Source organism: Prunus avium, chromosome 7 (genome assembly GCF_965620075.1).
Source record: "Prunus avium chromosome 7, drPruAviu1.hap1.1, whole genome shotgun sequence".
Lineage (NCBI taxonomy): Eukaryota > Viridiplantae > Streptophyta > Magnoliopsida > Rosales > Rosaceae > Prunus > Prunus avium.
The window spans coordinates 7,258,862-7,326,152 of record NC_142290.1 but is presented as its reverse complement, the minus strand read 5'-3'; the positions used below and the strand labels follow the sequence as shown (position 1 = coordinate 7,326,152).

General features: G+C 39.7%; 3 protein-coding genes and 1 long non-coding RNA gene across 9 annotated transcripts; 3 read left to right on the top strand and 1 right to left on the bottom strand.

The window, feature by feature from the left end:
* Positions 1 to 23,685: 23,685 nt before the first annotated feature.
* Positions 23,686 to 24,378, top strand: LOC110757300 (uncharacterized). The gene has a single exon (XM_088244511.1). It carries the CDS (start codon positions 23,686 to 23,688, stop codon positions 24,376 to 24,378), a length of 693 nt encoding a protein of 230 aa, XP_088100637.1.
* A 9,430-nt stretch (positions 24,379 to 33,808) lies between these two features.
* Positions 33,809 to 35,668, top strand: LOC110757299 (protein FAR1-RELATED SEQUENCE 5-like). Its single transcript, XM_021958875.1, has 2 exons — positions 33,809 to 34,561; positions 34,658 to 35,668. The coding sequence occupies exons 1-2, from the start codon at positions 33,809 to 33,811 to the stop codon at positions 35,666 to 35,668; spliced, it is 1,764 nt and encodes a 587-aa protein (XP_021814567.1).
* Positions 35,669 to 42,240: 6,572 nt separating this feature from the next.
* LOC110757298 (uncharacterized) lies at positions 42,241 to 42,951 on the bottom strand. The gene has a single exon (XM_021958874.1). The coding sequence runs from the start codon at positions 42,949 to 42,951 to the stop codon at positions 42,241 to 42,243; it is 711 nt and encodes a 236-aa protein (XP_021814566.1).
* A 1,209-nt stretch (positions 42,952 to 44,160) lies between these two features.
* Positions 44,161 to 46,841, top strand: LOC110757295 (uncharacterized). Of its 6 annotated transcripts, none has more exons than XR_015837130.1 (5): positions 44,161 to 44,377; positions 44,512 to 44,697; positions 44,877 to 45,235; positions 45,580 to 46,311; positions 46,607 to 46,841. It is a non-coding gene; the product is annotated as an uncharacterized LOC110757295 (long non-coding RNA). The 6 variants fall into 6 exon arrangements; XR_015837129.1 differs by having other exon boundaries at positions 44,512 to 44,940; positions 45,056 to 45,235; XR_015837131.1 differs by having other exon boundaries at positions 44,512 to 45,235; positions 45,580 to 45,640; positions 45,916 to 46,311.
* Positions 46,842 to 67,291: the final 20,450 nt, after the last annotated feature.

Below are 67,291 nucleotides of genomic sequence, written 5' to 3'. Positions count from 1 at the left end.
ATTTTTAATTCCACCAAACAGAAAATTCAAAAAAAAAGAACACAAAGAATCCCCCTAACTCATAAAGCTCATTAGACTAGCCTCTCTGCACATGCTTCCGCGTGTGCGAGAGGCTTTTTTTTAATCACACGCGCTACGCGCGACTTACAAAGTTTCGTTTTAATTTTTTTGCAATTGTATTTTGCTAGATGCCTATATCAACAATTTTAATTTTTTATCGCCCTTATTTTTCTTGATGCCCGTCTCAATGTATTTTTTTTCTCTGTTTTATGGCCTGTGAATTGTTGAGAGGGGCATCTAGAAAAATACAGGCAATAAAAAATTAAAATTGTTGATATAGGCATCTAGCAAAATACAATTGCAAAAAAATTAAAACGAAACTTTGTAAGTTGCGCATAGCGCGCGTGATTAAAAAAAAGCCTCTCGCACACGCAGAAGCGTGTGCAGAGAGGCTAGTATATATAAAGCAAAAGGCAGAGAATGGTGAAACATTCAAAATACCAGAAAATGCCCTTGGTTAATGCAAACATTAGGAATTGAAATTATTAATTAAATGAGGATAATATGGTAAATTCACACTTTTTCATATTTAAAAAAATAAAAATTAAAAGAAAAATCAGATAATGGCCTATTTTTATGGAACACAACTACCCATTATCTTTTTAATTCTAAAATAAATTTTAATTTTTTAAAAAAAAGCCTCTCGCAGGCGCGGAAGCGCGTGCAGAGAGGCTAGTATTGATAATAAAAGGTATTTCATGAAAACTATTTTCCAACATTGGTAACGGAAATTTTTCATTCCTAATAAATAAATAAATAAAAGACACTGTAGATCATAAGGCTAGATTGTGAAGCATACCCAAAAAGAATGATAAAATGCTCTAAATTACGTACTGATTTGTGCTTGAACATTTCTGTCGATAATCTTACTCATATGATATTTATAGAAAAAACCCAAAGAAACATCTCATGATCTCTCTCTCTAGCTCAAGTAGTATCACGGTAGGGTGATGAAGTGGGTGAAAAAGAAGAAAGTTTTTTTAAATCATTTTTGTGTCTGTTAAAACTTAATTGAGTGCTATGTCCTGAAAAATTCACAATAGCAAATGCTCTATTTATGTTCTCTCCAGTTCTAGTTGACGGTAAATGAATTCTAGTACAATCCATAAGGCAAAAATATCCTCGGTGACAAATGATTGCTCATGATCAATACAGTTTTCATTTGGAAATTGAAGCTGCTCGTAACTTAGCTGTCTGGAAGCTTCATACAAAGCAATGCCAACACTTACAGAGAGATTCAGACATCTTACATAAGTTTCAACAATTGGAATCCTAATGGTCCCATGACCTTGTCTTTTAGATTTACGATACGAACTTCGCACGGTATTGTTTCAACTTCTTTTTAAAACACGATTATCTGTATATAGAGGGATGTGAGTAAGAAGTGAATAAACGAGAGGTGTTAGAGGCTTAAAGGTATCTTGTATTATAATGTTGCCATACAAGAGGTGACAAGTACCTTCCTGACTAATGTGTTGACCATATAAAGGTAATGTGAGTGGGTGGAACCATGACCTCATTTTGCGTTGTTTCAACTTCTTTTTAAAACATTGACGTCTGAATCCTTTAACATGGCATACCTTTATTGAAAACCGACGTAAAAATTCCTAACCACGACCCCTGTCGTTAATCACAGACATTAAAAATGATTTTGACGGCATAAGGAAAAGAAACGCTGTGGATTATAGCTTGAGCGGTGGTTAATGTAAAATGGCAGCCATGGTTAGGTCCTTTACTACGTCCCAAGCATCCAATTTGTCAACTTTCTTATCCACTTACCATGTCGGTTTTTGTATGGGCCTTGACGTGGTTGGCCTTTTAAAAGTCGCTTTTGTAAACCTGTTTGATGTGTGTATTCTTTGAGATGTCAACTGATTTAGCCTAATCGACGTGCAGAACTGCTGTCACGACAGTTAATGAAACTGAGTTGCCTTTATTTCTGACTTTAGACGACGGTAACTATTAATCGGTGGAAGTAGTGTTTTCCTAAAATTCGTTGGTTGGAGCACTGTTCCATCGTGTTATTTTTAAATCTACGGCATTGTTGGTAATATCTATTAGCCGCGTGTAATTTAATTTTAATTAACCGACGTGTTTTCTTTTTCAAATGGCAGTTTTTATTTCTTTACGGTCTTTTGTATTGTCATTCCACGTCGTTTGTAAAAATACGACGTTGGTTATGTTTTAGACGTCTGTTTTTTCAGTTTTTTTCAACTGAACCGTCGTATTTTACACCTTTAACCCAGTATTTTTATTTTTTGATTTGTCGTGCCCAAAGCCTGCATAATGAAAATGTGATCAGAATTAAAATGATATACAGAGCTATTAATTAATGTCATACAATTAACTACATAACTAATGTCATACGTTACAACAATCAATCAATCCATGTATCTTCACACCCATCTCTAATATTTTCCCTTCCAAACTCACCCACTAGGTCATCAAATGTGTCAACATTTGGTATCTCTCTAGGAAATGGCTCACACTCAATTCTAATATCACCTAGCACATCATCACCAATCATATCATTATATTCTCTATTAGGCATTGATAACACTATCGACCAACCACGATGCATTGGGCCGTCAACAAAAAATACTTGTTTGACTTGAGAAGCCATAACAAATTGGTCATTCCTGTGTCCAATTTTACTCAGATCTACAAGGGTAAATCCAAGTTCGTCGACTACAAGGCTCGAAGTGTTATCTATCCAATCACACCTCAAGACTGGGATTCTAAACTTTTGGTAGTCAAGGTCCCAAATTTCTTGAATGACACCATAAAAACCCATATTGGAGACAATAGGGCTTTTATCCTTGGCACTAGCAACTTGCATAGTATGTGCAAGTAAATAAACTCCACTATTTTGGACAGTTCGCACATTATCTTGTGCCTTGGTGTTAAATTTAACACCATTAATAAGATAGTTCCTATATGATGGCACTGTCATGCTTGGATCAGCCGCTAGCCACCTCAAATTTTCTGATACGCCATTATTCTCTTCCCCATTAAGTTCACTTTGAACCTGCAAATTAATCATATATCTTAATTCAATCTAACATAGAAAGAAGAAAATTAAAAATTCAATATGTTATTCAATAACATATACCTTAAAGTGTAGCCATTGAATCGAAAGTGCTATTGTGTTTATCTTGCAGCCACTTTTTTCTCTTTCTAAATTTTGGATAAGTGGTCTTGATGTGGATCATATGTTCCCTACATTGACACGAAAAAATCAAGCATTATGGTCCCTTGTATATAAGATAAACATAAGGAATAATAATATTTAAAATGGCTACTTAAAGAATAAAACTCATACTCGATATAAGGGACTTCTTCCGTATTCTCCAAGACATATAGATGTGCCTGGTTCAACAGGTCCCGATCAACTAAGCTCACTGTGCAAGTCTTGTCTCAAACCCCTAACATCTCTTGCCAACATTGGTGGATTCTGTTCTGCCTCTGCTCTCTAATTGCCCTCATCTTTGCCATCACCTTTCGAATTTTCGTCGGCAAATGGGAGCGGGTGCAGTACCATTACGACATTAACTTCGTGGAACGAGAACTGATTGACTATAAGATTCAGAAAACTATTCATGATCAGGAGTCAAAAGTGTGCGGCACAGAGCAATCCAATATGTATGATACGGAGCAACAGAAATTGCAGTGTGATATGGTGAAAGTGCATCAGAGACATGCCTTTATTTACTTGGTTTTCTTTGCCCTTCTTGCCTATACGATTCTAATCTTAATAGCGTGTCGATCCATCCTCTGTCATAGCAAGGAGAAATTTTTAAATGTTCCAGGTACACCACGTGTTTGGTGTACCATCCAATAAACATAGAACATGTGGAATTATTATCCAACTTACTGCATTTCTTCTTATGACATGTGGCGGATTGCATTGGACATATTCCATATGTCTTCCGTCTATTGGATGGTACACCAATCACGTGGTGTACCGGGAACACTCAAAAATTACTCCATAGCAAGTGATGCCACAAACTAAGGAGTCAGTCATAACTAGCCTCAAAGTAAGTTGTTGTGCAAATTAATCAATTCAATTTAATTTGAATTTTTTTTTCTGAACCAGATATATCGATCACCTTTTTAAGTACACTACTACATTTTACAGTTTGTGCGACAAAGAATAGTTCGTCGCGCAAAGCGCAACTAAGTCGCATAAATGTCAGCGCGACAGAAACTTTGTCGCGCAAAGATCGTGAAGAAAGACTCTGCGCGACCAATTTTTGTTCTCTAATCGTGCAAAGCCCTTCGTTGCACCACAAGTTCAAGGACGACATATTGTTCGTCGCTCAAATATTTGCGTGACGAAGTAACAGTTGTTGCAAGAACATAGAGCGACGATTGATCTTCGTCGCGCAAACATGTAGGGACGAGAGAAGGGTTCGTTGCGCAAACTGTGTTCGTCGCAATTCCTTTAGAGAGACGAAAACTTTCGTGCACAAACATAAAATATATTGTTTTAAAATTTAGTTTTACGGTTTTGTATTTTGTAGAATAGTGATTTTGCGCGACGAAAAACGTTTCGTCGCCCAAAATAAAATATATTTTAATTAAATAAAATCATTTTTTTGTCTTTTTGTTTAAAAAAAAAAAAAGATTTGGTTATTTTTTTGGTAATAAAATGATATTACAACAAAAAAATGTTATGAAGAGAATTTTTTTTTTATAACATAATATAAATGTATAGTACAATAGAAATGTTTAAAATGTAATTAAGGAAGTAAAAAACTAATCAAACAATGTTGCAAAATCTACTTGGTCGTCTGGCAAATGCGGCTCGGAGGTCTGGACATTGTCGACAAGGGCAGAGGTGTGGTGGCCATGCTCGGGTTGGATGGGCTCAAAGGTCGACGAGGGACAAAAAGGCGGTATAGGAACGCCGGACCAAGTGAGGGACTGTAGAAACTGTGACATCTGGGACACTTGGGTTTCAAGATGGGCCACCTTTGCTGTCAAAGCACTGTTTGACTGCCACGATGAACGGGGTCTAGGTTCTCGCCGCCGGGCATTCCCCATCCCTCGACAGTATGTCCCTGGCCGCCTTCCGAGAGTCTAATCCAAGGTTTCCGTCAAGATCTGAAACCCCGCATCCTGTGGAGGAGCCACGGACTCGAGCGGCGTATCGGGAGGAAGCTAGGAGGCAGACTCCTGAAGAACCAACTGGCTCTTCTCCATCATCGTCGTCTGTTTAACATAACATAAAATATTAATTAAAACATTCATATAATAACCATGAAACTTGAATGCGTAAGATAATAATTAAAATGAAAGACTACTTACATGAAGGGACTCGGTGAACTCATTCCCAGGTCGAACATAAACGTTGCCAAAGACGTCAATCTCAGGGAATTTGGACCCCCCCTGAACAAGAGAAGAAAAATGTTAGTACGAAAAAAACAAATTAGTATTAATGACTTATTAAAAATTAAATAAAAATGACTTTATTATTACCCGCTGCCGCGCCTCCATCCTATAGGAGAAGGCCCTGGCACCTGAATGGTGGAGAAGAGTCTTCTTCTCCCTCTTGCCCTTATTTGCTTTGGCCTTCTTCTGTTATACAAAAAATAAAACGTATTAGTTGAAATTCAAATGAAATAAAAAATTAAATAAACATCAGTAAGAAACGTGTAACAATTTTCAACTTAATATAAAAAAATACCACATAATCGGCCTCCTGAAAATGACCGCAGAGCCACTCCCAACTATCCTCCCGCCCCTCAAGCTCCTTCGGGCAACCCTCCTGAATAGCAACTTGTGGATCATCATATGGCTGAAAATGGTGGTGCAGGTCGCTCTTCCACTGCTTGTTCCTCTCAGCAAAGAGTCTGTTGATGTACGTCAACAACTCGTCGTCGAGGTTCTCTAAATTGTAGTTCGTCTGCAATAAATTCATTACATACATTAAGTATTAAAAATATATATAATTTGAAAGAAAAACAATTAAAAGGTAGGATACATACCGACAGCTGTCCGCGCAACTCCATCCACATCTCGTTAGGCATGACCTTCCAAGACTTCCATTTTCATCAGGCAATGGATCCGAACGACGTGACCAATGTCGTGGGCCAATGAGCTATGTTGGTCCGCCGTTGGTGCAGCCCGATGCCCTCTCGTCGTATTCGCTGTTGATACGACTATTGGTCACTCGGGTGACCTTCGCTGTCTTCAACTGGCCACAAGGTCCCCGAGTGTTCTTCTTGGCTGTAAAGAAATATAAAATTAATGTTAAATAACAAATCCTACTAAAATCTTGGTTCGAAACAGCTGGAGTTGAAGGAAATCTTTACCTGGTTGTGATTTCGATGCACCAGCAGCAGAGGTCGAAGTGGTGTAGTCGTGCTATCAGTCATGCCGGGGGGGCGGTGACGCCGTTTGGCGCTAACAGGTTGGGCCACAGATGACTCTGATGTCGCTGGCGCATGGGAGACCCCGTGACAAACCGACATGTCGTCCATATGTGCTGGAGTAGTGGCAGGTGATGCCGTAGCCTGAGGAGGCAAACTCTGTGCAGTCGTCACCGCCTTATGACTTCTAATAAGGTTTGACATCTGCATAATTGAACAAGTTTCCAAAGTTAAAAACATAGTTACTCTAATATGTGGTCTAAAACCATTTAAACATTTATTTAAATTTTTTTGAAATGGGGCCAACGTCTAATAAAATAAAAATAAAAAGCCCAACAACTAATAAAACAAAAATATATAAAAATCTTCATTAATTAACAAACATAAAAATTAATCCAATTTACCAACTAAGCATATACAATTCCATTAAGAATCTTAATTAATTAAGTAAATCACATCTTGTCCTAGGGTTCACGATTTCGGAGTATCCGGGACTCCGATCCACGATCCGTTGAGTCCTATACGATCCTACCAATACAAGGTACAACATACGTGAGTTTGGGTTCGATCCAACGGTCCGAACATATCAAACCCGGAAATCGCACAATAGGTGAAATCTGTTCGAGGCTTAAATGATATCCAAATTGGAAATCGAACATACCTACGCACTCATGACAACTAGGGGATCGCATCGGGATACAGTGTTGGTTTGCTACAGTACCCACGTGCCACCACACGCGCCGGCGTGTGGGTGTCTAAAGTGATAACCATCGCCAGAAAAATCTCAAAATCAAGGGCCAATCTTCCTACCCGAGGTTCAGGACATCGATTAGAGCCACTTTTGGTCTTGGACATAGGCCAAAAAAGGGCCGGAAGTGGCCGGAATTTCATCCTGAAATCCAGCCAAAATTTAGGTTTTTCAATTTAACAACCTACAATAGCAATTCATCAAATCCTAACCAACCATCAGCTAGAGCATGAAAAGAAGAGTGGAGGAAGCACGCGCCCGGAGAAACAGTGGCAAAATCGGTCAAAATCCGGTCGAAAACGGCGGGGAAGGGTTGGGGTTCGAAGGTGGTGGCGGCCTGGTGGAAATTTGGGGTCTGTTTCGTGGGTTGAGGTGGTTGAATGCTGCGGTTGTGGAGGGAGGGCCGGAGAGACACGAAGGTGAGAGCCGAACAAGACGACTCTGCAACTTTTACAAAAAATTTAGCGAACTTGCGCCACGAAGATTTAAGTTCGTCGCGCATATCAAAGTTGCGTCGTATTAAGAAATTTTTTTCGTGAACTTGGGCAATGACGAAATCCAACTAGTAGCGCAAGGAAAGCTTGCGCGACGTACCCACAGAACCGTTGTCGCGTAAAGTAATAAATCCGCCAAAATTTTCGCCACCACCCGCCAATATTTTCACCACCTTGAGCGACGTGAAAATCTGCTGGCGTCGCGCAAAACCCCCAACCATAAACCCTAACCCCTACACAGAACTGTCGTCGCGCAGAGTAATAAATCCGCCAAAATTTTGGCCACCACCCGCCAATATTTTCACCACCTTGCGCGACGTGAAAATGCGCTGGCATCACGCAAAACCCTAAACAATAATTTGTAAACCCTAAAAACTATAACATTGTGCGACGTAGGATGTCCTGGCGACACGCAAAGCTCCATTGTATGACGAATACAAACCTTGGCGTCGCGCCAAGGTGGTTCACGCGACGAATAGCTTCGTCTCGCAAGATAGGGTTTCATGGTTTTTTTTTGTTTTCACAAGAATGATTATAAAAATTACTGATGAATCATATTTAAAAATTTGCAAGTATTCTCAGATAATATAAATAATTGATGATGAAAAGGCAACAATTTAAAACATGCGCGAAGAGAAGTCATCGCTGAAGAGAAAGCATCATCCTGCGAAGAGAAGTCGTGGTTGAAGACTTGAAGTTCAAATGCTTTATTATGTATTTCAAACCTTTATCATGAGCTGAAGATGTTGGACTGTCATGAAAACACGCCATGGCTAAATTAACTTAAAAGCTTGATTGAGAGATAAGTTTCAAAAACTTAAATGAGTTTTATGGAAGCATGTTAGACAAAGTTGATAAAAGTTTATATGTGTAGCACTTTAATTATATAATAACGATATATGGATGTTAAATTTGAAGTTTAATGGACCTTTAGGACTTAAAGATTTTTGAAGAGAGTAATTAACTGCTAATTCACCCAATAGAAACAAAAGGCAGCCTTTTGCGCGACGAGAGAAACAGGCACGGACCTTAGTGTAGCTTCACCTGGGCTACAGCCCGGGGGGCTTTACTTTTTTTACAGTCCAAAGTAAATTTTAGCCCGCCTACTCTTTAAAAAAATACCCACATGTCCTGGGCTAGGGCATAAATAGATATGATATATAGGTTAAAGGAATAAAAAAATAACAAATGTTTGCCCTGGGCTTGGGTAGTATAAAAATAAACAAACTATATATAATTGTTTGTTGGTAAAGAATACTATATAATTTTATTATAAGAGAGAACTAATGTTTTCGGTCAAAGGGAGAAATAGAGCTGATGAGAGAAAGTGTGTTTTTAATACTTTTTTTTTTGTTTGTGTTGTATTTAGGCTTGTTTTTCTTCTTCATATCTTGAAAAAAAGACGTTGCCTCTTCACAACAAAAAATTTAGTATTTAACATTTAAATGTTGCTTAGTTTAACATAAAATAAAATTCACTTATACTATTGAGTTGAACATGAAATTTTTTCGTACCATTGTACCTTGAAGATTTAGCCCGCCCTAATTTGGAATCCTGGGTCCGTTCCTGGAGAGAAAGATAACGCGTGATCTTGCGCGACAAAACAGTTTACTTCGTTCCACAAGGTAAATGCGACAAAGTCTATTTCGTTGCGCAAAGTGCGTATAAGATTCTAAAACATAAATTTTTTATTAAATTTCATTTCGTAAGGACTTTATGCGACGAACACTTGCTCTTGTTCATCATGCAAAGTGTGTACAAAATAATGAAAACAACAACATATTTTTTAAAATCTTTGCCGCACTTTATGCGACGAACATTACCTCATGTTCGTCGCGCAAAGTGTTTACAAAATAATGAAAACAACAACTTATTTTTTAAAATCTTTCTGGCACTTTATGCGACGAACACTTGCTCTTGTTCGTCGCGCAAAGTGTTTACAAAATAATGAAAACAACAACATATTTTTTAAAATCTTTCCCGCACTTTATGCGACGAACGTTACCCCATGTTCGTCGCACAAAGTGTTTACAAAAATAATGAAAACAACAACTTATTTTTTAAAGAGTTTTATATACTTTTGTCATAAAGTTTTATAGACTTTTAAATACTTATTTTTATATTTATTTTATGAATAGAATTTGTCTTTTAATATGTTGAATTAACTAGTCGGCATACATGGAACAAAAAAGTAGAAAAAAAAAAAACAATTGGATACAATTACTGAAAAACAACGATTAGTTCTCCTTATCATTAGAAAATGAGACAAATGACAAAGTACAATTATAAAATGACAAAATGCATTAGAAAATGTACCGCAAGGAAATAATTGGCGTTCAGCTAGCCATGATTCAGTTTAAAAATAAAAAAAACATAATAAAATTATACAAATTTGTACACTAACATAATAAAATTATACAAAAAATTTCATTTGCTACGTTTTACATGACAAGTCGAAAATAAATTACATTATTCATCATCTGAACTATAATAACCTTCATTATCGTCGCTATCATCACTTTCGGTCTCCCAATCCTCCTCCTCTTCCTCCTCCTCTATAACTACATCATCGTCGTTGGTAGGGCCCACTGCAATATCGAACTGCGGAAGATCACCGAGTTCAATTGTAATTAACTGAATTGATATTTCGATTAAGGACACTTCTTGAAGCTGAAACGGTTCTTGTATAACATTTCTATCTCGAAGTGTATCTGTATCATTTTCCATGGAAGATTCTAAACGTTGGTCAATGACGTTGTCGACGTCATTGTCAGATGGGTCTAATTCTGGTATAGCATACACATTCCTTGTATCCATCTGCTGAACAACTTTCCAACCGCTTCCGGCTTTAGGGTCATCTAGATACACAATATGTTTTGCCATGTTTGCCAAAATGTAAAGGTCGTCATCATACCAAGTTCTGTTCATGTTCACAGATAGTAAGCCATGGTCAATTTTAACACTTCCCTGCATATTTGGGTTTGTATCAAACCACCGACACTTAAACATGATCACTTGGTATCGGTCTTTGTAAAGCAATTGCACGATAGTTGTGAGTTCGCCTCCACCTGGGACATGGACACCGCTGTTTTGCGTACACAACTTGTCATATCGTGCAGTCACCAAAAACTTGACGCCGTTAACATGGCAACCCGAGAACAATTCAGCGGAAGTGCCAAGTTATATAACTCTTCACTATAAATGGGGGAATTCGATGATTTCAACTTATTCACCTAATATGATAGAAAAAAAACATTCACATGTTAGTTTGAGAAAATTAAATACTACAATATATATGTCAAATACAAAACACTTATAACTTACATATTCAAAAAACCATCGTGGAAACAATTCACGGTGTTTCTTGTCATACAATTGTGATGGATGTTCTCGCTTCATCATCTCTTCAAGCTCATCTAAGTATGCCATTATCTCATCACAGTTGCTGAGTACGAACCAATGGGCTACCTCCATGTCATTTCTGTCAAATGACTCTCCTTGTACAGGATCTCCAAATGGTTGTGCATTTTAGGCAAAAACAGAAAGTTTCTCATTTCTCACACCTTCGTCATTATAGCGCTGAGGACGATTGAAATCCGTCTCCACATCTTTTAAATACATTCCGCAGAAAGTAAGCGCCTCATATTGAACCCAAGCCTCTATAATTGATCCTTCGGGCTTCACTCTGTTGCATACGGATTTTTTCAGCTCTCCGAGAAGCTTGTAAAAATAAAACGATACGATTCAAATTAGCAAGTACCAAGATTGGGATAATGATGCATACACAAACGATGAAGATTATATACCTTTCTATAGGATACATCCAGCGATAGTTGACTGGACCAGCAAGCAATGCCTCTTCTGGCAAGTGAACCATCACGTGGATGATACTTGTGAAGAAAGCTGGATGGAATATCATCTCAAACTTGCATAGGACTTGGACAATGTCATGGCGCAGTTGATTAATGTCTGTCTTTCGCAACATTTTTGCCGTCAGTTGGGAAAAAAATATGGACAACAACATGATTGGCTTCACTACATCTTCTGGTAATAGATGTTGAATACCCACAGGAAGTAGGCGTTGCATAAACACATGGCAGTCAAGGCTCTTTAGTCCAGTAAATTTACCCCCGTCAACATTCACGCAACACCCAATATTAGAAGCATACCCATTGGGAAACTTTACAGAAGATGCAAACTTTAGAAATTTTTTTCTGTCATTCGGTTTCATGGAAAAAAATGCAAGATCCCTTCTAGCTTGATCACTGTCCTTATTCATCCATAAACCCCTTCGTATGCCAATTCTTTCCAAATCAAGACGAGCTTTGATCGTGTCCTTTGTCTTGCCCTCAATATCTAGAATCATGCCAATCAATGTGTCAAAGACATTTTTCTCAGCATGCATAACGTCGAGATTGTTGTTAAGCTCATAATTTCATACATATACATGCCCAAATTTACTTACTTCTTTTGCTTAGTTTCCTAGATTTCTATGTTATTTGCCTCTCTTTGTGTGTTTTGTAGGCAAAAAGAGCAAGAGAGCATAATTCATGCAATTCAAGCATGTTAAGGCCTAATTTGGATGAATCGATGAAGAGCTTAAAGACAAACTCATTTTGGCTACAGCCCCCTGCCAGTCCAGTTTCGTAGGTCATATTGCAAGCTTTGTTTCAGCAACCTACATAGCTCGGATGAGGCAACATTCTTCATGAAAGTTGTTCCAATGGGTGTGTACTATACCATATCCAACATTCAGCCCCATTGGATAACTCTGGAGTCCGTTACCTAGCAAACACAGAACCATGCTCAGGATGGATCTTATCAGCGCGGAAAATGAGTTAGCAATTTGTTTCGGCCTTAACTTCTTCCTCCGACCTTGGATTGGCCCAAATAACATATGGCTGGAAAGAAGACATTCTGAACTTCAATTTCGAGTGCTTAAAGTCCTAATTTGATTAAGAGAAGCCCAAGTTGTAAGCCCTTGAAGTTGCTGGTCATGCTGACCTCAGCATGTGCTGGTTGGATGCTTGGTCATGGTGAGCTAGGTATGAGCTATCATTTCTAGTTGGAAGCTTGGTCATGGTGACATGAAGATGAGCTAGGGCTGCTGGTGGGATCTATTGGTGAAGTGCATCAACCAATTCAAGATTTTCTAATACAAGTGCATCACCCAATTTAGATTTTCTAATACAAGTGCATCAACCATTTCAGATTTTATAAAACAAGTGTTGTATGCATTAGCCATATTGAATTCAGATTTTCACTTCACCTAGGCCTATAAATAGGGAAGTTCTCTAAGCTTGTAAACACACCCCAAGGGGGGGAGCTCTCAAACACTTCTCTAGAGCTCCCTTCCCTTCTCTCCCTCAAATTCTCTTAGTTTCCTTTCAAGTTGTCAATTGTTGTAACAATAATGTTTTTACTAAATTTTCCTTCAAGTTTTCTTAGTTCCAATTTATTTTTCTTTGTAATGTAAATTCTTTCCTTAAGTTTTCAAGTTGAATTAGTTTCCAAGTTTCAATTATGGTTTTTGTTCTTATTCATTATGCTTATAAGTTAATATGCTAGTTTGAATGATTGATCACCATTTAGGCTTGCATGTTAGCTATCTTGGTTTGAATTAAGAGTAGACACCATGCTTTAATTCGAATTGAACTATGAATAGGAAGAGTATGTATGGACATTCGACAACAGGGATTAGATACATGCTTGGTTGTTTAAATTGTTCTTCTATGCTTAATGGGTTCCTAATGCTTAATTTTAGGTTAGACAACAAATGATCAAATTAGGGAATTAGGAACACAAGGTTATGACCACACACCATGGCTTAATCATACTTTAGCTAGAACCAATCCATTAATCTAATTGAACTTGGGAACTTATTTGCTTGAGGTATTTCCTTTTTCTTGTTTTATTTATTTCCTTTTTTCATTTCTGTTTTGTGTAGGAGAAATGAATGGGATCATTCAATCACCAATCCTCGTGGGATCGACCTCGCACTTACATATGCTATACTACCAAACGGCTCGTGCACTTGCGAGTATCACAAGTTGAGGATGCAGCTTAATCCATTTTGGTGCAGCTGTATCCACACAACAATTGTGCCTCAACTTTAGTTTCGACCAATATGGGAGCTCAAAAAACATAGACTTGTGCGTCTAGTTCATATATGTAGAAGGTCTGGTCCAATTAACTGTTTTCCCGAACAGAGCAAAATCCAAACGGTTAAGCTGTTCCAAGATCTCATCACCGGACCATTCTCTAGGTCTGAGGCGACGCTCTGTGTTCCCATCGAACTCTTTATCCTTTTCCCGCCACTCGTGGTCCCATGGCAACCATCTCCGATGACCAAGGTAACAAACTTTTCCAGCGTGCCAACCAGAGGTTACATCTTCCTTGCATACAGGGCATGCCATATAACCCTTTATGCTCCACCCAGAAACCATTGAATATGCGGGAAAATCATTCACAGTCCACATAACTGCTGCCCGCAAAGTGAACATCTTCCCAGTGGATTTATCGTACGTGCGCACACCGTTTGTCCATAAATGCTTGAGCTCATCAACCAACGGCCGTAAGTAAACATCGATTGACCTGCCTAGATCCTCAATTATCAAAACAGTCATCATCATGTCTTCTTTTTTCATGCGCGGCAAATTATATGGGAATACGAAAATCGGCCAAGTGCTGTGGTGTTGGTTTAGAACCCCGTACGGATTGAATCCATTAGTGGCAAGTCCCAATCTAACATTTCGGGGATCAGCAGCAAACTCGGGGAAGGTTCGATCAAACTCTTTCCATGCCTCCCCATCTGCAGGATGACACATCACATCGTCATCTACCCGTTTTTCCTTATGCCATCTCATGTCTGTGGCAGTATGCGTCCACATACACAATCGCTGCAACCTAGGTTTCAGGGGCAGATATCGCATGTCTTTTTGTGGGATCTTAGTCATTCTATTCTCATATGTCATTTTGAACCTCGACCCATTGCATATAGGGCATGTATCCAATGTTTCGTACTCTTTGTAGAACAACATGCAATTGTTTTTGCAAGCATGAATCTTTTCATAACCCAATCCAAGACCATTCAACACCTTCTGCGCCTGTCTGTGGTCTTTCGGCAAAAAATTGTCTGTCGGAAGCATTCTCTTGAAAACCCCCAAAAAATAATGAAAACACTGGTTCGACATACGATACTTTATTTTTCCGTGCATTAGCTCCACAATGGCCGTGAGAACGGATATGCTCTCGCACCCCGAATATAACTCTTGGATGACATTTTTTAACAGTTTTTCATACTGTTCGAACTCTACATTGTCCATTGGTGTAGGCACATCATCTTCCCCTTCCTGATTGATGTTGGTAGATGCAAATGGAAAAACATCATTTAGAATATCCATGACTTGTTCATTAGGATCCACAATAGGTTCAACATTGTCCACTCTTGTGTCACTTGAAGACGAAGCATAGTCTAAATGTTCACCGTGATGGTTCCAAGTGTTTTATGTCTAAATCATTCCATTCCTTACTAAATGAAATCGAACATTTTCAATTGTCTCCCACAACGTGTTGTTACACCTCCTACAAGGACACTAGATTCTAGTTGCACCCGGATTGTGTGTCCGTGCGAAGTCAATAAAATTCTCGATTCCATCCAAGTATTCGTCTGCGCACCTATTCGGGTTCTGTATTTGTTTGGGCCTAAAATTGGTGCGCCCAGTCCAAAGACAGAAGCCCACATCATTTCTCAGGCCACCTGTTTGGACCTTAAAATTGACGCCCTCTGCCCATCGATGCGCCCAGCCCATTATCAAATAAACAGGCCTCGGCCCAAACATTGGAGGCCTGGAAGCAGTCAAAACCAGGAAGAGTCTTGGGCCTCGAAAGGAACCCAAATCAAGCTCGAAACCAAAATGGGCTTGGCAGGTTTTAAATTGAAGAAAGAAAAGAGAAGCCCCAAAGAGAGACATACTCACGTGACTTACCTGACTTTGAAAAAAGTCAAAAATTGCAACTCAAGTCATAGAGAGAAGTTACAGGGATTCATGAATACACGCCTGCAGAAAATTCTCCAGACTTTTATAGACAGAGAAAGATCAAAATCCTTATATATATATATATATATATATAAAACTCGGCAGGCATTATTCTCAAAGGATACGCAGATTGTGTTTTCTAAAAGAAAGATAAGCAGGAAACAAGGAGTTGCTGAAATGGAAAATCACACTCACCATCACTATTTGAAAAGCAGTTAGATTGGAAAAAGGATGTATGACGCCCCATCAAAATACAGGGAAGTGACTATTGAGGGCCTAACTGCCAGAAAATGGATAGAACTCCCTTCCTTTTTCTTTTAAAACTAAAGATCTTTTGAGATTGTTTGCCGCCCATTATTAAAAGAATGAAAACTCCCACTCCCAAAAGCATCTCTTATAAATACAGGAGAGAGTGAACAAAGCAACACACAATGAACACAACCAAAAAAATCAGTCAAAAGACAAACACTCAAAATGATCACTTGATCTCAGAGAACCTTCGAGCAAATTGAAGAAACCAAAAGCTAGCTAAGCCACAAGAAAAGCCAGTTACAAGTCAAAGCCTCCAGTTTTTCAAACTTAGAAGAAAATCAATTAAAACGAGATTTCTCTCGTTACAAATTTGGTTCAGCAAAGCCAAGGCAAACAGAGCTTGAGTTTTCACAAATACGAAAACCTCAACAAATTTATGGAGAACCCTGACTAAGCAGAATAGGTGCCACAGCACAGTTCCAGCTCAAATCCAGTCACTTCTGCCCCTTTCAGACTGAAGAAGTCCCAGTTCTGCCCATCTAGAAGCCTTCCAGGGCTTGAAATAGATTAAAGCTCTGCCAGACTCAAGCTTTGGTATCAATTTGCAGCGGAAGCCTAGCAGTTGAAGTTGTCAGAAGTCCAGTCTAGTACAGGCATATCCAGTCCAGCCCGGATCAGAAGCATCTGCCCAGACAGAAATGGAAGCACGACCCTCTTTTTGTCTTTTTATAGTCAGTTTTTCCCTTTTGAGCTTTGTAAAAGGGAGTTCTGCCTGAAAGCGGTTCACTCTATCATCATTTATTATGGCCAGAACTACCAGTTTTGTACTGTGAAAAATTGTGAAGTCCTCACCAGTCTGAGGCAGGAAAAGAACTTACTTGGGAGATATTCCTCACCCAAATTCACAATCGCTTGTTCAAAAATCAATAACTTGGGGCGCAAGTTATCTATTTTTAAAGAAGTCTGCTAGGATTATTGCTAGCAGTGGCACGCTCACACATTAAAGAAAGTTGACTTGCTAACCAGTCAATGGTTCTCAAGACAATGGGGAACTTTATCCTACCGTCACAGAAGATAAATCAAAACGGGTGAACAATTTGGCACGCCCAGTGGGACTTCTCAGTATATATACTCTTAATATTCTAGAAGTATATGAATATTGGAAGTTCTAGCCAGAATCCATGTCGCGTAATGGAACGAGACCAAGCAGCTTTCCGAGAAGGACCAGAATCAGAAGAAAGCGATGCTAGACAATCAGCTCATGGCAGTACTGGAAGCAGATGTTCCAGAACTGCTTCCAGGAGGCTGAATCAGATACAGGAAGTTGTGCTCCGACAGGAGGCCACAGCACAATGGAGCCAGGACACTCTGAATAATATGACAGCAATGATGCAATGGCAAGTTAACAGGCAGTTCAGGAAAGACCGTGAGGCCGCCATGGCCAAAATTCCAAACCCTGATGCTGTGGTTTAGCAGCTAGACCTCCCTTACGGTCCTCCACCAGGAATAGCATGGCCATATCAAGAGAACCCTCTTATTGCACAGATAGCTGGAGCACCAGGACCGGAAGAAATCCAAGCTGGACAGAGGGGAAGAGTCCTTCCCGCCCAGGAACATGAGGCTCCAGTCAGGCCAGAAGGCCTGGCGCCGGTTCAAGCTCCCCAGAATCAGGCAGAACCACATATTCCACAACCTGTGGCCCCACGAGATCAACCCTTGCCACTTCTGCTTGAGGCACCAGCTGTGCCACCTAGAAGAATGGACCCCAATCCATTTCCTCCACTAGCAAGGGGCAGGAGAGGCAGAGGGGGAATTAACCCTTTTGCCAACAATGACAGGAACAGACCAGGGGCAAACTGGAGGAACCATCCAGATGTTGAAGAAGAGGAAGAACACAGGGAGGAAGCTCTGCCCCGGCCGTACAGAATGGAACACAGGTTTGACCATGTCCAGCCAGAACAAGGACGGAATCCACATCCTGCCAATGCTTTGAACGACTTGGGGGCATTACAGAGAATGATCAGGGAAATGATGGAGCCAGAAGCCAGAAGAGGAGAAAGGCCTACCTACAGAAAGCCGTACCCGGCTTACATAGATCAGATTCCTCTACCCCCAGGTTTCAAAGTACCAAACTTCACCTTGTTTAATGGAGAAGATCCTCATGCTTCATCGGTTGAACACATAGGTAGATTTTATGTCCAGTGCATAGCAATAGAGAACAATCCTCTGTTAAAACTGAGGCTTTTTGGAAATTCTCTCTCTGGACAAGCTGTTACCTGGTATACCAGTCTACCAGCTAACTCTGTTCAGACCTGGGAGCAAATGGAAAATGTTTTCCATGATTATTATTTTAGGATCCAGCTAGAAGTCACCATCAGTGATCTTGCTGCCCTCAAATAGAGTGAAGAGGAACCTGCTCAGGATTTCATAACCAGATTCAGGAAGCTCAAGATGAAATGCCGGATCCCTATGGAAGAAAGACACTTCATCCAGATGGCTCAAACCGCCCTTAAGATTTCTTTAAGAAAAAATTTGATGGGATGCTGTTTGGAGATCTGGCAGAACTAGCAGACAAAGCATCTAAAAATGAGGACCTCCTCAGGGAAGAACAACAGAAGAGGAACTCTTCCAAAGGCATGTACTACAAGACTCCTTCTTCTTCGTTCCATCTGATCGAAGTAGAGTCAGAAGAGGACGCAGAAGGCTCGGAAGAAAGAGAAGTTGCAGTGGCAGAAATGGCAAAATTAAAACACCCCATCAGCTGTAAAGCGCTTACAAGGCCACCAAAGGACAAGAAGCTACCACCATTCACAGGAGGATTTGTTCCAAACAAACCAACACAGAACAAGGTCTACTCTTTCGATCTAACCAAGGTTGATGCTCTGTTTGATGAGATGCTGCTACAAAAGGCAATAGAGACGCCTCATAAGCTACCCAAACCAGAAGAACTTAAGGGTAGACAATATTGCAGGTGGCACAATTCTTGGAATCACTCCACCAACAATTGTGTTGTTTTCAGAGATGTCATACAGGAAGGAATAACAACAGGGAGATTGAAACTGGCAGAAAAACCTCCCTCAGTGACGACAGACCCTTTTCCCCAGCCTCAGGTCAACATGGTCAACCCAAATTGGCCAGAACGAAAGGAAAACAAACCAGCGGCAGGAGCAGAAGAGTCACAACGGGGGATTACCGAAGGCCAAAGGCAACCATCTCGGCTGGGGTAGTACTATGCAGCAAGTGCAAGTGTGAAACTGAGTTAGAAGTGACTCTAGACAGACAGAGTCAGCCTATGCCCAGCGTATTTGACCGGATCGGAACATCGCGTCGACAAGGCCCAGTTCCGGCTCCTTCTAAAGGCGGAACCAGAAAAGGGAACTGTTTCAGGCCTGCCCAGCACAACAGAAGAAGGCCAGAGTAGCCCAAAAAGGAAATACCAATCAAGATGCCCGGAAATGACAAGCCTTTGGCAACTATCATAGAAGGAAGATGGTATTCCGTTGGGAAAAGCGGTAGACCAACTCTAGAGCTAACCAGAACCCAGAAGAGAAGAGTTCAAAGGCAGTATTGCACCTTCCTCAAGAACAGGGATGACCTACAGGTACTTCCAGAAACAAGTTCTACCAGAAAAGGAAAGAATCCACAAGTAACTCCTCGGGCAGAACAAGCAACATATCAATCACAGGGGTTGATGAAGACAGAATCTCCAGACAAACCTCTCATCCATCCGGCCTCCTCTTCAGTTTATCAGCCTGAGCCTGCAAAAATACAAGGCGCGTCCGAACTTATTTTAGTAGAAGAACAAGAAGACTGGACTGAAGAAAACGAGGAGGAGCAGTTAGACTATGAGCCATCTACAGAGGACCAAACTGGGTTCCTCGAGACAGAAGACCAAGAAGACTGGACAGAAGAGATGGAATATGATGGAGGATTAGACGAAGAAACCGAGGCTTTTGGTGCAGAATAGGAGAGCTTATTGTAGGGCGATCTGGGCATTAACATGGTGTTCGTCTTATCAGAAAAATTCAGGGCAGCAGAAGGACAGGGAAGCACTCTGGAGGGAGACGTATTCTCCCAGGAAAGCTTTGAGTGCAAGCTGGCAGAAGTAGAAGAGGCGCCAGAACAGCAATCACCTGCTGCCAAAACAGGTGGAACTACCATCAAACCAGTCACAGAACAGCTCTGTTTCTCCAAACCAACCAAGGAAATGGCTAATCACCTCAGACCCCTATTCATAACTGCAAACTTTGGAGGTATTCCTGTTTCCAAAGTAATGGTGGATGGAGGTGCAGCCATTAATCTTTTACCACACAGGTTGCTGAGCAAGATGGCCAGAATAGAGAAGGATCTCATTCTGACACGTCTGACCGTCACCAACTTCGCTGGGGGCATCACTAAGACTTATGGAATCCTGGATGTGGATGTTATAGTTGGAACCAAAAAGCTGAAGATTGCGTTCTTCGTGGTAGACACCACTTCTACTACCTACAACGCATTGCTTGGAAAGGATTGGATTCACCAAAGCCTTTGCGTGCCTTCCACTCTACACCAACAGCTAGCCCTTTGGAATGAAGAAGGTTACATGGAGATAGTAGAGGCCGATCCACGGCCATTTCTGCCCTCTGCCATGTGTTTTGAAGCAAGGTATTATCATGATGACCTTGGTCCTTTCACATTCTTTGGAGTTAACCAGAACGGCCGCCCTCACGGTGTCACGGCCCAAAGGCTCATGGAAAATGGTCTAGCCAGTTCTCTAGAAGACTGGAATAGGCCTTTTGTTCTGAACCTCCAGAACTCTGATGTTTAGTCCCAATCAACAGGAGAAGGATGGAGCTGCAACAATCTGATCCATTACAAAATGATTGTTGATATATTGGGAAGAAAGGAAACTCTCTGCGCAGAATCCAGCCATCAATATGGAAAAATTCACGCATGAGAGCACTGAAGAACAGAAAGAAAGTTGGCAGGAGGAAATTTTAGATTTTGCACCAGCAGCACTAGATGATTCCTTACCAGAAGTGGAAGATCCACTGCAGGAGATAAACTTAGGGACGGAAGAGGATCCAAGACCCACTTTCATTAGTGCACTGCTAGAAGAGCCACTCAGAAGTGAAATCATCACACTCTTGCATGATTTTAGAGATTGTTTTGCTTGGCATTATCACGAAATGCCTGGATTGGACAGAAAATTAGTAAAACACACACTGCCTATCAAAGAAGGCTACCTCCCAGTCAAACAAGCCAGAAGATGAATGTCCATGGAGACTGAACTAAAAGTCAAAGAAGAGATCGAAAGGTTGCTCAAGGCAGGATTCATCAGGTCGACCATTTACGCTAATTGGCTAGCCAATATTGTCCCGGTTCTGAAAAGAAATACAGGGGCAGTAAGGATCTCTGTGGATTACAGGAATCTAAATGAAGCATCCCCCAAGGATGAATATCCTATGCCAATGGCAGATATGCTAGTAGATGGAGCTGCTCACAACCAAATGCTATCTTTCATGGACGGCAACGCAGGATACAATCAGATCATGGTGGCAGAAGAAGACATCCACAAGACAGCCTTCATGTGTCCAGGACACCTAGGTGCTTTTGAATACACTGTAATGCCTTTTGGCTTAAGAAACGTGGGAGCCACTTATCAAAGAGCAATGAACTCTGTTTTCCATGATATGATAGGGCATTCTCTAGAAGTGTATATAGATGATGTAGTAATTAAATCCCCAGAAGCAGGAAATCATGTGTCAAATCTGAGAAAGGCATTCCTAAGAATGAGACAACATAAATTGAAAATGAATCCCAAAAAATGTGTTTTTGGAGTACAGGCAGGAAACTTCTTGGGATTTTTGGTACACCAGAGAGGCATAGAAATTGACAAAAATAAAGCAAAGTCCATCATAGAAGCTCAACCACCTCGGAACAAGAAAGAGCTGCAAAGTCTCTTAGGAAAAATTAACTTTCTAAGGAGATTCATTTCCAATTCTGCAGGAAAAATCCAGCCCTTTTCTTCCTTGCTAAGATTAGAACAGGAACAGACTTTTAAGTGGGAGGAGCAGAACCAGCAGGCTTTTGAAGAAATCAAGCATTACCTCTCGAACCCGCCAGTTCTGTCCCCGCCAAAGAAAGGCAGACCACTCAAACTCTATGTATCAGCATCAGAAATGTCCGTTGGAAGCTTGTTAGCTAAAGATAACAATGAAGGGAAGGAACAAGCAGTCTATTATCTAAGCAGAACTCTGACAAAGGTAGAAAGAAATTACTCTGCGATCGAAAGGCTTTGTCTAGCCTTGTACTTCACTGCTGTGAAACTCAGACACTACATGCTGCCATTTACCATCTATGTCATTGCCAAGACGGACCTGATCAAATACATGCTAACAAGGCCAATGTTGAGAGGCAGAATTGGGAAATGGACTCTGGCTTTGACAGAATTTGCTTTCAGATATGTCCCTCAGAAAGCTGTCAAAGGACAAGCAGTAGCAGATTTCCTAGCCAATCATCCGGGAGAAGAGATTGAAAATATGGATTCTTTGGATATAGCAAATGCAGATCTACTGACAAGAGCTCATACTTGCCTTAACAATCCCATTTATTCGATTCATCTCACACCTTGGAAGCTGTACTTTGATGGATCAAAAACTGACTTAGCTTCCGGAGCAGGGATTGTTCTAGAGGAACCTTTGGGGATCAGACACTGTTATTCCTTCCAGTTAGATTTCCAATGCACCAACAACAGAGCTGAATATGAAGCTCTAATCATCGGCCTCGAAATGTTAATAGAGCTAGGAGTCCAGTCTGTGGAAATCCTGGGAGATTCTATGCTTGTGTTAAAACAGATTGCTGGAGAATACAAATGTCTGAACCCTTCTCTAGCTGTCTATTTAGTAGCAGCCAAGAATCTTTTGACAGAATTTAGAGAAGCCACTTGGGAACACATCCCACGAGAGGAAAACTTTGTAGCCAACGAGCTGGCTCAAATAGCAACAGGGATACAAATGCCGGAAGACTGTGTGCAAAGGATTATCAAGGTAGGAAAGAAAAGTCTACCATCTATTCTGACCAGAGGAATGGAAACAGATGTCAATTCTGCCATAATCACTGAGGATGACTGGAGAATTCCCATCATAAACTACTTACAATACCCAACCTTGCCCTCTGAAAAGAAAGTCAGAATCATGGCTTTAAACTATCTTATGTGGAACCAAGATTTGGTCCGAAAAAGCAAGGATGAGATATTGCTAAGATGCTTGGGAAGGAAAGAATACATGAAGGTCATGGGAGAAACCCATGAAGGAATATGTGGAGCACATCAAGGTGGAAGAAAAATGTGTTGGTTAATAAGAAGGTATGGTTATTTTTGGCCAACCATGATGAAAGATTGCATTGATTTTTCCAAGGGATGTGAATCCTGTCAAAGGCATGGACCAATCCAACAGGCTCCTTCAGTTCGCATGAATCCAGTAGTCAAGCCATGGCCATTCAGAGGATGGGCAATGGATCTCATTGGCAAGATCTATCCAGCCAGTAGTCAACAGCATTGTTTTATCATTGTAGCTACGGACTATTTTACCAAATGGGTGGAAGCCAAGCCCGTTAAATCTACCACATCTCAAGAAATCATCACTTTCATAGAAGAACAAATTATACAGAGATTTGGCATTCCATAATCAATCACTACAGACAGGGGATCTTCTTTCATAACTGGAGAGATGCTAGACATGGCAGAAGCATTCAAATTTAAGCTACTTCAATCCACTCCTTATTATGCTCAAGCCAATGGACAGGCAGAATCAAGTAACAAGGTAATAATCAATATTATCAGGAAAATGCTTGAGAAGAATCCAAAGCAATGGCATGAGAAGTTATCAAAAACTTTGTGGGCATATAGGACTTCAAAAAGAGAGGCAACTGGCATGACTCCATATGCTTTAACTTATGGTCATGATGCAATTCTGCCTATGGAGATAGCAGTCCAATCCCTCAGAATTGCCCATCAACACGAACTGATTGGGGAAGACTACACTCAAGCCATGCTGCTAGAACTGGAAGGATTGGATGCAAGTAGGATTGATACCCTCAACAAACTCTTAGCAGGAAAGCAGGCTGTGTCAAGAGCCTACAACAAGAGAGTTAAAAACAAGAGTTTTGAAGAAGGAGAAATAGTCTGGAAAGCAGTTCTGCTCCTTGGAACACACATAGCTGGTTATGGAAAGTGGTCACCAACTTGGGAAGGCCCTTTCGTAATTAACCAAGTCCTCGGATTAGGGGCATACAGATTACAGGACCGAGATGGAGAAGTTCATGCTGCACCAATCAATGGCAAATGGTTAAAGAAATTTTATCCAACCATGTGGGATTCACAAGCTGTGCAGATAGATCCTGGGATAGAGAGGCAACAAATTGAAAATTGACATTGTTGCTTGATTTTTATTTTTGTTGTTTAGTTTTGTTTTTATGTAATCTTCTAAGTTTTTCTTTTAGTTTGTTAAGAAAACCAAAATTCCACAAAATAAATAAACTTTTATTTAAATAGTCACTTCTACGACTAAGCTGTTTATTACAAGTCTGAATTTGAAATTTAGAATCCTAGTTTTTTTAGGGTCTCCTACAGATTAGTCTTCTTGATGGAGAGTTCCCTCTGAAGCAGCACCCATTGATGAATTGAAGCCTCTGCAACTTCCAAGGCTAGCCTGGAAGCTGAAACCATGCTTTGCATAAGGAAGGTGGCCTTGCTCTTAGAACTCAGTCCAGCACCCAGCTTGCGCTGCACCTCCCTGCGTTCTGCCAACTCTTTTTGGAGCTCCTCGATCTGCTTCTCCAACTTGTCTGCAGTGGCCTTGGCTTCTTTATACCTTGCAACCATCTGGTCTAATTCTGCATTCTGGCGTGCATAATCAGCCAAGTTGGCATCCTGTGTAGCCTTGCAGAGCTCAGAAGTCTTTAAGGTGGGCTTCAGATCCTCATAACGATCATGAAGGTTGAGCACATCTCTGGCCAAGCCAAGGTTTATCTCAAGTATGGGCTTAGGAGCCATGTTCTGCCTCTGCAGAATGTCTAGATCCTTCATCAGTTGATCAACAGCTCCCCTGTTTTTGTCTAGTTCCAGCTCAGCAGACTGCCAGATCTTCACCCTCTCCATTGCTTCATCCACAGCTTTGAATTTGGCCTTGCTGGGGATAGAACTGAGTTTCTCCAGCCTGTCTAGTTGAGCATCTAAGTCCATAGCCTCAAACTCAGCCAATTCTAGATCAGCAAAGGAAGCTGTGGTAGTTGAACCAGGAAGGGACTGGATAGGCATCTAAAAAAATAGAAGTACAAATTAGCAACAGGCAGAATTAGGAAGAAAAAGGGCCATAACACAGTGATACTTACGGCTGCGATGAGGGGTTTCAGAGGGCTGGTCATCACTGCCAAAGACCCCACGGTTCCTGCAGTTCTGGGAACTCCCACCTGGAAAGAATAAGAGTTAGATAAACAAGGATGGAAAGAATTGTAGGAAAAGAGACGGGAACAAAATTATAACATGAGATTACCACAAGATCAGAGATAGCTGCAATAACTTCCACTTCAGGTACCAAGGCCACAGCAGAAGTTCTTGTCTGCTCCACAGGTTCCAAAACAGTAGAAGCCTCTGCCTGCTCCCCAAACTCCAATGAAGGTCGCTCTGCTGGAACTACAACGGGAGGTTCTGCCTGCTCCACAGGCCCAAGTATAGATTGACTTATCGGAGCTGCAACAGAAGTTTCTGCCTGTTCCATAGGCTCTGATGCAGAGCACTCTGCCTACTCCTCATATAATGGAACTGCAGTGGAGTGTTCAGCCTCTGCATCTTCAAAAAGGGCCAGCTCCGAGATAGTCAGTTCTGTCCCAGGAATGACGTGTTGCTTCTGTGCCAAGGCAATACTCTCTACTATTACCTCAGCCGGAATCTCCTCCTAATAAACGAACAAAAGTCAAAAGCTGAAAAAAGGAAAAGCAAAAATAAGCATGTCTATGTGGCCAGAATGCAGTCTCACCTCATCTTCAAATTCTTTCCCTTTCTCTTTCGAAGGGGCCTCTGTTGCTTCTTCTTGCCCCTTCTCCTTCTCAACAGCCTCGAAGGCTTCTCGCAGCTCATCATCAGTTCCGGAGGCCTCAGTTGGATTAACGGCAAACTCTTTTGTCTCATCAGATTCAACTCCACTTCTCTTCCTAAGTCTTTTAGACCTAGTAAGAGGAGGAGGAGGAGGACTTTCAGCTACACAGAACAAGTGAAGGTTAGAAGAACGGACAGAATAGAACAGACTCAAGGAAATAAATTCTAAATGTCAGAATCTTACCAGAGATTTCAGGTTGGGCAGCACTGCCCTGAGCAAGGGTGCTTTCTTTTCTTTTCCTTCCAGCAGAGGAAGTGGTCTCAACTGGTGGTTGTTCTGTCAAGTCTTCATCCTCTTCATCACCAGAAGGAGGCTCTAAATATCGAGCAGCAATGACAGAACTGACTGCATAAGAGAACTATAAAGTCAGAAGCGAATCCGGCAAAAGAAAAATGGAAGGAACATGATAAATGAAAAGCTTACCAAACATTTCCCCAGCCTGAGCCGTTTGTCCACCTATGATCTTCTTCATAGAGGGATCTGATGCAGACAGAATAGATTCTTTAGAAAATTATAACAAAGGCAGAACAGATAAAATGCAGACAGAATCAAGAATCTACCTTCTATGACTTGATTATTGATATCCTGGATGGTCTGAATTGTAAAACTTTTTGCTTCTGCCTCTGCATATATGTTCCCACAAGTCCAGCCATCAAAAAGTACCTTGAGTGCGGTAACCGAGGCAGACAGTCCGCCAAATCTGGCCTTCCACCAAGCGTCAAAATCGGCAGAACTAGAGGAATTTGGCTCCCAGGATGGATAGAGGCCATCCAGATTGTTTTGTTGATCTTGTTTACTGCGCATCGAGTATCTTTGTGCACCTCCAGATTATCTGAGTCCCTCCAAGAAGTGGCTCGGTTACAGCTTCTGTAGAGTTTAAATGGAATAACCTGGGGACAGCCAAGCTGTCTTGCACAGAAGTTGGGATGGTAGACTTCTGCCCCCAGATGATAATTTGGAGGCTTTTCACCCCCATGAGGCAGATCTCTTAGTAGGGATACACTTAGGAATATCTTCCTGAATTCTGTCCTGGCAGCTTCATCTTCTGGCTCCTTTTCAAAGAGCCGGTATCCAGGCTGGAACCAAGGGTATGCTCTTCTGACCACTACCTGCCACTGAGCTGCAGATCGTTTAGTACAATGCCTGAACCACATCAGGTACTCTTCAATGGAGCGCTTGGGCACTTCTGCCTATATCAAGGGAAGAGCCAAAATTTGGTTTTCAGGCAGAACTATGTCAGGAAACTGAAATTCTGGAAAATATACCTGCAACCAGATCTGGATCATCTAGAATGAGGCAGGAGCAGATAAATTCAGGGGATTCTCCGACGTCAGTATGATTGTGCAGGGCTTTTGCCAAGTGCTTGTATTCCAGCAGAACAGTGGAAGAACGGTTTGGAAGTACAAACCTGTTCAGCCAGTACAGAAGGAATAGCATGTGTTGCTGATCCTTGTCTTTCTCCACACTGAATTTTCTCAAATAATTGGAGAAGGAGCAGTTCTGGTTGATGGCAGCAGAAGAGATAGTAAAAGGCTTGGCCAACTTCTTCTGATTCTTCCTTCGATGATAATCACCAACGGCATCAACAGGTCTTCCATGAGGTCTGAACCCAAAAATTTGAGCCATGTCCTGCAAGGTTGGCGCCATTGGACCCACACGGAAATCAAATGTGTTACTGGCGGAATTCCAGAAGCACAAGTCAGCAGCAAGCAAGTTCTCATCCCGATTAATAGACTGCTTAGACAGTAGGATTGGGTCGTAGATCCCTGCCCTCCTCCAGTGAGCTCTGAATTTTGGAAGAAGCTTATCAATCCAGTCTGCCTACTTCACAGGACTATTCCTCACCTCACTGGATGGAAACGAACGGCTCAAATTTTTGCTGACCCAAGAATGAGAAGCCAGGGCAGAAGTCCCTTGGAAACACAGAGGCGCTTCAGCATCTTTTTTTATTAGCTCCGCTATCTCAGCTGGGACAGAACCAAACCAGCGAGGCCCCAGAGTCAGAGTACTCTCAAAAAGATGAAGAACGTTCTCATCTAATTTTTTCTGGACAAGAGGGTGGAGCCTGCTTCGAACCTCCATGGCATGAGCATCGATTCCAGTCCCAGTAGTATAATTCGGAGGAACTGAGGAGGAAGAGCTTTGGGCACGAGTTTTTGGAGAAGACATTTTTTGGGTTTTTAGACTACAAACAAAGAGAGGACTAAGGCTCGATCAAAGAAAAGGAAAGGATTCTGGTAAAGTCTGAGAAAATCAAGGTCTGAGGAAGCTGGGGTTTGAGATGAACAGGAACTGAAGTTTTGAATTCCTTTAAAAAGAGCTCGTAATCATGGGAAGGAGAAGACAAGACGCCACCTGACGAGACAAGCTAGTAACTAGCTAGTAACTGACCAAATCGGGAACTGGCGCGCACAAATTAATAGCCGAAATCATTAAATTGGGAACCGTTTAAAAAACGATTTAGACTTAATGGGGGCATTTTTTGAGCCTAAAATTGGTGCGCCCAGTCCAAAGACAGAAGCCCACATCATTTCTCAGGCCACCTGTTTGGACCTTAAAATTGACGCCCTCAGCCCATCGATGCGCCTAGCCCATTATCAAATAAACAGGCCTCAGCCCAAACATTGGAGGCCCGGAAGCAGTCAAAACCAAGAAGAGTCTTGGGCCTCGAAAGGAACCCAAATCAAGCTCAAAACCAAAATGGGCTTGGCAGGTTTTAGATTGAAGAAAGAAAAGAGAACCCCAAAAGAGAGACATACTCACGTGACTTACCTGACTTTGAAAAAAGTCAAAAATTGCAACTCAAGTCACAGAGAGAAGTTACAAGGATTCATGAATACACGCCTGCAGAAAATTCTCCAGACTTTTACAGACAGAGAAAGATCAAAATCCTTATATATATATATATATATATATATATATATATATAAAACTCGGCAGGCACTATTCTCAAAGGATACGCAGACTGTGTTTTCTAAAAGAAAGATAAGCAGGAAACAAGGAGTCGCTGAAATGGAAAATCACACTCACCATCACAGTTTGAAAAGCAGTTAGATTGGAAAAAGGAGGTATGACGCCCCATCAAAATACAGGGAAGTGACTATTGAGGGCCTAACTTCCAGAAAATGGATAGAACTCCCTTTCCTTTTCTTTTAAAACTAAAGATCTTTTGAGATTGTTTGCCGCCCATTATTAAAAGAATGAAAACTCCCGCTCCCAAAAGCATCTCTTATAAATACAGGAGAGAGTGAACAGAGCAACACACAATGAACACAACCAAAAAAATCAGTCAAAAGACAAACACTCAAAATGATCACTTGATCTCAGAGAACCCTGACTAAGCAGAACAGGTGCCACAGCACAGTTCCAGCTCAAATTCAGTCACTTCTGCCCCTTTCAGACTGAAGAAGTCCTAGGTCTGCCCATCCAGAAGCCTTCCAGGGCTTGAAATAGATTAAAGCTGTGCTAGACTCAAGCTTTGGTATCGATTTGCAGCTGAAGCCTAGCAATTGAAGTTGTCAAAAGTCCAGTCCAGTACAGGCATATCCAGTCCAGCCCGGATCAGAAGCATCTGCCCAGGCATAAATGGAAGCACGGCCCTCTTTTTGTCTTTTTATAGTCAGGTTTTCCCTTTTGAGCTTTGTAAAAGGGAGTTTTGCCTAAAAGCGGTTCACTCTGTCATCATTTATTCTGGCCAGAACTGCCAGTTTTGTACTGTGAAAAATTGTGAAGTCCTCACCAGTCTGAGGCAAGAAAAGAACTTACTTGGGAGATATTCCTCACCCAAATTCACAATCGCTTGTTCAAAACTCAGTAACTTGGGGCGCAAGTTATCTATTTTTAAATAAGTCTGCTAGGATTATTGCTAGCAGTGGCACGCTCGCACACTAAAGAAAGTTGACTTGCTGACCAGTCAATGGTTCTCAAGACAATGGGGAACTTTACCCTACCGTCACAGGAGACAAATCAAAACGGGTGAACAGTATCCACCTCCTACTCTTAATTCCTGGAACCACAATCACAATACAACAATCATGTTATATTCGTACAAAATCTTTCCTTATGCCTCCAATAAGGGCCCTATCCCATTCGGGAATTCATAGTCATGTCACGTAATTTACGGCAACATGAGATTAGATTTCGACGTGGATGAATTTCGGCAGCATCTCGATACAATTCTTGAGGTGTACCGTAGGTATAAAATACATATGTACCACCCGAAGAACGTACCGAGATGACACCGAAATCTCCACAGTCGAAACCTAATCCTGTAGCCGAAAATTACGTGACATGACTATGCATTTCCAAACTATCCAAATAATGGGACAATTCAAGAATTAATTGGACAACAATCATGCTTTCGCATCCATGCGCGACATCCAACTAACCTCGAACGAGAACTAAGTTTAAAAAAAATATATATGTACAAAGTTAATTGAAATTAACTTCGTACATCAACGTGCATAATTTAACAACATAATATAAATATAATTTCACAAAAAAATATAAACATAAAGTAATTAAATTTATATTTTTAAAATATAAAACGAAGAAAATACCTTCTTCAATCGTTCTCCACCAATCGTTAATCACATATAATATCCATATAGACAACGAAATTAATGGCGTTAGTATGAATTTACATTAATAATTTTACACTAACGACAAAAAATACTTACTCAACACACGTAGCAGAGGCAGGAAATGAAATTTAATCTGCGTAGTTGAACTTTGCTGTTTGAGAAAGACAGAGATAGAGAGAGAGAGAGAGGGGCAGAGGTAGAGGTAGAGTCAAATTGTTTTTGTAGTTTGCCTCTGCAATGGCTGAAACTGAATCTGTATTGGACGATGGTTTTTGTGCGACGAACATGTTGATTTGTCGCGCAAACCTCTGTCGTGCAAAGCTCAAAATCTTCGCGCAAAAGCCTATTTTCCGACGCGCATGTATGTGCGACATCAAACTTTGCGCGACAAAGGTACAAAGTTTCGTCGCTCAAGATTTTGTCTTGCAAATGCTCCCTGCCGTCGCGCAAAACACTAGTTTGACGCGCATAGACCTGCCGACACCCACCTTACGCGACTAATATTCTCCTTCGTCTTGCAATAATTTGGCTCCAAATGCTGTAAGCGGTGTTTTTTTTAGCGCGTTTTTCTTGCGCAACGACTTCGTATCTTGTCGCGCTAAGTGCTCTTGCGCGACAAAATCCTCGTTCCACAAGTTTTGCCTCCAAATAAAATGTTCCTGATTTTTTTTCCATAACTTTATGCGATGCTTACTTATTGTGTCGCGCAAACTCTTTTTGCGCGACAAAAATCATCGTCACGCAAGGTTACAAATATAAAATTATTATCCTTAGTAGTTTGTGCGACGCATGATATTGTTCATCGCGCAACGCAAAGTTTCATCGCACAAACTGTAAAACGTAGTAGTGGTAGTAGAAGAGAGGTGATCAGTAAATATGGTACAAATAAAATAAAAAAACCAAAAAAATCTGAATTCAAATATTGTGCTAGAATTAACCGTCAGAAGAATCTAGAAATAAGTAATAGTATAAAATTTATATAATTTGTATAAATTTTTTAAAAACACTTTTTGTAATTGTGCTTGTAAAAGTATTGTGACTGTATGTAATTGAAAATACAAAGTGTTATCAAATGTACCAAAACAAACATTTGAATATTTTTCTGCTGTGAATGTATCTTCCTGTCTTTTTTTTTTTTTTTTGGGTACGTATTATGTGGATCCCCAATGCTAGCAACCTTCTCTCCTACCTTCTCTTTTGGACCTTCTCCATTTTCCTCATGACATGTGTCACTTCCCATACACTTAAAGTAATGACATTAATACATCAAACAAACCACCTTTTGTTTTCCAAGTTTATCCTTATTAAATGTTTTGTCCTTCAATTTCTCCAATTTTTTTTACAACTCTCTTACCATATGTAAAAAATGAAAAATGAAACATTTTCTGTTTTTTTTATAAAAGAAAATGTCTATTTTTTTAAGAGGAAGGAAGTTTTTTTTTTGGTTAAAAAAAAACACAATAATGACCTAAAAAAAAATCCACAAAAAAGATATATCCTTTTTTTATATAGACAAAAGACGTCCTTCTAAGGAAGTTTGTTTTAAAAGGAAGTTCATTGATTGCATTTTCAAACCATTAATTCGGTAAGTCTGATTATTGATTATTTTTTTGTTTTTTCTAAACCATTAGTTAGGTAAGTCTTATTTGTTGGAGTCTTTCAGAAAAGAAAAAAAAAAAACTAATGTTTTTTCTTATTTAAGTTTTTAACAAGGTGATAAGAAATTTGTAACAAATTTGGATAATAAATTTAAGGAAACATTAAAATCAATACAAAAAATAAGGGTAAATTTGGAAACAAATGTTACCTTATATGATGCATTAATTACATTGTTTTTAATGTAAGAAAAGTGACACATGTCATGAGGAAAATAGAGGAGGTCTAAAAGAGAAGGTTGGAGAGAAAGTTGCTAGCATTTCCCTATGTGGAAATATAGAAAGGTATAAACGTGTCACTCATATGACATATTTAAACAGCTACTATTCTCTCCCAAAAACAAAAACAACTACTACGATAATAGTAAAGTCGACACTAGAACGACGACGTATTGAGCAGATGACCATTTCTTTCGTGTGAGAGGTGGAGCCCAAACCCTCTTTTATCGTATTGCCGATTGATGGGCCCAATTAGTTGCCACCTCTCAACCTTTGGGTCAGGATCTAGTGAGAACGCTTATGTGAGAACATAACATCAAAACCCGTTGGATCCAATCTAACGGCTGTATGAAAAGCAATTGTAAGTGTAAGTGTTGTATTAGAACGAGGTCTTCTTCCCTCTTCTCCCTCCAAAACGTCCCCTCCAAAACAGAAGTCCCCTCCAAACCAGCTGTTCGCTCAGTTCAATGAGGAGGCCATTTTTTTATCAGCTTTGATTGAGGAAGAACTGTAACATTGAAGAGAGAGCACCCTCATTTTTCTGGGTTTCCCATTCAGGCGAAACAAAGGAATCTTGGATTTTATAATTTCATCTTTGTGGTTGGGTTTTTGGGGTCGGGACATACGTCAATCCTTGAGCAACGTCGAAACTGGCGTTGAGTTGGAAAGTGCTGACAGTACCGTTGTGGTTTTGCTCTGTTGGTTTTGAAATCCTTGAGCGGGGGCGAAACAGGGGTTGAGGAAGAAGAAAAGTTTTTGGGGTTGACGTCCAGATCTAAAAGGGCTACGTTACGTTGTCATAGTTGTTGAAAATTTGAAGTTGGAAATCAGTTACGAGTAAGCCATATACTGTATTTGTCAATTTCATTATTGGGCATCAGCATGAGTCACTTTAGGTTGTATGTATGACTTTAATGTTTTAGCGGAGAGTCATTTGCATGTCATATGTTAGTTAATATATATTGTAAAGCTGTTTGAAAGCATGTGCCAAATATTGGGCATCAGCATGAGTCAGATTAGGTTGTATGTATGTCTTCAATGTTTCACCAGAGAGTCATTTGGATGTCATATGTTAGTTGATATATATTTTAAAGCTGTTTGAAAGCCTGTGCCAAATATTGGGCATCAGCACGAGTTACGTTAGTGTGTATGTAGGTCTTTAATGTTTCACAAATACTGATTTTAATGTCATATTCATATATGATGGTGGTGATGTGATATTCAGGGTTAAATTGCAAGAACTGTAAAATGGAGTGCGAAGGACAGGTGACACCGGAAGTTAGTTCGGAATTGAAACCAAAATTGGGACTTGAATTTGATTGCTGTGAGGATGTGTTCAATTTCTATAATATGTATGCCGCGAAAGCCGGATTCGGCATTCGGTGTTCTACAACGAGAACGTGCACATTCACAGGAGAGGTAACAAGGAAAGAATATGTATGTTGTAAACAAGGGTATGCGTTGACAAGCACTGTTAGTCGTAAGAGAAGACAACGAGGTTGTACTCGAACTGGGTGCAAGGCTAAACTTGTGATTTTGAAGGTAAATGAGAAGAATAAGTACACTGTTGTAGGATTCAATGAGGTACACAACCATGACATGACCACAGTTGATAAAGTCCATCTATTGAGATCTCACCGTAACTTAACAGAGTCTACAAAGGCCTATAGTGCACATATGAGCAAAGTTAATATCCCTGTACATAAACAGGTAAGCCTTCTTAAGGTGCAAGTAGGGGGACTGGAAAATGTTGGGTTTGTTAGGAGAGATGTCTATAATTATGCATGGGACGTGCGTGGGGAGGTGATTGGGCATGATGCAGAGCTGCTGAAGGAGCATTTTTTGGCTGAGCAAGGAAAAAATGATTCATTTTATTTCAATATGGAGGTAGATTCGGAAGTAAATGTTTTCTGGGCAGATGCAAGGTCAAGACGAGCTTATGGGTTTTTTGGGGATGTGGTTGTATTTGATACGACGTTCAACACGAACTGCTATGGGATGGTCTTTGCGCCTTTGTTAGGCGTTAATAACCATAGGCAGACAGTGTTGTTTGGTTGTGCATTCCTAACTAGTGAAACCACGGATTCATTTGTATAGTTGTTCGAAGAATTCAAGAAAGCCATACCAGGTGAGCCACCCAAAATGATCATCACTGATCAAGATGCAGCCATGTCAAAGGCAATTGCTTTAACTCTCCCAACAACATTCCATAGATATTGCATATGGCATATCTTGAATAAGTTTATGGAGAAACCCGGCATTGGGGAATGTTTTTCGGAAATGTGCAAATGCATATGGGGTATGGACACGAAAGAAGAATTTGATGCGAAATGGGATGAAATCGTCACAAGCAATGGGCTGAAAGACCATCCGTGGCTGAGCTCGATTCATGCTTTGCGGGAGAATTGGGTTCCATCATATGTAAAACATGTGTTTTTGGCTGGGATGTCAAGTAGTCAACGGGCTGAAAGCTGTCATACATTTTTCAAACCATATATTAACCGAAAAAACACATTGATGGAATTCATTGTACGTTTTGAAAGAGCTCTTGGTTCACAGAGGCACAAGGAGTTAATGGCTGATCATGTTGATACCAATGAAAAACCTTCACTGCCATTTCGAACACCAATGCAACATCAAATGGCACACATTTACACTCGGGAAATTCTTGAAATGTTTGAGAGGGAAGACGTCCAAAGCATTTTATGCTTGTTTGAACTTGTAGAGCAAGATGAGACCCAGTGCAGGTACAAAGTAAGTGAGCGGGTAAATCCGGGGGTGACACGGATGAAGGAGCTTGTGCATGATAAAGATGCCGATAAAGCTTATTGCAACTGCAAAGGATTTGAATTTTGGGGTATTCCGTGCCGACACATCCTAACATTTTTAAGAATGAAGCAGGTGGAGCAGTTGCCAGACAATTACATAGTGAAACGATGGCTTCAAAGTGCAAAGTGCGGTGTAGTATATGATAAGAATGACAAAGAAGTTAAAGATTGCGTGGACGGTTTGGTTTTGGTTAAGAGATCGAAACTTGGCAAAGTTGCAGGTGAATTGATAGATTCTGCTTTGTTGTGTGATGAAGGTTTTGAGTTGCTGAAAAATTAGATTTGATGACATTCGTGGGAAGCTTACAAGGTTGTTGTCATCAAGAGCTCGTGTCAAAGAAGAACCCAATGGAGAGGCCGGAACTAGTTCTTCCCAAGTCAGAATGAAGGATCCCCATCAAGTAAAAGCAAAAGGGCGTGCGAGAAGAGTGAAAGGACAAAAAGAGAAGGCAGTGGAAGGACATAAACGGCGGTGCAGTGAATGTAGGAAGACTGATCATGATAGACGAAGTTGTCCAAAACTTGTGAGCGGGTAAGTGAATATGTAATTGTCTGGGTTTGAATTTTATACAAGAAATGCTATTGACTTCTTTCTTTGTTTCGATGTTGCAGCTCTTCATCTTCCGACACAGAAGTTGGTGCTGCAGTTGATGAGAATTTGTAGCCCAGTCAGAGCACGCAGGACAGGGAACCTACTATGACAGAGTCATTTATGCAAGAGTTTGATTTCATTTACGGTCCCAAAGTTTGAATATTTGTTGATACCAATTTGCGTCTTTTTGGAAACCATCTAGAACCGTTAGTGAATCTTATGTAAGTGCCTCATGTTGATACTCAACTAAGGTATGTGAACAGCAACAGTGAAACCGCCCAAAAACAAAGTAACTTTTGTATTCGATAATTATTAAGTGTCACACACGTATCGCATGACTTACATTCGGACATAGAAAAATAAAATAAAATAAAGTACATTAAAGCCAACAATAAGTTATTTGAAGAGCCACTTAGTTATCAGCATCAGAGTCATCACTTGACTCAAAGCGGCCACGTTCCTCCCAATCTAGAATGCGTTTGTCGTTGTAGCAATCCTCCCACCACTCTAGGGGTAATGCAAACAATGGGAGATGGGGGCTTTGGGGGAGAAGGGGTCGGGGACCGATAGTATTGTACATTGTCTGGACCTACCTCGAATAGATCTCTGCACGTCCCACAAGGATGGTCGTGAACGTCACCATGCTTGCAATAATTATGCGCAACTCGAACTTTCGGATCCATCTTTGGTTGAAGGTGGATGTCCATCCTGGGGCTTTGGTGTTTTCAGAACGTGGAGCCAGTGTTTGAAAGGATTCGTTTGGGATGGGATTCATGCAATGTGGGTTTTATACACCTTTGCAACGGTTGCAAGGACCCAATGAAATATGTAGGTAAGGGAATCTTGAAACCATCACTATGTGCTAGTAATGTGTCAAAGAACCGAATATCTGTGTCAGATAATCTTGAAAAAATTTATCGACCCACCAACAATTTTTGAAACCAAAAATTTGAGCACTATTAGTAACTGAACTCTACTAATCCAGTAGTTAGTGATTGAAGAAATAAGATTGAACTTTGGTAAGAACATAGAACCCAAGGTTGTGATAGCAGATTTAAACCCGAATAAGCTGCACGTAAGTCGGATCGGGCATAAACATGTAAACACAAACCCATATCTGGCATTAACAAAAAACAAACAAGTGAATAACGATTGCCTAGTGATTGATATGGCTACCAGCTGTCATTATCGTTGGCTTTTGCTGGTTGGTGGCCTAGCTCTGGTGGGTGTACACCGCCGGAGATGATTTGCTGTGCAGCAGACAGAGTTATGGCGTCCCAGTCAATATGTTTGTGGACATTTGCAGCGAACCGTCGGAATTGCTCAAAACCTTCGTTGAAAGCCACAGACATTGCCTGCGCATGCTTGTCGCCTCCTTTGTGGATGCTCAAAGATTCGTACGTAGCATCATCCTGGGTCATTTGCAAATCCTCTGCTTTGTGCTTTCTTCTTTGGCCACAAATTCTGTGCTTCTCTCTTCTGTAACGCGCTTTGTTCACTTGGCGCGTCAAATACGCCAACTTCTGCTCAGCTCCGACACACTTTTGAGTCCAATAATGGACCAAGGAGGAGTCGTGTTCCAGTTTGTTCTTCATATCATTTATTTCCACAGCAGGATCATCGGAGTCGCCCTCGCTTGCCGAGGAGGTTGGAAGTGGCAACGGTGGTAGAGGGGACCTTGGAGTCCCCCTGATTTGCATTGCCGTCTGAACTGGTTGACATTTTGACAAATCTTCAGTTTCTTCAGATTGGGGGATTCGTTGTATGCACAAAACACAACTCCAAAGAAGAGTCAGGAAGAAAACAAGATGTTGATCTACGGCAATGAGTATCCCATAGCCATACGACACCGTTTATATATGATGTCCTGGAGTATTCCGCAGTTTGTTTTATCTGTTTTTCCTATCTGTCACATCAGTTTTGTTTTTTTGTTCAGTAATGAGAGTATTTGATTTAGGTTGAATTCGGATTAAAGCCTCGTATTAATCACAGAAAGCATACACATGAATTTTGAATTTTCAACTTTCAATGAGGTGGTAGCATTTGTCGAATTATTATCCAGATTTTTGCAAAGGAAGGGTGAGAGAATGGTCACTGACGTGCACGTGTGCACCTACCCAAGGTTGATGCGGTTAGGTTCCGCCATGTGTTGTATTTCGTTATTTTCATTACACAACTGGGGGAAAATTATTGAAGACATGGTAATAACAAGGACAAAAATCGGAAAAAATGCCCCAAAATTGATACCAGCTCCTTGTGGCATTACACAACTGGGGGAAGCTATAAATCTTCGAAAGTGTTTTTTCAACTCACTTTCGTACTCAATTTCATAAGATGTGATAATACAGAGTGTACACTTCATCTTCGGAATATGGTTTGAACTCGCTTTCGTTTCAACCGTAACATTATGTTTTGCAAACCTTTTCCGTCTATTTCCTTCATGTTCATTATCTAATTTAAAATAACACAACTATCGGTTACATTTGCTTCGTATCTAATTATTGGGAAAAAGTAGTCTTATTTTCTCCTTTCAAATGACACACAGAATATTATTATTGTTATTTCATTGGTCATATATTATATATTTCACACGAATAAGCAGACCTCATATTACCATTTTAGGAACAACAACTCCATATAAGAGATCCAATCAATGCTAAAAACTATCCCATTCCTTTTAGGCATTTTGTAAAGAGAAATTAAATATGTTGACAGAAAATAATGTAAACATACTTCAATTAAAGCATACCCATTTAGCTTTACAAAAGTACGCATAATAAACCAAAAGCAGTTTCCCATATTTTTCACTCGCTCTTTCTTCACGTCTTACAGCTTGGATACATACAAGATACCATCTGAAGTGTCCAAAGCAAAATGGTTACACCTTCAAGAGCGCACACAAACTTGGAACAAACGTAGTCAAAATGAACTTTTACGCATTTTTTCCAAACAAACTTACTGAAAATAACGAAAATGAACGTTGTCCAGCGATGGTTTACTCCATGGTGATTTCGTCCCAGTTGTAGCTTGGGACAACACATTTTGCATACTCTCGGAACAGGTCAAACCCTTTACGTGCTTCTGCTTCCCTCATCTGTACTGCCTCATTCGAACCACTGAACCTTCGACAACCTTTTCCTTTCGCAAGCCTACCCTCAGTTTCATTAGTTTGACTGATCGAAGGTGTAATTTCGCTTGACTTTTCTCCTTCCCCAATGTTTCTTCATACCATCTTAGACGTATCTTCTGACGTTTTATTTCAGTCTTCAACACATCGTACTGCATCTGGCCGATACGACCTGCATCATCGTGGTCCTCAGATGAAAAGTTGATGGATTTCGCAGGTCCTACAGGAACATCTTCAGCGTTCTTATTCTTGTGTGGCACCATTTACGGTTTATGGGTTTAGGGTTCAGGGTTTAAGCTCAATGATTAATTCATTATAGTAGATTTGCAAACACTTCTTCATATTTCATAGCTGTCTGGATTAGAAAATTACAAAATATATACTTGAAAAGCCAAAACAGAACACAATTTATAAATATATACTTGAAATTGCTTGAAGATTTCCAGACGCAATAAGTTTCTTACTTCTTCATCACTTGAACTGCCAAATTCAGAAATGATAGAAATAACAACAGTAGGAGGATATTTTTAATGCCCTTCACTATACAGATGACTTCAGCATATGCATTAAGTTCCTTCACATCCAGCTGGTTTTCAATTTGAGATTCAGTTGGCATGTTGCCTCCAGTCACCCATTCATAGCCACTACACCTTGTAGCTCCCTAAAAAAAATAAGAAAGTTACATTTTTCATTTTCGGATTACAATGTCAGACCCAATTCTTTTACTCTGTAGCAGTTTTCGTTGGCTTAGGCAATGGCCGATCCGAGTTAGTGTTATTGGCTTAGGGAAGATAATACTTACATATGTTGTGAAGCACTTCCAATACGGTCTGCCCATATTCCTTTCAGATTTGGAAATTAGCATAACCATCTCAGCATTGCAGTGCCGACACCTCTTTCCTTGAGTGTTTGTTGAAGAATTTGACATGGCTTTGCCCAGAAGGGAAAATGAAGATGACAGAAGATGACAACCCTGCCAAAAATTTACTCAAAATCCCCAAATAATTTTCCTTAAAAGTTGAAAAGGAATGGTATTTTATTTTTTAGGGAGAACTAATATGGAGTTTCAAGTTTGAATTGTCCTGTTTTGGTCGTAACAATCCGTGACTGTGAGCGGCAAATTCAAAATTCGCAGGAATGTTTTTTTTTTTGTTAACCCTAACCCATGAGCGGGAAAGAAAAGCATTGGTTTAATATTTTTTAACCCTAAGCATTCGACAGTAAACCCTAAACCGTAGGCGGCAAGCCCCTACACCCTTGAAGTCATTTAAAAATTGAATATTTAACTGGAAACGATTAGAAAATAGAAAAACTGGCGAGTGGCGGAATGGGAATGCGCCGCGTGGCAGTCGGGCTTGCAGCTCCCCACTCCAGCGCCTCCACTTGGCATTTCTTGTATATTTTATTCAGTTTTTCCCCAAAAATCGTTAACAATGCCGGAAAATTAAGGAAAAAATTGGGAAATTTCCTAACTCTGTGTGGGGATGAATACTTCATACGGAAAGTACAAACCCTGGTTTAGGAGCGAGTGAAAAATAAAATTTGGTAACCAACCCTACATTCGGATGATGCAAATGAAAAGCCTAATACACTTTGTAAACCCTACACTCTCATATGTTCGATCACATTAATCCCATATCCAAATTTGTTTGTCCTGCTCTTTTTCCGGGTATGTCATCGAAGGAAATCTCGTCCCGATCGCTGAGGAATTTTTCGGGATTTTTTCACCTTCAATTTCGATTTTTAATTGAATATTTAAGTGGAAACTATTAAAAAATAGAAAAACTGGTGTGTGGCGGCATTGGAGCGCCCCGCGTGGCGGACAGGCTTGCAGCTCCCCACTCCAGCGCCTCCACTTGGCATTTCTTGTATATTTTATTCAATTTTTTTCCCCAAAAATAGTTTAAAATACAGGAAAATTAAGGAAAAAATTGGGAAATTTCCTAACTCTGTGTGGGGATGAATACTTCATATGGAAAGTACAAACCCTGGTTTAGGAGCGAGTGAAAAATAAAATTTGGGAACCAACCCTACATTCGGATGATGCAAATGAAAACCCTAATACACTTTGTAAACCCTACACTCTCATATGTTCGATCACATTAATCCCGTATCCAAATTTGTTTGTCCTGCTCTTTTTCCGGATATGTCATCGAAGGAAATCTCGTCCCGATCGCTGAGGAATTTTTCGGGATTTTTTCACCTTCAATTTCGATTTTTAATTGAATATTTAAGTGGAAACGATTAAAAAATAGAAAAACTAGCGTGTGGCGGCATGGGAGCGCGCCGCGTGGCGGTCAGGCTTGCAGCTCCCCACTCCAGCGCCTCCACTTGGCATTTCTTCTATATTTTATTCAGTTTTTTTCCCAAAAATCGTTAAAAATGCAGGAAAATTAAGGAAAAAATTGGGAAATTTCCTAACTCTGTGTGGGGATGAATACTTCGTCAGGAGTTTTGGGTTAATATTTGGCAAAATGTTTTTTGTGAAAATTGATATGTAATTCTTTATGTTAGTGAAAAGGGATTTCCGTACTATGGGATTCAAATTTTTTTTTTTTTGGTACAGAAATCCTAAAAATTGCTGGACAAATCCGAAAATAATGGGGAAATGTCGTAGATGGTTATAATCAAATTGGGAAAAACCCTCCACTTAATTCGTAGATCCACATTGCGATATTTAAATAATTATGTTAGTGAAAACGGATTACCGGATGACTTAATTACACTTCTGTTTTGTTGCAAATATAGTTTCAAATGCAGGACAAATCAGGAAATTAGGGGGATTTTTTTGGGGTATTTATGGGATCATCAGAGTATCTTAGAAGATCAAGGATGTGTCAGACATCCACTTGTCAACGAAGTGACTGAAAGGATAATCCCTTTTCGGGTTGACAACACGCAACCTCCCTGCCATATGCCTGTCTGTCATCTTTAACGAATGAGTGTTTGAGGGATATGAACCAGCAATTCCTCATTTGAGACTACTTACTGAAACGATATAGGACCCAAAACCATAAACAGACTTCAAATAAAAACAATACAAAGTTCACACAGTTTCACCTTTACATAAAAACACTAAAAACCAAAAGCACAATTTATTAATAAAACACCTATCATACCATGTATATAGACCTTAAACCCATGCAGTGATCAACTGGAGTTCGTGCTGGATGCAGAATAGCTCCCTCTTCCATTTGCAGGGTTCACAGCAGTTCCAAGCATTTACGTTGTGCCAGTCGACGCCCCAGCAGTTCCATAACTGATACCACTCCCGATTACCCTCACAGTGAATGCAGTCTTGTAAAAATTGTTCGTCTGCAGTAAACTTTTGAAGCATAGGAGGAGTCACGGTGGCACACATTGTATACCGACGCAGTCGATTGCTTGTTGAATCCCTGCAAGCTTGCCTGTTCAGTTTCTTCTTTTTGCTGAGATGGCACAAAAACTCCATCGCATTCTCCTTGCCCTGGCTAGGGTTCAACAGCCCTAGCAAGCCAACAAGGTAGGAGGCTTCCTTATGCCCTGCCATAGCCGCCACCCGCAGGTTCTTCAGCGCCTCATCATCAATCTTCAGGAAGAAGTCCTGAATAGCGTCTCTGTAAATGATTTCTTGATTGTTCTGTTCTTTGCACTTTTGCAAGAACTCAATAATTTTGCCTTCATCTTCACCGTACCAGTCCTCATGCCACTGGTACTTATCTACTGACACGATTGTCCAAACCTCAGGATCATTCAGCATTTGTTGAAATAACTTGCATGTTCCCGCCATGCTGTACAGATCTTCAGAGGAGTGCTTTGCAACCGCGAGCAGCACCTTAAACCATGCCAAATGTGGAATATCCATCTTGGTTGTTGGAGAAGAGGGATTAAAAAGGGTCTGTGGAGAAGAGGACTGAAAAGGGTCTGTGGAGAAGAGGGACTGAAAAGGGTCTGTGAAGGTTTTAATAATCAAGGTGTCATTTGGGGACGAAGAAGGAAGTGCCGCATATAAACCCAACTGGCGTGACCCACTTGACAATGGACGAAGACAAGGGTTTAGATCAGTTTAAAAATGTATTCGTTTCCCAAGCGGTGTGAGTGAAACGACAATTGACAGTTATCGCTGAAGCTGGAGGGACTCAATTGGTTTCGCGCGCTCCCATATTGAGAGCATTTATGATACCACTTGTCACCGGCAGCAGTCACAAAATTATAAATGCTTTTCGTGATAATTATTATGCTAAAATCACATCACCACTTTTGAAGCAAATGTGATACTTAATTTTTCTGCTTATCACCTGTAAAGAAAATGAAACAACTGTGTCTGATACTAATAATGCAAATATGACATCACCACGGAAATTAGGTATCTCAAGTGGGACGGCTCCCCAGTCCAAGTGAACAAATTAATGTTGGCGGGAAAATTAGTAAGGGGACTGCTGTATAAATAACAAAGTTATATATTGTACCTCACATTGCACCACCAGTTGGTCCAAACAACCCTCAACTCCCTATGGGTTCACCTACAAAAATCCCCCCCATACTTATAACAACTCCACCCACTACAAAAAAAATGTCTTTTTATGACACAGATTTAATGACGCATCGAAAATACACGTCATTAAATGTGATAAACTATGACGTGTTTTTAAAATGCGTCATCGAAGTGAGTTTATGACACCGTTATCACGACATTTGCTTGACGCGTCATTAAAATCATTTTCAATGACGCAGGATGTGTGTCATTGATTTGAGTACATTTAGACGACGCCTATCATACGTCGTTAATATTGTGAATTTAATGACGTCTTCTACACGTCATGAAGTACTTATACAACGACGCAGGATCTGCGTCATAAATGTACCATATACGACGACGTAGAACCTGCGTCATAGATTTTTCTTAAATTAACGACGTCTTCTACACGTCATGAAACACTTATACAACGACGCAGAACATGCGTCATAGGTGTAAAAAGAATTTAACGACGTCTTCAACATGTCATGAAATATTTATACGACGACACATAATATGCGTCATAGATGTAGCCCAAAATTTTTCATCCTCTGGCGCTCTTTTTTTTTCACTGGAATTTGTTTCTCCCGCTATTTTCTAGATACTCTGTCGCTATCTCCAACTCCAATTCAGACCCAAAATACAGACATCCTACCCTAATTCTTCTTGTGCTCTCTCATCTAGCAACCATATCACAAGACCTCACACATCTTAGCTCCAGTTCTAAGCAGAAATTCTATTCGTTCCCAAAGCTCCCTATGTCTGCACTCTCAAGGTAACCCTCTCTCTCTCTCTCTCTCACTCTTTTTGTGCAATATTGATACAATGATATCCCTCTCCTTTTCTATCTCCCCCTCCCAACCTTTCTCTGATTCCCTCTCATTTTCTCTCTCATATTCCCCTTTGAAGTCACAGATCTTCATCTCATTCGAAGTCACAAATCTCCATATGGTTGCACTGTACCATGGTCGATGGTGGATGATTTTTCGGAAGGTACAGTTGGGTTTGACATTGGTGGTTCAATTTGGGTTCAATTGGATATGTTCAAGATTTTATCCTAAAATTCGTTTGACTGGAGACCAAGATTTTATCAAGGTATCATCTCCCTCTTTTCCTTTTGGTTTTAATTTTATTCATGCTATTGTGATTTTGTTTTGCTGTTTTAATTTCTATATTTATTTTTGGGGTTGGATTTTTGTTTTGGGGTCATCTGGATGGAGAGGAATCATAGGATCTTTGATTATGGCAGAACTTGAATGGTTGAAATTGAACAGGAAACAAATGCCATAAATTCTTTTATATGGATGAAATCTTTGTAGTCTTTCCTCTGTTTTTTCTGTAAGTATGATCTGCTCATCTTGTCAATGAATGACACAACATCCAACAACTTTTTCCTTCCATTTTCTTTGTTGAATCTGACTGTTAATTTTCTTTTCTGTTTCCCTTTTGTTAGTAAGTAAAAATACCACAAGCCAAGTTAAAGGGGGTATGCAATGGGCAGCCCCTAAAAGATATATAAACTGTGCATGTAAACAGAAGGCGCAGATTGGGATGGTGCTCATTATTTTCAGCACACTACGCATATTAAATCATTTTGACTATCTACCTGGAAAACTGAAGGTTGAAATTTATGGTAAGATATACTAGAGCACATGCTTTGGGATAGAGTTCCGTTTTGGGGTTCCTTGTGGGCCTCTATTGTGCCTGAGTTCAGGGATTATTCGCTTCACCTAATCCGCCTGGATTGGAAGGCTGTTATGTGCTGATTCTGGGTGGTTAGGTTTATTGATGTCTGGCTGTTTGTTAGCCCTTAGTTTGTTTGTTTCTTTCTGGTGGTGTTGGTGGATTTCTTGTCCACCTGTTCCACCTGTTTTTTTTCTGTTTGCTGTTGTACTTGGTTAATTTTCTTTTTAATTGATTGTTTCTTATAATTTTTTTTTTAATTTGGTTTCTGTTTTGGTGGTGATTGCTTGATAGGCTTGAGATGAAGTATAAACTCAGATGAAAGAGAGATTGTTGTTTTTGATGGCTTGTCCCAGTTAAGTTTTCCATGATCACTTTTTTCGATTGTTTGCTTGTACTACTGTATACTTTTCTTGTCTTTTGATGATGTGCGAAGACCTTTTAGCTTCTAACATATTCAGGTTCATGAGAAAACTACCAGAAAAAGTTATCAATAAAACATAAAATTGCTTGTCATTCAGGTCTTCTGTTTTTTTTTTTTTCTAGATTAAAGGCATGCATGCACTTTCCTAAATAGACAATTAAAATTTTCTAGAAAATTGCTTCTCATTTAGGTTGTTTGGTGAGCAGGAAATAGAAAAAATTTATTTGAAAGAAATATTGAAATTAAGGGCTGTTTGGAGAGTCGGTTTTGGTAAGTAGTCTCTGTGAACTTTTAACTTTAAAGGCAACATCCCATATAATGTGAACATTGAGATCCAATGGCCCCAATTATGCTGAGAGAGAGAGAGAGATATATATATATATATATATATATATATATATAGAGAGAGAGAGAGAGAGAGAGAGAGAGAGAGATTGTTTCAATCCATTTTCACTTTTAATTCTCATTCAATTTTGGTTCTTGTCTTGTGGTTTTTTCTCTGTTTGAACAATTTGGCTATTTTATGAGATTGCATGTGTTTTATAGGTCAGCCATGGAATCAATCAGAGTTCTGGACCATTGTGGACATTTTATCTCAGAAGGTATTTTGTTTCAGCATCCCCAAAACCATCAAATTGATCTTCTTCTCTGGGCCACTTATTGTCACTCGCATATAACACACACACACGTTTAGGTTTGAGATTGTTACTTGTTGGTAATAAAGGATCATTTTGGTAAGACTCTAAGATGTAATTTTAGACCCAACTGAAATTCCAATGTTGAATGCCCTATGAAAATGGTGGTGATTTCCCTGTTTATAGAAAATTCAGAGCACATACTTGCTCTTGTAATTTCTAGACCTTCAGTCTCATCTTCCGATCTTGTGTTTTAATGCAGGTGTGGTTGTAATTATTTTAGTACCATTTACACCCACTTTTGGACATGAAGCATCACATCCTCTCAAACTATCATGGAGATAATCTTTTTGGATGCTTACTTTGTTTTGGATAGTGCAAGTATCAAATCTTCTCAAACTTTAGAGGATTGACTTTGTGGGATTAGTTAAAGACAATTTTAATGTATTAGAATCATTTTGAATAATAGAAATATAATTTAGAGTAGTTTGCCTCTGTGTCTTCATTTTTCCTTTTATATATTAATTTCTTTATGCATAATTAAAATGATGGGATATATATATATATATATATATTTAAAAAATTTATCAAAAAAAATTTAAAGAATTTCAACGACGTCTAAACCGTGTCATGAAAATTATATCAATGACGTCTCTTTAGCGTCGTTAAGTTCAATGACGCCTAGTCTGCGTCATTGAAACCCCATTCCATGACGCGGAACAGACGTCGTGTTTTGAAAAAGTTTCCACGACACGCTATCTGCGTCATTGAAACAATATTCAATGATGCGGAATAGACGTCGTGTTTTGAAAAAGTTTCCATGACACGCTATATGCGTCATTGAAATCGCATTCCATGATGCGAAACATGCGTCATGTTTTGAAAACATTTTCACGACACACTATTCGCGTCATTGAAACACCATTCCATGACGCGGAACAGACGTCGTGTTTTGAAAAAGTTTCCATGACCCCCCCTTTCGACGACGCGGGTTACGACGCCTGATCCGCGTCATTAAATGCCTTCCATGACGCAAGTCAGACGTCATGGAAGGGGTTTTGTGTTGTAGTGACCAAAAAATGCAGACCCTATCTCATACAAGAATAAGAACGTTGAAGATGTTCCTGTAGGACCTGCGAAATCCATCAACTTTTCATCTGAGGACCACGATGATGCAGGTCGTATCGGCCAGATGCGGTACGATGCGTTGTTGACTGAAATAAAACGTCAGAAGATACGTCTAAGATGGTATGAAGAAATATTGGGGAAGGAGAAAAGTCAAGCGAAATTACACCTTCGATCAGTCAAACTAATGAAACTGAGGGTTAGGCTTGCGAAAGGAAATGGTTGTTGAAGGTTCAGGGGGTCGAATGAGGCAGTGCAGATGAGGGAAGCAGAAGCACGTAAAGGGTTTGACCTGTTCCGAGAGTATGCAAAATGTGTTGTCCCAAGCTACAACTGGAACGGAATCACCATGGAGTAAACCGTCGCTGGACAACGTTCATTTTCGTTATTTTCAGTCAGTTTGTTTGGAAAAACGTGCCTAAAAGTTCATTTTTACTGTGTTTGTTCCAACTTTGTGTGCGCTCCTGAAGGTATAACCATTTTGCTTTGGACACTTCAGATGGTATCTTATATGTATCCAAGCTGTAAGATGTGAAGAAAGAGCAAGTGAAAAATATGGGAAACTGCTTTTGGTTTATTATGCGTACTTTTGTAAAGCTAAATGGGTATGCTTTAATTGAAGTTTGTTTACATTATTTTCTATCAACATATTTAATTTGTGTTTACAAAATGCCTAAAAGGAAGGATAGTTTTTAGCATTGATTGGATCTCTTATATGGAGTTGTTCGTAAAATGGTAATATGAGGTTTGTGTTGCGTAGATTTAGCTCCACCAAAATGGATTAAGCTGCATCCTCAACTTGTGATACTCGCAAGTGCACGAACCGTTGGTAGTATAGCATATGTAAGTGCGAGGTCGATTCCACAGGGATTGGTGATTGAATGATCCAATTTAGTTTCCCTACACAAAATAGAAACAAAAACAAAGAACATAAAACAAGGAAGAAAGAAATAAGTAACTCAAGCAAATAAGTTCCCAAGTTCAATTTAGATTAATGGATTGATTCTAGCTAAAGTATGATTAAGCCATGGTGTGTGGTCATAACCTTGTGTTCCTAATTCCCTAATTTGATCATTTGTTGTCTAACCTAAAATTAAGCATTAGGAACCCATTAAGCATAGAAGAACATTTTAAACAACCAAGTATGTATCTAATCCCTGTTGTCGAATGTCCATACATACTCTTCCTATTCATAGTTCAATTCGAATTAAAGCATGGTGTATACTCTTAATTCAAACCAAGATAGCTAACATGCAAGCCTAAATGGTGATCAATCATTCAAACTAGCATATTAACTTATAAGCATAATGAATAAGAACAAAAACCATAATTGAAACTTGGAAACTAATTAAACTTGAATACTTAAGAAAGAATTTACATTACAAGAAAAATAAATTACAACTAAGAAAACATTAAAGAAAGCTAGAATTGAGAACTAGAAAGCAAAACTAAGAGAATTTGAGGGAGAGAAGGGAAGTGTTTGAGAACTTTGAGGAGGGAGAAGAAAGTGTTTGGGAACTTTAGAGAATTTTGGAAGAGAGTGTTTGAGAACTTGGAGGATTTGGAGAAGAAAGTAGAGAGGTGTTTTGAGAGCTTTGTGGATTTTGGAAGAGAGTGTTTAGGAACTTTGAGAATTTGGAAGAGAGTGGTTGAGAACTTGGAGGATGTTTGTGAACTTGGAGAATTTGAGAACTTAGGGAAGGAAGAGAAATGTGTTTGTGAAGTGTTTGAGACATGGAGACTTTTGGAAGAGAAGGGAAGTAGAGAGATGTTTGAGAACTTTGAGGATTTTGGAAGAACATGTGTTTGAAAACTTTAGAGAATTTGATGAAGGAAATGGGAGAAGTGTTTGAGAGCTCCCCCCCTTGGGGTGTTATTACAAGCTTAGAGAACTTCCCTATTTATAGGCCTAGGGGAAGTGAAAATCAGAATTCAATAAGACTAATGCATACAACACTTGAATTATAAAATCTGAAATGGTTGATGCACTTGTATTAGAAAATCTGAAATGGGTGATGCACTTGTATTAGAAAATCTTGAATTGGTTGATGCACTTCACCACTAAATCCCACCAGCAGCCCTAGCTCATCTTCATGTCACCATGACCAAGCTTCCAACCAGAAATGATAGCTCATACCTAGCTCACCATGACCAAGCATCCAACCAGCACATGCTGAGGTCAGCATGACCAGCAACTTCAAGGGCTTACAACTTGGGCTTCTCTTAATCAAATTAGGACTTTAAGCACTCTAACTTAAAGTTCAGAATGTCTTCTTTCCAGCCATATGTTATTTGGGCCAATCCAAGGTCGGAGGAAGAAGTTAAGGCCGAAACAAATTGCTAACTCATTTTCCGCGCTGATAAGATCCATCCTGAGCATGGTTCTGTGTTTGCTAGGTAACGGACTCCAGATTTATCCAATGGGGCTGAATTTTGGATATGTTATAGTACACACCAATTGGAGCAACTCTCATGAAGAATGTGGCCTCATCCGAGCTATGTAGGTTGCTGAAACAAAGCTTGCAATATGACCTACGGAACTGGACTGGCAGGGGGCTGTAGCCATAATGAATTTGTCTTTAAGCTCTTCATCAATTCATCCAAATTAGGCCTTAACATGCTTGAATTGCATGAATTATGTTCTCCAAAGCCATCATTGTTACCTAAAGCTCAATTAACTGAAAGATAAACACAAAAAGGATTAAAAGCACAAGTTTAACTCAAAAACATAACCAAATCATAAGCTAGAAGGGTAAGAAATAATATACAATTATGAACCGATCAAATACCCCCAAACCTAGATTTTGCTAGTCCTCGAGCAAAACAACACAAAACAAAGTTAACAACAAAACTAGAAGTTAACTAAACCACTTTCGTAGGTAACTCGATTGCATTTAGCATATGCAACAAGCCTTTAAACCTCTAGACATCCCTAGTAGGAGGAGTTGTGTCTCCTGAGGGTTTAACAGATACGATACCCACAAACGTTTTACTGACTCTGTAAAACAAAGTAATTAGAAAACTTAAAGATTGTTAGTCCTTAAGCAAAACCAAAAACAAAAACAAACACAAAAACACAAAGAACTTAAAACAATTTTTCCGAACATTTTCTGAAGAGAAATGACTCATGCATATGACTTAAACGTTTTAACAATAAAAGCTCAATTTTTAGACATTATTTACAAAGCGGCAAAGTTCTAAACACAATATGCTCAAAGTGTAGTAGTGTGATAGCCAAATGCAACAAATTCCCCAATCTTAGTTTTCACACAATTTCAAAAATCATACAAAGCATAAGTTCAACTTCAAATCTCACCAAAGTTGTCCTCTCACAAATGAATCACTCAGAAGAGGGCTATAATGCACACTCAGTTATAAACATGAGAATAGAGTTAAACCATAAGGGACTTAACTCGCAATAGAAATATGAAGAACTTGCATTAATATGATCTCAAGAAGGATGTCAAACACTTAAAAGTAGAAAAATGAATGCAATTCAACCACATGACATTTAAGATCAATTTAGGTCTTTAACATGGGTTGTAATGGGGCCAAGGGTGTAAGGTGAGTAAGAAATGAAGGATATGGATAATACAAAGTCCAAGGAACTCGCAATGCAAGAGCATAAAATAATTGTTTACAAGACTTCGAATCATCACGATTAGATTTTTTTCTTTTACCTGATCAAAACTCCTTATACCCTTCATTTACATTGATTCACTCCTTTCCTGAACAACCACCAATTTATTTTGAAGGCCCAAAAATGAAATTTCATTCAACCACCACTTAATCACAACTTTTCTCTTTTCTTTCACCAATTGTGTGATTTTTTTTTTCTTCGAAATTCCCAAACTTAGTATGAAAAACACATCCCAATTAAAGCTCATGAGTTCCTTAGAAAGGTAAATATTTGTTTTTCAGGCTAAGGCGAGGAAATATAATTGGTTAAATGAAAGAAAAGGTTTACATGTAGGCTCAAAATGGTTAACAATGGAAAATCATGCTTAAGCATGCATAAGGTTAGCTTGAAAGGCACAAACGATCCAAAGAGGGCCTTAATATCACTTCTTAAATGTCGTGAAGTCAAATTGCATAAGAATGAATGACTTTTAAGTGTTCAACCAAATCAATAAATAATGAGATCAAACAACAACTTTGATGACAAGAAAATAAGAGTATGTATATAACACTCATGAATTGAAGTACAAGGCTCAAAAGCTCACTTTATATGGTTATATAAGTCTAATTTGTGCTTGATACAATTCTTTGGGTCATGCAAATCCTTTAATTGGAAAATTATGAAACAAATGGCAAGTGTAAAGAAGGTTTCAAACATATCATGCTAGAACAATGCCAAATTTTTTTTATTTTTTAATAAAGAAAAAAAAACACTAAAATAAAATGAAATCCAATTTTTATTTAAGTCATGCAAACATTTATCACTATCTCATCATAAGTGTTCAGAAAGTGACTCAAAACAAAAACAAAACAAAACAATACTTAAAATAAAAACAAGCAAAAAAATAAATAATTTTTTTTTTCAATTATTATTTTTTTTAATTTTAAGAAAAACCAAATTTACTTGCTAAACTCCAATACCCCCAAACCTAGAAATGAACATTGTCCTCAATGTTTAAAAATTAGCCACAACCAATGTCATAACAACAAATGAAGGGTATTAAAGCAAATAAAAATCACAAAACATACAAAAATAAAATAAAACAATTACAAAATAAAAATTACAAAACAAACAATCAAATAAAATAAAATAAAATAAATAAATAAAAAAACACGAAACAGTAAAACACTCAAAACAGTAAGCCCTAACAGATAGTCTTACACAAACTGAAACCCAAACAATTGAAAGCCCAACCCAAAATGAAATTAACCCAACAACGGTAAAACCCGACCCAACATGAAATCTGAAGCCCACACGTTTAAATTTAATTTTTTTCTTAAAAAGATAAAACGTGAATTATGAGCGCAAAGCGGGATTTCTAAAAAGAGGGAATGTGGTCCCTGATGTCGTTTCATGGATAGTCACGGGCAGAAAGCAGGAGCCACGTGTCGACGCATAGAGGCGCCGCAGATCCACAAGCGAAAATTACGGGCTCATGGAAAGGCGTGACAACTTTGCTGAACGCGTCCGTTCAGACAAAGCAAGTCGTGACAAATGTGTTGGAAACGGTTGGAAAGTGAGAAGGTTGTGGGACTCGAGGAACGCTGGATATTCAGAAAACGCTTAGACGCTGCAACGGCTAGGGTTTGTTTGTCAAAGACTACATCTATAAGAAGGAAAAAGAAGGGAAAAAAACAAAAAACAAAAAAACACACAAACTTAGAAACACAAAAGAGAAAAGAAGCAAGAAAAAGAAAAAAAAAGTGAGAAATCAAATGGCTTCTTCCTACCCCTTTTCGTTAGATCTCAACCTAGCTCCACCGACTCAGACACGAGGCCAAGCAGTAGCACCAGTATGGATGCCCTACTTTGCCTCCGCACGGGGGCCTGTGACAGTAACTGACTCAATACTCCTGGACAACGATGTTGCCATTGGAGTGGCTAGAAATTTAGTGACTCCTAAAGATATACGTGTTCTGGGGACAAGGGATGACAACCGGGTCGTGAGCGATGCCCTGGCACTGAGCGTGCAGAGTACGGCAATAGTCGCAAGTTTGGGTCATCGCCTACTTGCGAAGTCCCATGAGGTAGAGGTGCTTAAAGCTCAGTTGGCGGCGGAGCGAAGTTTGGTTGAAGACTGTCAGAGTGCTATAAAAAGCTTGAAAAGGGAGAGGTCAAGGATTGTGGAGGTGAATCGGCACCAGCTAGAAGTATTGCGAGACGAGAATAAAAATCTATCAAAGATGGTAGAGTTGTACTCTCGCGACATGAGAAAGCAACTGGAGGACCTAGACCGACCGGGTAAACGCAAGCAAGCGGATCGCGAGAGTAGTTACGCTCAAGCTAAGATTGCGATCTTTGGGAGCTCAAGTGATGAGCCCCAAGAGGCTGTGCGTGAAGCCCCGGAAGAGGACAGCCAGAGGGCCAAACTCAAAGCTCCTATGGTCGAGACACCGAGCGCCAAGAAGAAATGATTTCAGTTTTTATTTATTATTTAATTTTAAAGTGTATGTGTGTTTTTTTTTTCTTTAATTGGGAAATAAAAACGTTAGCTATCTCAAAGAAACGATTGACCCTAAATGTAAAGAACGACAATCAAACAAAAACACGAAGACCCAAACAAGATTTTTTTTTATTTTTATTTTTTATTTTTAGTTAAGTAAATACACAAATAACTGCTTCTTCTTTTAAGAGAAAAACTTAAGGATGACCAGTTAAGGGCCTCAGAAAACACAGCCAGGGGTTCCGGGAAGGTTGGAGGGGTCACAATGGTCCCGCTTAAAACCCTAACTTCTTAGACACCGAAGGTGTCGCCTTAAAGAACTCCTAGACACTGTATAGACTGCGGTTGCTCACTGGAGTTACCAAAAATTTAGCTCCTTCAAAGAATATCCTATGAGTTTTAAATTATACTACCTAATTAAATAAAAAACAAAATAAATAAATAAATTGAAATAAACACGCAATTCAAACAATAATTTAAAAGAAGAGTTGGGATTCTTGCACCAGGTGTCCAAGACGCATCTTTAATTTTGTCTCTTCTTCCAACTACATTATTAAGAAACCAGTCAAACAAGAAGAAAATAATTGAAAATAAAATAAAATAAAATAAAAACTGAAAAAGCAAAAACACAAACATCAGAAAACAGGGAGGCAAAAGTAAGTGAAAGTGTAGACATGCTCCCTTTTAAAAAAAAAACGTGCTCGCAATTTGCGCCAGAAATGAAGGGATCCGAGAGAAAAGAGCACAGGATAGCACCCTCGAGATCCGAAGTGCTTTCGGCTCCCTCATCTGCATAAGTCTATTTAAACTCATCTCGGTGAAGTAGAAGAGCACCCCGCATTTCTTCCTGCAAATTTAGAGAAAACATCAAAAAATCCAAAAACAAAACAATGGCATCCTCATGCACTCACCTTGATGATCTTAGCCTTGAACTGTCCCTTGCACCACCGAATGCGCAGATAAGGGCTCCTCAAAACCATGTCTTCCCAAACTCCACATATCATCACGGTACGGCCTCAAACTTTGCTGAGGTAATACCGAACTTTTCTGAGGCAATGCCGAACAGAGCAGCGCTGCTTGGAGGCATGATTGGCAGCAAGCTCACACCGACAGATCATCTGCATGTGGCACAGAGGTCTGACAAAGCAGCGGTGGAGGAGTCCAATAATTTAACTGTTCTCCATGCGGTCTCGGCTACCAATTTGGGTATGCGATTGCTGGCGAGAACACGGGAGTGTGCCGCGATGAGCGAGGAAATAACTTCCTTGAAGGCTATGGTGGCGGACTTGCAGAAGCGGCTCTACTGTGCCAATCAGCACGTGGAAGCACTGCAGAGAAAAAATGAGGACCATGTGGAGCTGCTGCAGATTCTGCAAGTAAGAGACAATAGAGGCATGCCATAAAGATGAAGATGAAGATGAAGAAGTTGTTTTTATTTTTAATTTACTTGAATGTTTTTTTTTTGTTTTTTGTTTTTTTTGTTTTACTTTTTTTTTTTCTTTGTTTGTAATGTTTGAAATGAAATAAAAATGTGTTTTTAACACTCAGAAATAAACTAACTAACCACACCACGTAAATAAATAAACTAACCTAACAAAACAAAAAAAAGAACATAAAAGAAAACAAAGAACTTCCAAATTGATTTTTTTTTTTTAAATTTATTATTATTTACAACTAACTGACCACACAAAGAAAAAAAAAAACAACAAAGAAGTTCCAAATTGCAATTTACAAGGAAAATTAAATAAAAACTCAAATTTCAATTTTTTTTAAACTTTTTAATTTTTTAATTTTTTTTTAATTTTTTTTTAATTTTTGTTTTGTTTTTTTTTTTTTTTTGAAAAAAAAACACACAAATATACAAGCAACTCATGGATGACCAGTTAAGGGCCTCAGAAAACACAGCCAGGGGTTCCGGGAAGGTTGGAGGGGTCACAAAGGTCCCACTTAAAACCCAAACTTCTTAGACACCGAAGGTGTCGCCTAAAGAACTCCTAGACACTGTATTGACGGAGACGCTCACTGGAGTTACCACGAGTCAGCTAATATAAAAAATCTTTTTTAATTTTTTTTTTAATAAAAGAAATAGAAAATTAAAATTACTGAAGTAATAACAAAACAACTAAAGAGAAAGGATTGGAATACTCCCCCTTGAAGCGATTAGGTCGAGCATGATGCATTTGGAGGTCGCGACTTCTCCCACTACTCCACACTCCCTATCTTTATGATTGAAGTTACCATCTCTCTCCATTTTTATTAAGCTGACATTACTTGCTAAAACAAACACAGAAAACTTGAAACAGAATTAAAGGATTAGGAAATAAAAACTAAAATTGAAAGGAAAATCAACACACGTCCAATTTCATGCTTCAAAGTAACAAGCACCAATGGGTTGTGTAAGCTGGGACTTAAACCCAGTTCTCTTGCTTGTTGGGCAATTGTCCTTTTCTGTTGGACTACAAACACAACTTGTCCATTAATGTCATTAACTTAAAAACTTGAAATTGTCCAGTTAAGAAAACAAAAATAAAGTAGGAAAGCCAAATAGAATCAAACAATGTTACCGATCCCCGGCAACGGCGCCAAAAACTTGTTGTGTAGATACAGCTGCACCAAAATGGATTCAGTTGCATCCTCAACTTGTGATACTCGCAAGTGCACGAGCCGTTCGGTAGTATAGCGTATGTAAGTGCGAGGTCGATCCCACGAGGATTGGTGATTGAATGATCCCATTCATTTCTCCTACACAAAACAGAAATGAAAAAAAAGGAAATAAATAAAACAAGAAAAAGGAAATACCTCAAGCAAATAAGTTCCCAAGTTCAATTAGATTAATGGATTGATTCTAGCTAAAGTATGATTAAGCCATGGTGTGTGGTCATAACCTTGTGTTCCTAATTCCCTAATTTGATCATTTGTTGTCTAACCTAAAATTAAGCATTAGGAACCCATTAAGCATAGAAGAACAATTTAAACAACCAAGTATGTATCTAATCCCTGTTGTCGAATGTCCATACATACTCTTCCTATTCATAGTTCAATTCGAATTAAAGCATGGTGTATACTCTTAATTCAAACCAAGATAGCTAACATGCAAGCCTAAATGGTGATCAATCATTCAAACTAGCATATTAACTTATAAGCATAATGAATAAGAACAAAAACCATAATTGAAACTTGGAAACTAATCAAACTTGAAACTAAAGAAAAGAATTTACATAATGAAAAGTAAAGTGGAACTAAGAAAAACTTAAGGAGAATTTTAGCACAAAGATCTCATTATAACAATTGAAAACTAGAAAGGAAAACTAAGAGAATTTGAGGGAGAGAAGGGAAGGGAGCTCTAGAGAAGTGTTTGAGAGCTCCCCCCCTTGGGGTGTTATTACAAGCTTAGAGAACTTCCCTATTTATAGGCCTAGGGGAAGTGAAAATCAGATTTCAATAAGACTAATGCATACAACACTTGAATTATAAAATCTGAAATGGTTGATGCACTTGTATTAGAAAATCTGAAATGGGTGATGCACTTGTATTAGAAAATCTTGAATTGGTTGATGCACTTCACCACTAAATCCCACCAGCAGCCCTAGCTCATCTTCATGTCACCATGACCAAGCTTCCAACCAGAAATGATAGCTCATACCTAGCTCACCATGACCAAGCATCCAACCAGCACATGCTGAGGTCAGCATGACCAGCAACTTCAAGGGCTTACAACTTGGGCTTCTCTTAATCAAATTAGGACTTTAAGCACTCTAACTTGAAGTTCAGAATGTCTTCTTTCCAGCCATATGTTATTTGGGCCAATCCAAGGTCGGAGGAAGAAGTTAAGGCCGAAACAAATTGCTAACTCATTTTCCGCGCTGATAAGATCCATCCTGAGCATGGTTCTGTGTTTGCTAGGTAACGGACTCCAGATTTATCCAATGGGGCTGAATTTTGGATATGTTATAGTACACACCAATTGGAGCAACTTTCATGAAGAATGTGGCCTCATCCGAGCTATGTAGGTTGCTGAAACAAAGCTTGCAATATGACCTACGGAACTGGACTGGCAGGGGGCTGTAGCCATAATGAATTTGTCTTTAAGCTCTTCATCAATTCATCCAAATTAGGCCTTAACATGCTTGAATTGCATGAATTATGTTCTCCAAAGCCATCATTGTTACCTAAAGCTCAATTAACTGAAAGATAAACACAAAAAGGATTAAAAGCACAAGTTTAACTCAAAAACATAACCAAATCATAAGCTAGAAGGGTAAGAAATAATATACAATTATGAACCGATCAATGTACACCATATTTACGGGCATAGTTTTCTGAATCGTGGGTACTGGTTCAACTTCCATAGACTGATTTCCCTGATATTCTTTCTTTGTGGCGATTTTTGAGGTTGTTAGGTTTGCAGCCTGTCCTGTCGTGACAGCAGTCCTGGGGTCTTCTTCAAGGCTGGGGTGTGATTAGGCTGCTCACCTTCATCTTTGCCTCCGATCTTTAATCCCAAGGCGGCTTTAAATTCCTCATGATCGAGTTCATAGTTCAACCAGTCATCATCTTCTTCTTCGGACATGTTATCATCTTCTGCTTCTTCCTCCATGGATAACTTGGCCCGAATCATCTTTTGCGGCATTACGACCTTTAACCGGACCTTGATGGTCCGCCTTCGTGTTTTGCTGCCATTATTTCTTTAGTATTCTGGTCGTGCGAAGCGACCTCACTTTCGGCTCTCGCAGGGCACTTGAGGATAGTCTTGCCTATTGAGAGCCTTGGTAATTTTGAGTGGAGTGGTGACTGAGCAGCTGAAACATGGTGTTGTAGCTTCGATTCTCTTGGTTCCTGCTCTTCCTGGATCTTTGGAAAGGATGGCGATGCTTTCGGTCTAAGGACTCCAGTGGTTAGTCGTTTTCTACTTTGTACTTCATGGTCCATGTCCTCGGTGTTGGCAATGGAATCAAGGTTGACCGCCTGGTTTTCCAGATGTCGTCTGGCCTTCCCGTATTGCCTTCTGACTCTTTGGGCCTAGGTATTGGTCAGTTCCCTTTCGAGCTTGCCTCCTTTTCCCACTAGGTACCATTTGCCGTTTCGGACCGTTGCAATTCTACCAGGCTCGATTGGCTTCACATTGGTCGAGTTGGATGTGGTAGACGGTCTGCTATTTTCTTCATTCAGAACGCGCCTCTTCCCAGGTTGTGCAGATGATGCTCCGGGTTCAGGTCGGACCAATCTCGTGCGCCATTCGTCTCTATCTTCTAATCTCATGCGTTCGGCCTTCTTTGGCATGAATGGCTCTTGGACGACCTTTCTGCTTACTTCTCGAAACTTCTCATAATCACCTTTCGGGCCCTGACGTGGGCTAAAAGGGCTATAGTTTCGGGCTTCTGACCTGTGGTAACTTTGGTCAGCTTCAACCATGTTTTGCAGTAATCGCTCATCTATGTTTCCTCCTGCAGTAGGTACCTCGAGCTCGCGCTCGCATTTGCATCGGCTGCACATTACGATACCGGCCATGATGGTTGCTCTTGGTCTTTCTGTCAATGACAAGGTAGCCTTCCTTGCTCTCTCAATATCCACCACAATCCTCCTCTTATTCTGCCTTTCGGGCTAGTTGACCCCAACCATGTGAGTGGGAAACGGCTCGTTGTCGACTCTCATAGTGGCTGGTTTGTCCAGGAGGATCTTACCCTCGTTGATGAGATCCTGAATAGCATCCCTAAACTGAACGCAATTGTTAATAGCATGAGAAAAGGAATTATGCCACTTACAAAACAATTTGCCCTTCACTTCTTCTTGTTTTGGGAAAACGTGTTTCTCGTCCAATTTGATCACATTCCCTCTGAGCAGCTCATCAAAGATGTTTTTCGCCTTGGAGAGATCGAAGGAATATGATTTATGTTTTTGCTTGTAGGGCACGAAACCTCCGGTTGGTGGAGGCTTACTCCGCTGTTCCTTTCCAGGTCTCATCACTACCTTGCAGGTGATTGGATTTTTTATCTGAACGATCTCTGCGAGCGATACTTCCGGAGCAATGTTCTCCTTGCTGGTTTCAGCAAACTCGTTGATGACTTCCAGATGATGGACTGGGTTTTTGAAATAGACGGGTTTAGAATTGTTCCTTCTTTGCGCTTCTTCCTGGAGCAACAGTTCATATTTCCCAGCTCGTTGAGCCACGTCTTGCAAGTCCAGAAACTCCTTATCGTCGAATTTCTTTCGAAGGGGTAGCCTGAGAGCATTCTGGGCCATCTTGATGAAGTGTTTTTCGTCCATGGGGATTTTGCATTTTATTTTGAGCTTCTTAAAACGGGCGATGAAATCTTGTACCATTTCGTGTTCTCCCTGTTTCATATCAATCAGGTCATTGATGGTGACCTCGGGTTCGGGCTGATAATATTGCTCCATGAAGGCTCCTTCCATTTCCGCCCACCCTGTGATAGAATTCGGGCTTAGATTTGAATACCATGTGAATGCTTGGCCTGAGAGGGAGCTTCCGAACAATCTCAGTTTTAGAAGAGGCTGGGTTTCAATAGCCACGCATTGGGCTGAGAAGCGACCAATGTGTTCCAATGCCGATGCGTACAAATCTTCTCCGTTGAACAAGCTGAAATTTGGCACCTTGAATCCCCTTGGGAAGGGTAAATCATTGATGTATGCAGGATATGGCTTCTGGTACGTGGGTCGGGCTGGTCTCCTGATCCCAGCTTGACCATTGTAAACAAGCTGCCTTAGTCCCTCTATCTCGTTTCGTATGGCCTCGTCCGGATGGAGTGCCAGAGGTGGTTCGATAGCGGCCTGAGGGTTCTGACCTGCCTCGTCCTCGTAGTCAGAATCTTGAGATTGCTCTGCTGTCCTTGCATAATCCCGCCTAGCTCGTCCATTACCCCCGTTATTACCGTTGTTGTGGGCAATGTGGACGTTGAAACCTGCAGGTTCTCTCCATTTCTCGGCGTACATATTCTTTAGGATGGGTCCTGGGGGTAAGGCGGCTTCGCCGGTCCTTGGTGCTTGATATTTGGAACGGGTTCAAGAAGGTGTGAACCGCTGACCTCTCGGTTCCTTAGATGGACTGCTCGCCTGCGTAGCGATTGGACCGGCGAGCGCCATGTCTGAAGTGCCTGCATTAGCAACTTGGAAAGGTGTTCCACAAGAGCTTCCTATTACCATTTTGGGAGACGTTGAATTGGCATGGCCGCTTGCCTGGCCCAGAGAATATTTTGGAACTCCTGAGGAGATATTCTCATTTTCGAGGAGCCCTTTTTCTTTCCCGGGCGCGTCCTCTTCCTGGGCCATCCGTATGATCCGCTCGAAGATTTGGCTCAGGTGAGCCCTGGTCTTGTTTCCTTGTAGCGTTGTGTTCGCATGTCCTTTTTCAACGGTCTGGACGATGCTCTGGGACATATGATTCATGGAATTGGTCATAGAAGTGGTCATCGTCTGAAAACCTTCTCTCATGGCTTTTTCCAGTCGTTCAAAGGGATATTCTGTGGAAGATTCTATTGACTCCGTTTCCACGATCCCTTTGTTTCTTTCGTCAGTGGCTTGTGTGGACTCTGCCATATAGACTTTCCTTCTGGTCCTTCTCACCATACACGAGTGAAAGTCCCACCGGGCGTGCCAAAAATATGTTGGTTCTCTCCTCCTGTCAAGTATTCTTTTCGCCCAATGTCGTAGTGGGCGTGCTCAAAAGAATACATGAGCTGTTAGACCTACACCAATGCCCCGATTGTTCCCTTTTTGGCCCACGCAGATGTTATTTCAATATTCAACAAAATTGAAAGTTGAATCAGGCTGACAAGAAATCCAGCCCAGCCCTGTCTTGGGCCTAACTCCTGAAATTCTTCTGATTCATGGGTTTTGCTTTGTAGGCGTGCCACTGTTGGGTATATGACCAGTCCAACAGACCTGGTATGAGCGAGCGTGGTTGATATTTTGTGGAGTCTGCGCCTTCTTCCTGAACTTCTATTCAAGCCATTGTGCACCAGGTGGGGTACTGGCCTAGTTTGGTTCTTTTCTATTCCCCAGTTAAGAGGACTTCACAATTCTTTCTCTCATGTATATGTCGGCTATGGCTGGTGCGAGCAACACCTATCCAAGCAAGGGAAAAAGACAGAGTTCTTGGTCAGCAAACACCTCGCACGGGTTTACGAACCTAAGTCTGAATTTAAATTTTTATACATAATTTAACCACAATTTCGGGCCCAACTATATGACTTTCGGGCCCAACCGGTTTGTATCCCTCAAGCCTATGCAGCCCGATTCGGGCTAAAAACCTTTAGTGATATTGTACTTTAAATAAAATGAAAACAGGAAACAACTTAAATATTGCAGATATGGAAATGGAAGCAAACATAAACACAACAGAGCTCTTTAGATATGGGTTCCATCGTTCTTATTTGCTTAATTCTTAAGTTGATGACAGAAACAGTAGAGATCTACACTTATCAGTTCCAAACTAAGAAGTACATTATCATGGTGATTTAAGGTTCATAGCCGGCTAAATTATACAAATTCAAACTGAACATTTTCATAAGTTAATCATACCATGGAAATGGCAGAGAAATAAAAAGATGGACACAGAGACCGTCTGGCTATCTGAAGTCCGAACGTGATGACTGGAATGCCTTGAGTGCTTTTTTAAGACGTTGCGTCTGGTTTTTGGAGAGAGAGTCCCCTTCTTCTATGCTGGAAGCTCTTTATTTATAGGAGCAGAAGAGGCCTTAAGTGATGATGACTGAGCAAGGATATCTGCCTGTTGTCCAAAGTCAGCTTGCTGATTTGACGTCCTGAACTGGTCCATAGAAGGGGAGATCGACCTTTCTGACGAGAACCGCCGGTTCTTCGAATTGGCTTCTTGGTCTGAAGCGTCTTCGTCCTTGGCGATTTGATGTGCAAGTTGGCTTCTGGCTTGGTGGCTTCCTTCGGCGGCTGGCTTTTCTTATTGGAAGAGAGAAAAGTCAATTGGTAATGGAACAGTTTCCGATTTTTTCACTTGTCAGTGGTCCAATCCTTTTGGGCCTTCTGCTCTTGGGCCTCAGTTTTGGTTATTTCGGTGTTTGTTACAAATCAGAAAAAGTTCTTTGAAGAAAACACCTCATAAACAATTATTGGGCTTGGGCCCTTGCCACATTCCTTTTCTTTTCTTTTTCTCTGGGGAAGTAACCAGTTTTGGTCCATTGACCAAAATTGGGTACAAACAACTTCATTCTAAAATCTCATAAAATCAAGTTTTCTTATTTGATGTGTAAGGAATAATAGCCGCCAAAAATTATCTTGAGAAAATGATTATTCCGAAAAACCATTTTTCATACTTAGTCAATATTGTTGAATTATAAGTGCTTAAGCTGACTCATTAGTTAGTTTAAACAGTCTTTCATTTTAAATCATTTTGTAAGCCAAGTGTAATGATCTTATTGGCTGTTTGAGTGAATGGCTGGGATCTCATTATGATGTAAGGGATCCAGCTATATGTGTGCCTAACGGATATATTGCCTCACACTAAGTGCGTGAGGTTGTAAGGAGAGAAACATACCAGAATAGAAATATATTTTCCTCTGCTACACGTATAGCAGAGCAGCTTTGCCATTCTTCTTGCTTCTCATTCTTCCTCTCCTTCTGTCACGCTCATACACACACTCAAAACACTAACAAATATTGCACCTCCGCTAAAAAATTTCTGGGTCCGCCAGTGATCCGAAGTCCTTCTGTTTTTCTTTAATCTCTTCAAGTCAGTGTATTACTTGTTTTATTTCCAGTCATCTTGATGTCCCTTGCTGCTTTGCTTGATTAGGAAATTTAGACTTTTTTGAAAGGGAAACAATACTTATAGACTTTTCTTGCTCCTAATGCTGTTTAGCTTTGCTTTGCTGGGTGGGTTTTGGTGCTGTTTAGTCTGTTCATCCAGCTTTGCTTGGTTGATCTTCTAACTCTTCGCTTTGTTCGGTGATCCTGACGGATTTTCTTGTTTGTTAGTTTGTTTCTTGCTCATCGGAAGCTTCTTGTCATTTTTATGGCCTCTTGTTGAAGTATATCTTTTTGGGTTGATACTAATTTTTCATTTATAAAAAAAATTTCAGTATATGAAAGTACAGGATCAACATAGGTACGTACCCTCGTCTTCATGCAGGAGTGAATGAATATCAGCTCCTCTGAGGAAGACAAAGCAACACCATATATAACAACATGCACTTGGATGAAGGCTTTAAACACATAAATCTTGACTAAATTATATATTTACTAAAACCCAATGCAACTAATCACTGTAGCTAAGCACAGTGAATTTACGAAAATGCCTTCATTTTTAACTGTTCAACCAGCTTCTTTTTTACCCCTGCACAGTAAAATCGCGGTTTTGCCCTTGGCTGATTGTTTTATTTTTGGGAAATAGCCTAAAATGCCACCAGTTTTTTAGTTTTAAGTGGAAATACCAGCCCTCCTCAATTTTTTTGCAAATACCACCTATAAATATATATTTATTATCTACTTATTGCCCAAATATCTCTTTTTCTGAAATTGACTTATCTCTCAGCTCTCTCTATCGCTCAGGTCTCTCTCTCTCTTCGCTATTTCTCTATCGCACACTGCTCTCAATCTCTCTTACGCAGCTCTCTCTCTCTCTCTCTCTGATGCAGTGCTCTTTCTCCCTCAGCGGTGTGTGTTCATCGAAGCTCAACTCCATCATTCACCTTAAAAAGGTACTGTTCATCGTCATTTTCTTAGTCTGAAGTTGGTTTAGGGTTTATGGGTTTCTATGAAATTGGTTTAGATGTTTATTCGAAATTGGTTTAGGATTCTCTGAAATTGGTTTACAATTTAGGGGTTTCTCTGAAATTGGTTTAGGGGTTAGTCTGAAATTGGTTTAGGGTTTATGGGTTTCTCCTGTGATGGTTGTAAGGACTGCTGCTTAGTTTTTCTCAATTTCGTGTTTAAGAGGTATGTTTGAGAGGTATGTTTTACTCTGTTTTAAGATGGTATTTGCATTTTGCTGCATATTTGGATGTAATTTTTGGCCATTGAAGAGTGGCTATAATTGAAGTAGTCACCCTTGCTATCTTGAAATTGGACTTCAATTTAAGATATGAATCATTTAGTTTAATCCATCGATATGGAGTGAGGTGGGAAAGGGTTCTTGGGGCTGAACCTGAACCTTAACTCATCATTAGCGTCAATCCTTGCGTTGAGAAGAGGACAAAAGCTGTTCAAGAATTACATACTGCACAAGATTACTTTGGCAGCGACAAACTTCCCCCTTCCTAAAATTCTTGAACAGCTTTTGCCCTTTTCTCAACGCAAGGATTGACGCTAATTATGAGAATAATAACGTGATTTTCAAGTGTCTCAACTTCTTTGTGAATTTCTACCTAGAAGAATCAAATTTCACATACAATCACATATGCATTGACAAGTGACAGATATATTAAATAGATATAAGCCAACCTTACATTATATTTTTTGGATGTTGTTGCATCACCGACCATTGTAGATAAAACCTTTTGAAATATATAAGAATAACAAGAATAGAACATAGAGGTATTTTCAAGTAGAGAACTCGGTTTATTTGAGATATGTACAGACAAAAGGTGGGCTTTGTGCGCAACACGAGTGATTCTAAGGTGGGCTTTGTATTTGTTATTGACTAGTTTGTCTTTTTGTATGATTTTCATTTGAGAAGGATAATTTCACTAACCTGTGACTGATTTTGTGAAGTTTAGTAATTAGAGAGATTGGAAATTTCTGTATTTTAACTGTGAATTACTTCATGCTTGGATGAAACTTCTATTGGTCTGATTGATTTTGCTCTATGGATGACGAAGTGCCTCAATTTGCTATTTGTCATCTAGGATTGGTTCGTTTGTGATGCGCGTTTTCAGTTCCATTTTATGATGCATATTTAGTGTGGGAATTTATTGTGGTGGCAATGGCTATTCCATTATAACACAGCTTTACCTCACTAGGCCCTAAATTAGTTGTTGACTAATAATGCAGAAGTAAATTTGTTGTTATCATTGCTGTTTCAGCATCTAGTAGGATATTTTGCACCATTCTAGTCTTAATGGTTAATTATGTGATTTTGAAATACTAATGTTAATTGGCGTGGGATTTTTCTCTTCCTTGTGCTATAAAACCTGCTAAATTTTGTTGTTATTCCTTGTTTGCAGCTTTTCGTTTTTCTAATGTTAATTGTTTTTAGCAAAATTGTAAGTTTTCTAATTTCGGAAGAGGAAGTATCAATTTTGGAGAATGGTTTTTATTTTGGTTAATTTCACGAAGTGGTTGAAGCTCAAACCACCTGCCACCAACATGTTAAGGTGCTGAGATAGAGTTAGGCCTAATCTATGAAGGATAATTATGTTGGTGATTTATTTGAGTTCTTTGTTGTTCATAATGTACTCAAGTGTCCCTGGTTATGCCTATGTATCTCTGACTCTATTTTTTCCCTCAGGCTGGATTAGCTATGGGAGAGTTGCGAAAGGAAAATAATTTCCTAAGAAGCCTTTGGCTAGTAACTAATCCACCTTCAAGTCAAGAACATCTTTTACATCCTCAACTTTTACAGAAGCCTCTCCGCCCATTCCTTGCTCGAGGGTATTTTGACGATGTAGGAGTGTAAAATGTGATTCCATTAAGGATGTCGTCTCCTTTTTGTAATATGTTGTAGATTATGAATATATATTGGGAATATGGAATGAAATTATACTGGGAATGTGGAGTTTTTGTATTGCCATTGTATTGCTCCCCTATTGATTTGTATTGTCATCGTATTGCCATTGTAGTGTTGTGGTATTGCCTGGTTATTGCACTTAAATTTGTTTCTTATCACATGTTTTTTCAAGTCTGTCTTGTTAAGGAACTTATAAGGATATTTTGTAAAAGAAAACGCTTGATTGTATTAGTTTATTTTGTAAAGGAAAATGTCAAATCATTATTCATTATCATATAAATAAGGTACAACAAGCATCGTATATGTATCTCTTCAATATGATTGATTCGTGTTCAGCTATTGGTGTAAGAATGCGATTCCATTAAGGTGTAAGAATGTGATTCTATTATTGCTTTTTTATTGATGATTTATTATTGTAAGAATGTGATTCCATTAAGGAAGTCACATCCTTTTTATAAATCAAACTCATAGTTGCTTTCCCTGCAACAAATTATATTAATTAAGAAAGCCAACCAAAAAGCAATAAACAAATTATATTTATTGCCCCGACAGAACCTCGTGCGGAATCATGACTGTGAAATTCATCGAGCATTTGAGTGCGCGCATTTCGTTGGATAAAATTGACCCAGCGAAGATCGCATATTACCGTTTGAAGCTTGCTGTAGAGGCTTTAAGGGGGGACGCGTATATATGAGGTAAATGTGGCACTGTTTATGAATTGAGTCTTCACTTATCACTTGAAAATTCACTATGCTCCTTAATTCTTTCAGAAAATCCTTTATATGAATATGCAGACATGGAAGATGTGGTGGAGGTGCTTTTTATGGTGATCCATAATGGTGGTGGCGGTGGCTAATTCTCTTACCCTAAACCCTAAATTGTTTCCATTTTGTAGACATGGCAGATAACTTGTACTCAATGTGGAATATGCATCAATTTTAATTTTGTCAAAATAAATTGGGTTGTACGTCTAATCAATACCACTAGGGATGTATTTCTCATTCGGTTTTCAAATTGGGGTTTTGTTTTTGAGTTGCCGTTGTGGTTA

Excerpts from the sequence above, each read along its gene's own strand:
- LOC110757300 (XM_088244511.1), top strand. The coding sequence starts at position 23,686 with ATGGCAGAAGCATTCAAATTTAAGCTACTTCAATCCACTCCTTATTAT.
- LOC110757299 (XM_021958875.1), top strand. The coding sequence starts at position 33,809 with ATGGAGTGCGAAGGACAGGTGACACCGGAAGTTAGTTCGGAATTGAAA. Across the intron at positions 34,562-34,657 it reads ACACGAACTGCTATGGGATG|TTGTTCGAAGAATTCAAGAA; the intron begins GTCTTTGCGCCT and ends TCATTTGTATAG.
- LOC110757298 (XM_021958874.1), bottom strand. The coding sequence starts at position 42,951 with ATGGATATTCCACATTTGGCATGGTTTAAGGTGCTGCTCGCGGTTGCA.